Source organism: Vicia villosa, unplaced genomic scaffold (genome assembly GCF_029867415.1).
Source record: "Vicia villosa cultivar HV-30 ecotype Madison, WI unplaced genomic scaffold, Vvil1.0 ctg.003089F_1_1, whole genome shotgun sequence".
Taxonomy (NCBI): Eukaryota; Viridiplantae; Streptophyta; class Magnoliopsida; order Fabales; family Fabaceae; genus Vicia; species Vicia villosa.
The window spans coordinates 78,203-150,291 of record NW_026706110.1 but is presented as its reverse complement, the minus strand read 5'-3'; the positions used below and the strand labels follow the sequence as shown (position 1 = coordinate 150,291).

Here is a 72,089-nt window from a genome sequence, read left to right as displayed (position 1 = left end):
TTTGGACAAGCATGCGTGCAGTTGATGAGACGCCGCCCTAGGTAACTATGCAAATCATTTCAAATATCACGTTTTACCCTAACGTCAGCCAACATTAAATGCATTTGATTTTTTGCATCTTGTAACTGTTCATTCTCAGAAGTTAATTGCATTTATTTTCAAATCCATGTCTATTTATACCACCTTCATCACATCATTCTCTCTTTTACGCACTCATTCTCTCCATTGTTTATGCATTTCTGCAATCTTTTTGCCCTATTCTCTTACCCTAAATAAAAAAACAAGAATCTTAGTAAAGTGTCAATGGCTGCTTCTTCATCACAAATTGCTGGTTCTGCATCTCAACAACAACATCAAGAACAAGAACAAGAACTCATTCCTATGGTTACTTGCTCGATTCCTCGAGACCAGTTGGAAGTTATTTGTGAACTGATGGTTGATGTTAATAATCTTGAAGAACATCAAGTTCGTATAAAAAATAACATGGTTTTTCAAAGATTGCAATCCTTGTTTCTTGAGTTCTGTAGACCAGTTTATCCATACCTTGTGAAGGAGTTCTGGGTTCATGCTTTCGTCATCCCTAAAGCAATTGTTTCATTTGTTCATGGAAGGTTCTTCTCCATCACAGAAAACACATTGAGAATGTTGTTTAACTTGATGAACGATGAAGGAGAAACTGAAGCCACTTTCAGAACTGATTGGAATAAAGTTTATTCTGAAATCTTTACTGATGGAAAGAAGTCAACAAAAGTTAAGGATCTGAAGAACATATACAAGATATGGACGAAGATTCTTTTAGGTTGTTTCTACAACAATCAGTTCTTCTGACTTCATCAACAGCAATCAACAATACATCATGTATTGTATTGGTACTCAAAAGAAGGTCGATGTTACCTACATCATTTTCAATCATCTATGGAATGCTGTAAAGGACTCTCGAGATGAGAGCAAATCAAAGAAAAAAGGAACTGTTATTCCTTTTGGAAGGATTATTACCAATCTTCGGGTTCAAACCAAGATTGTTGAAAATCTGGAAAATGCTGGAATAATCAAAGATCTCTATACAATCAATGGCAGTGTCTTGAACGCTACTCCTTTGAAGAAAATGGGTCTTATTCAAGTTATTGGTACTGCTCCCAAACCAGATCCAAATGTCAGAAACAGAAGAGGTCCAGTTCTTGCTGATTTTGAGATGTTCTTTCTAAATGAACAACCAGATGTTAAGATTCACTATCTTAACGTTCTCAAGGAAGGAGGTGCTATAGATGCTCCTACTGGGATTAGTCGCCAGAGGCTTCCAACTTCCAAGGCTGGAGTATCAGAATTTATTCCAGAAGTTGTCGCCAACAAAGAAAGAAGGACAAAGCGTAAGTTTGATCTTCCTTCTGTCAGTAAGGAAAAGAGTAATCAAGAAATAGTTACTGAAGAAGAGATTGTTGCAGAAGTAAATCAAGAAGTTTTAGTTGAAAAGGAGGATAAAGAAGAAGAAGATGCTGTGAAAAGAAAGAAGCATAAGAAGTCTGAAAAAGAAAATAAGAATGATGATGAGAAGAATGCTGAGAAGGATGTAGAGAAGAAGAAGAAAAAGAAAGATAAGAAGAAGAAAAAGAAGGCTGTTGAAGAAGCAAGGGAGAAGACTGAAGAAATTAATCAGGCAGAAGAAGAGAAGAAGGAAGCTGAGAAGAAGAGAGAAATTGCTCTAGGCAAGCTGAAGTCTGTGTATGAGAAGAAGAAGCGAAAAAGACTTGAAGCTGATTCTAAAAAGTCTCAGAAGAAATCTAAAGGTGTGTCAATTTCTGAACCTGTTTCTGTTACTCTTGATAGTTCAAAATCTGTACCAACAGAAGTTCTGCAACCATCCCAACCAGAAACTCAACCAGAAAATGTCTCCATCAAATCACCTTCACCTACCAAAGTTCTCACCCCTCCTTCCTCACCCAAAACCGATCCTTCTTCTGACCATCCCATTGATGAACTTATCCTTGATATTGCTCCCCTTCAAACCCTCTTTCCTCCTCACAAAAATATCTCCACTTCTCAACCTCCTCCTCATGCTAATTATGAACCTATTGCCTCCCCTGCACAAAATAATCCTCCTGCATCAGAATCTCCAAATTCTGATTCCTTAAAAGAATTATTCTGTGCATGTAATTTCACTCCCAAACCTCGTCCTGACCCTGCATTTGTTAATCTAGAATCTGAGGATGAAGCAGAATCTTTGCTTTCTCTTGATAGAGAACCTGAACCCTACTTCATTCTGAACCCAGATTCTTCTTCCACCAGTTTCAAAACCCCAACCCTGAACTTTCTGTTGGTGTATGTTTTGAATTCCTGAAGCTAAAGGTACAGAAAGGTTTGGAAGCCTTGAAAGTTGCACATAATGCCAGGACGGATTATGAGGCAACTAGGAGCCTCTTTAGGGCTTTTAGAAGAGAGTTCTTCTCTGATCTTCTGAAGCTCCGGAAAGCTGTTGAAGTAGAAGCTCCTGGCCCTTTGGGATTCTTGAGAGACTATGAAGATTTCTACTTCTATCCCATCAGAAACTGGATATCTCTTGAGGAAAAGAAATTTGTTTATGAGCTCGAGGAAGTGCATCCACTTGCTATGGTTGTGTGGAAGCCAAGTTACAGTGTTCTGACTGGAGACTTTCAGTTAATATTCAACTGGTTAAGGGAGAATCCCTCTGCTAAGGCACCAGATATGGTATATCCAGACATTGAATACCCTTCATAACCTTCTGCTCCTATACCTCCAAAGAATTTGGTTGAAATTCTTAAGGCTCTTGAGAATTCCGAAGCTGCACTCCCTGCTCCTGTTTATGCTGAAGCTGATGCTGAGAATCAGGTTGCTGAGAATCATTCTGCTGAGAAACTTCCTGTTCAGGAAAATCAAGATGATGTTCTCATGATTGATGCTGCTGTTGAGGATCCTACTGTTCTAACCAATAGCTTTGACGCTTCTTCTGCTGGTCCTTCTGTTCTAGTGAATACCATGAAGGCTCTTCAATAGAATCAATCTGATCTTGCTTCTCGTCTGGATAAACATGAGGATACTCACAATGCGTTTCGATCGTTTATGAAGACGCAGACCGAAAGCACTAATGAGATTCAAAACCTTCTGGCAAAGATAGTTTCTAAGCTAGGCTAGTCATAATGTGTCTTGGTCTTAGTTGTTTTCTTGTTTCTTGCATCTGTTTCTTGCATCTGCTTCTATCCTTTTGTATCTTCTGATATTTTGTTGAATCAATGAAATATTATCTTATTCACTTTATGTTGTTTTATCATCTGAATCTTTTTAAATGCTTTTTGATGTTATGACAAAAAGGGGGAGAAACATGATAATTGATTTGGTTTATTATATCAGTTGCTGGGATTAAGTCTCAACATTCCTAACATTATTTGCAAGTTCTATGTCTATGAGATTTTTTGCAGGATTGAAGATATTCTGAAAAAGCTCAACATGAGAAGCAAATACATGAGGAAAAGCAATTCTTTAAAGAAGCATGTTCTTGGAAAGTTGAAGCAAGCTTAGTGCTATGAAGCTTCAAGATCAGAAGCAAGAAGAATGTTCTGATATTCTCGTGGCAGAATATGCTCTGATACATTTTCTTTTCTCATATGCTCTGATAAATATTCTTTTTAAGAATCTATCAAAGTTTGCTCTGATACATGTTCTTTGTCTAAAGAATTCTCTGATCTATTCATGCTCTGATAACTGTTATCTAGTTTGTTCTGAAACATTTCAGGATGTAAAGATGGTCTGATGATGCTCTAATACATTCAAGAATGTTATGATACAATCAAGCATGCTATGAATCAAGAAGAAATTCAAAGCTCTGAAGCTGTCCTATGGAAGCAAGAAGCAGAAGCTCTGAATGTTCTGAAGTTTTAGGCAAAGTGAACGTCTCTACCGAATGGAAAATACTCAGGGAAGTCTTTCATTTATAAATTCTTCCAGTATTTATTTCAGGGGGAGATTGTTAATCTCAGGGGGAGACATTTTCACACATTCTGATTATATGCTTATGCTATAACTGTGTAATTGTCTTTGGTCATCTGATATTCTGATTGCAAATTCATATCAATTATATATGTTTTTGTCATCATCAAAAAGGGGGAGATTGTTAGAACAAGATTTGTTTTGATCAATATTCTTGTTTTGATGATAACAATGTATATGAATTTTGTATAAGATAATGTGGTACTCTAATCCTTTACATTTTCCAATTCAGGAATTATATAAGGAGTACGCACAATTCAGCGCCAGAAGCACTGACTCAGAAGGTTCAAGATTGCAGCATCAGAACATGCTCTCGCAAGACATCAGAAGATGGTCTAGCAGAATCAGAACATGGTCTATGAAGCATCAGAAGAACATGAGATCAGAAGCAGAAACTCTGAAGTTCTTATGGTATCACGCTAAAGCACTTCAAGGTCAGAAGACAAGAAGATGCTCGGCACCAAGCTGTTTGACTCTGATTATTCAAACGTTGTATCTACAAACATCAGATTAGAAGCAAGTACAAGATGACAGACTACGCTGACTGACAAAAGGAACGTTAGAAGCTACAAAAGGCAAAGTCAGTAGAAGCAGTAAAAGAAAGGCTCGAGGTAGTTGACAAAAGAGTGAAACATTAAATGCAAAGTTGTACGGAACACGCAACACATTAAATGCTCCCAACGGTCATCTTCTCAAACGCCTATAAATAGAAGTTCTGATGAGAAGCTGAAGACACAACTCTTGCACAAAAATACAAAAACACTGTCAATTTCAAAAGCTCTCAAACTTCATCTTCAACCTCACTTCACTTGTAATATCTTAGTGAGATTTAAGCTTAGAACTTAAGAGAAATATCACAGTTGTGATTATAGCTTTCTAAGAAGCACTTGAATACTCTTGTAAACATTTATTTTACATTGATTTGTAAAAGGTTCCTAGAGTGATCTAGTTGTGATCAGTAGACTCTAGAAGACTTAGAAGTTTCTAAGTGTTGATTTCCTAGAGTGATCAAGGTGTGATCAGTATACTCTAGAAGACTTATAGTGTTTCTAAGTGGACAACCAATATAATCAAGATTGATTAGTGGATTAAATCCTCAGTTGAGGTAAATCACTCTAAGGGGGTGGACTGGAGTAGTTTCGTTAACAACGAACCAGGATAAAAATATTGTGTTCATTATTTTTATCTTAAGAGTTTTTAAAGTCACACTTATTCAAACCCCCCCCCCCCCCCCCTTTCTAAGTGTTTTTTTATCCTTCAAAAACTTGTTAGACTTAGGCATACATGAGAAAGGCTATTGTACCAATGAAAGAAATCAAAGAGAAAAACACACAACCAGTAGATTTTATGGACTCAGCCTTGGAGATCACCTTGTCTTCTGCAAAATTATCATCAAACAATCATATTTTCCTCATAATATAAAATAAAATCTAAGAAAAATAAAAAAAAATTATAAAACTTCAAACTTCTCTCTTTTTTATCTTTTAAACCATGCTTCAAATTAGAAGATTTCCAACTACAAAATTGTAGAGGGCCATGAAGTGAATAAATTTGGTGTTGAGCTTGTCTTGAATTGAAGCCTCGAAGCTTGTGTAAAATGGACTCAAAGTCAGCTGTTAACTAACCTTCCATTTTTGGTAACTCTTGATTTTATTCATTCTCATGATTTTCTTTGACCAATTTTTCTACCAAAAGTCAACATTTGAATATTGACTTGATTTTTGACCAAAATATCCAAAAGTCAACTGTTTGACTTTTTTCCGTCTCGGATGAATTTTCTAATTAATCAATCTACATTCCCACTTCAATCAATAATCAACCAGTGGAATCAAATGAGCATTTCCACTACAACAGAGCGCATTGTAGAGCCCCAATTTTCAAAGGCAAAAATTATGCTTATTAGAAAGACAATATGCGCGTACACTTGATGTCAGTAGACAAAATGTTTTGGGTAGCAATCACTGACAATTTCCAAAAACAAAATCGATGGTTCTGTTATACTCCTAAAAGATTAGTTAGATGATGAAACAAAAAAGGTATCCTATAATCTAAAGGCATGGAATATAATTATCTCCCTCTTAATCGCTAAAGTATATTACTCTATCTCACATCATTACAGTGCTCAATCAATATTGTGGAATGCTCTTCAAGTCCTTTATAAAGAAACTAAGGACATTAATAATTCTAAAATCAATATGTTGACAGAGGAGTGTGAACTATTTCATATGGAACCCGTTAAAATTGTGGAATCTATGTAGAGTCGTTTTTTCCATTTAAACAACAATTTAGAAAAATTAGGAAAGTCCTTTTTCTAACAAAGATTGTGAAAACAAATTTTTTAATATTTATGTGTAGGGAATGACACAACCATCAAAGAATTAAATGACTTAAATGATTTGAATATCATAAAATTGTTTGGAAAGTTGGTCGAACATGAAACTAAACTGAAACGCCTAGCAACAAGCGAAGTACATGCCCAAAAGAAAGATAACGTTAAAATTTATTGAACCACCACGCAAACTTTGTTTCCCCAATTTTACCTAACCCCTTTCATTAACATGGCCCAATATCATGTGTCACAGTTCTATTTTTTACACAGGTTTTGTGGATGCAAAATCTACTAAACCACTTACAACCTCAGTCTCAACAGTATACTAGCCTTGTTTATTCATGCTTCTCAATACTTTTTCGAACCTTTTATGACTTTCAGGATACCTTTTTCTCCTCTGAAAAAATATTCTTTATTGTGGAATTCACCAAGAGAAATAAACTTTCTTTTAAGATCAGGTACAAACCTGACACTAGTCAATAGTTTTATTGACTCATTGTGGAGCTTGAATCGTATATATCTAATACATGCAATCTTTCAGGTTTTGTTATTTCCCAACAACATTGATTTTCCATCTTGATCATATAATTCCTAAAACAAGTCTTTGTTTGAAATCATGGGCCAAGTACACCTTGAATCAATAATCCACTCCTTACTACGGTCGCATATTGAAACAACAAGAACATTTGATGATTCAAAATCATCTTGGACAATAGTTGTATTGTCATTATCCTTACCTCCATGATTATTCAGGTGTTCAGGACACACCTTTCTTGTGTGACCAACCTTCTTACAGTGATAACACCTAATTGCAAAAGCATTACCACTATTTGACTTGTGTTGATCTTTACCATTCTTCTTCAGAAACTTACCATCCTTCTTTGAGAATTTTCCTTTTACAGACAATCCTTCACAGCAGATAATGCCTTATTCTCCTTTCTTCCGTTCAAGTCCTTCGAGTACAAGGCTGATTGAACTTCTTCAATGGTCAGGGATCTCTTTCATATAAGACAGTTTCTTTGAAGTGGGCATGAGATCTTGGTAAAGCACACAACAACAACAACAACAACAACAACGTTTGATCTTCATCACTGATGGTAACATCAATATTCTCCCGATCAAGCATCAGTTTATTAAACATATCCAGCTACTCTCTCAAGACTTTGTCTTCACTTATCTTGAATGAATACAAAGTTTGCTTCCAGTAGAGATGATTTACCAAGGATTTGATCCTCCAAGTTTCAGTCACACAACCTGCGGCAGTTTTCTCCTTCGAGACTTGCCAAATAACCTTATCATCAAGGCTCGAAATAATGGAACTATGGGCTTTCTTGATCATCGTCGCCTTCTCCTTCTCTGTTAGGGCAACATCCATCTTCTTTAATCCTTTCAACGCTTCTAACAAACTCTGTTCAACCAGAAGAGTTTGCATCTTATAGCGCTATAAAGCAAAATCTTTCACTCCGTTAAATTTCTCAATCTCATGCTTCTCAATCTAATTCTGTGTGAAAGAGAGCTTCTTGATTGATCAAGAAACTGTTCCATTAACAAAAGGGGAGAGAGAAGAGTGGAGAAGAAAATAAAATTCGTTAAAACTATTATTCTTTACTTTCTCATTAGGATTTTGATTATAAGTATTACATAATAACAAACAACCTCAACCTCTCTCAACAACCTGAGAGACCATCCTATTTATAGACTACTAGTTATGTATATTATATATGATGATAACACACACATACATACATGACATACATAGGTAACTTAGACACTAAGCTACCTTAAACAACAAGTTTCGACTACAACACACACATCTTCAACTACTGAATGTTAGAACAAACTTCAACTACAACATATACTACTCTGCCGAACTATAAAGCTATTCTTGTCAAGACTAGAATTCGATTCAAGTACCTCAACACCCATGATTATGGTTCATAAATTACAACAGGATGTACTCATATACTACAGACATAGGCATGGTCTCGCATGGTTCAATAGCTCCAATAAATGTAATTGCACCTACTTATCCCCTCGTATGAAAGTAAGTACAAAATTATTTACACTATTATATTTCTAATTATATTAATAAAGTTACTAATATTCAAAAATTTAAAGTCTAAAATATGATGTAATAGGATATCGTTCATGGAATCATTGGTCAATCATATACAGTTATACACCATAAACGACGTTATAATTCCTCACTTAAATTTTTCACAATTCTTCTTAGTTCAATATGCATACACTAACAAACATCACATTTTCAATTTTCAATTTGACTACCACCAAAACATATGGTGTCAACCTAGGTGCTTAATAGAGCACCATAAATCATAAGTGCAAGGGTCATTCAATGTGGCTTGGACTGAATTAAACCAAGCTATAATTTTCCACACATCAAGAGCCGTGACACAACACAACATTGACCATAATTTACAACTTTTAAAACTTCACTAATTAATAGTCTAGTCCTTGGATTGGAAAACTTGTTAGACTTAGGCATAGATGAGAAAGGCTATTGTAACAATGAAAGAAATCAAAGAGAAAAACACACAACCAGTAGATTTTATGGACTCAGCCTTGGAGATCACCTTGTCTTCTGCAAAATTATCATCAAACTATCATATTTTCCTCATAATATAAAACAAATGGAAGAAAAATATAAAAAAAAATAAGAATTATTATACATATGAAAGATCAAGATCAAGGAGCTTACTGCATTCTTTTGGATGACACAAACAGTTCAAGCCAGCATTACAGCTACCATTAGGCTCTTGGCACCCTTTGCAAATCTCTGGTATATGATTCGGAATGTTAACCGTTATCCTTAATAGAGAAGGGATAGAAATATTTGAAGTAGAGAAAGGTGGTTGAGTTTTGATATTTGTGTGATTATGATGAGGTGTAGAAGAACCTAATATGACATTGAATAGGAGTAAGAATTGAAGAAGATGGATTTTCTTGAGTGGCTTCATGTTCGGTTCTTTTTCTTTAATTTCAAAGAAAAATTGTTTGCTCAAGTGTTTGAATATTATAGTGTTTCTTTTCTTGATGATACTAGATAGTAGATAGGAAAGTTTAATGTCAAAACTATTTTAAAAACCAAACCAAACCAACACTTGGTCGGTTGAACGGATTGAATTAGAAACCGGCTCGTTCATTAGTTGGTTTGATCTTAATGTAAAAAATCAAACCAACCTGATTGGTTGAACATGTTGAATCAAAAACCGACTAATTCGTTGATTGGTTTGATCTTAAAATAAAAATCAAACCAATTGGTCGGTTGAACGGGTTGAATAAAAAACCGATTAGTTTATTGATTGGTTTGATCTTAATGTAAAAACAAAACCAACCTGATCGATTGAACGGGTTGAATCAATAGTTGAATTGATTGAATTAAATGACCTATAAATCGGAGTTCTCATTGGTTCGACCTTTGAACCAACTTTAAAAGCTTTGTTCAAGACATAGAGAAACACTACAATCAAATTAGGTCCCATGACTAGATTAATGTGTTTCCTTTTACCACCTTTTTCATGTCACTAGAAAAAGGCCACACTACTTTGAGTCTGAGGTATCCTGGTGAAAGAACTTTTGGGGCCATCTTTCATAAAGTATTTTAACTTATTCCCAATTTGTCATCAAGTTTTGCATGATTTATTGTATATTACAATTGATAATCATTTACTACCCTCCTAAAGTTGCTTTTGTGTTTAGGCTTTATTAGACAAAGCAAATGATGTTAATCATGCGCAGCTAATGAAGATCCTTGTCAACAGTTATGTACTTTAATTTTGAATTGTAAAATATACTATCCATGTGATAATCAATGTGTTGTTTGTGAATTTCTTATCATATTTTGGGTATTGGAGGCTTATGTGATCATCAATGTGTTATTTGTGAATTTCTTATAATATTTTGGATATTGGAGGCTAATAAGATAAACTTAATTGAACACTTATGCCATGAGTCTATCAATGTGTTATTTATATAAGTTTTTGTTATAAAAAAATCATTAGTTATATCTAGTAGATCTTGTAGAAATAAGTTAAAATAAACTTACGGATATGTTCTAGTCCAATCAGAAAGTCCAGTTAATTGAATTCCGATCTAATATAGAATTTTCTAAATTATAATGTATGAATAGTTTGTGTGACTTCAAGCATAAGACATTATCTTTTTAAGTATAATCTACATGAAGGTTTTAGGACTCTGGGACCTATGATTGCCTTAGAGCGACACCTGATTAGAGCAAATCATTGAAGGAGGATCATCATATCTTGTAACAAATAATCTGCTAACAAGTCTTCCACTTCGAACAACAGCCCAACATAGAAGGTTTCACGTCCCTGAAACGCTATAATCTCGTTATAAATGGTCAATCAAAGTGTCGCATCTAGGGACACATTTTTTAACCCAAAAATACCTCTCGCCTTTGATAGTGACTAGCTTGGACGTTAGAGTATTTGCAAGTTGTTAGCCTGAAAAGACTAGTTAAAGGATTCGACTGAGAATGATGATAACCACGTTTGACAAATAACTAAGTATGAAGAGATTCAGCCTTCGATGCAATAGTCACATTGACCAAGATGGTTCGACTAACTTGTTAGGCTTGGTTTGGAAGAGTCTCAAGAACAGATCCACAAGATTAAGATCACTCTCTCTTCAAAACATGTTCAGAATCTCGAAAAGATTTTCATAAATCATTTCTTCAACAAAGTGTCAAAAAAATCTAGAAAAGACTTAGAAAATCTAGTCTAAGAGCCCGTCAAACTAAAGATGTCTCGACAACACTATAGAAAACAATCATGAACTCTCAACAGAAGCAATGAGGGGGATTAAAAGGCAGTTATCATAATGATAGTAGATTTGCAGCAGTTTATATAATTAAGACGCGTGGAAGTAAACTGGAAGTTTAAAGCACACGTAATGGGATGTGTCAAGTTCTCTAGAAATAATCGTTGTTGAGGGTTATCATTGTAATAGTATATAATTCAGGCTCATTCATGTAATCGAGGTTGTAAAAATTACTTCTTCTCTGTAGAACAAGAGTACCCAAGTCACAAAGAGAAATAGTTTGTGAGAAAATGTATGAGTATGTGTCCATCTCTTTAAATTATTTCAGTCTTTTCAATTAAAGCATTTATTTTAATGACATTTACTATGCTTTTTGTCTGTTTTCTTCTTCCAAAGCAACTTTATATTGTTTCAATTAGAGTTAGCGCTCAGTTTGTCAATATTCAAATAAATAAGTTTCAATCATAAACGTTTTTCGTTATGTTTTTCTGCACAAATTTCCTCTAGGACTTTTTCGGGTTTAATCCATTAAGTGAACTAAAATATATGATTTGATTTACTAAGAAAAATAGTAAACACAAGAACCATCCCACTCCCCCTCCCCCCCCCCCCCCTCAATGCAAGACTAGAACACCAAAACACCACTCACGTACCAGAGTTCACCATCATATCTAAGCTCACCATCACACTTGTAAGCATCATCGTTGTTTGAAACATCATTTGGGTCATCTGTGAGAATTGTTCGTCAATGTTTCCAACATATTAATAATCAACATCAGTATGGTGAACAGACAAAAGAGAAATGTATCAATATATAACAGGCCTCATAGATCTCTGGCAAGTGAGATCACTTAAGTCAAAAACGGTTTGGAAATCTGGCTTGCAGCTTCCTCTTCACACCAGAGAGCTTTGGTCATACCACTATCGGCAATCGCAACATTCGTGTTTTCTCCTAATATATTGAAATTACTTAGCCTTCGATAATTTTTATGCCAAAGGAAGAGGTCATATTAATGCCTCCAAAACCATAATAAGACGATGTCACGCCACCCCTTTAACCTCGGTAGCCAATGATAAACCAAATATATTATTGAGGGGTATGTTGATGTTTATCCAACGATAGTCGACGACCATGGAGTTATAGAATAAAAGGCTTCAAAGTATTGAGACGGGTGATATAGGCCACCATTCCACACTAGGGTCCTAGAGGCCCATAAGAGGCCTTCTATATGTCAATGGTGAAGCTGTGACATACTACAATGAAGATTAAGTGGAATCATCTCGTCACCTCAAACCACAGGGCCATAAAAGATGCAAAACTCATTCTTCTCCACCTCATAGGCGCTCATCCTTCATATTTGAGTCCTAGGAACATTGAAGTCACCAAGATCACCACCATGGGTATATCTTTCATTTCAATTCATTCAATGACATCAAATGTGACATATTGAACTCCTTCATAAACGCCTTCACAAGAAGGATAAATGAGTACCACTTCTACAAATAGTTCTAGAAATTGATGGGAATATGGACATGTGATGGGGACAAGGACTCTGATGAGCACGTAGAACTCGTAGATGTCCTCCTAAACTTACAGGTAGCACGTAGAGCTCGTAGATGTCCTCCTAAACATATAAAACAAGGGTCATCGTCTGGTTCCAAGGATTAGTAATTGAATCAACTGACTAATGGGAAGAACTATGTAGAAGGATCGCCGCTCATTTTATGTTATCCATAAAGAAACCAAACTGTGTATAGATCCTATGCTCGATAAGGTGAAAAAAGGATGAACCCCTACGATCATACATCGATAGGTTTAATGGATAGGCTATATTAGCAAATGGTGATAATTATGAGATGAAGAAATCCTTGTTAAGTTTTAGAGTCCAAACTAGAATCCAAGCTTACATAAAGTATTGGGATCACTGTTCCAAATACTTTTAACAGTTTGTTAGCAAGGGCTGGAGAAAAGTTAATTGTTAGCATTGTTAGAACAAGACTTGTTCTGATCAATATTCTATGTTTTGATGATAAAATTATATATGAATTTTGTATAAGACAATGTGGTACTCTAATCCTTTGCATTTTCCATTTCAGAAAATACATAAAGAGTATGCACAATTCAGCGCTCAGAAGCACTGACTCAGAAGGTTCTAGATGGCTACATCAGAACATGCTCTAGCAAGACATCAGAAGATGGTCAAGCAGAATCAGAACATGAACTGGGAAGCGTCAGAAGAACATGAAGTCAGAAGCAGAAGCACTGAAGTTCTGAATGGTATCACGCTCAAGCTCTTCAAAGTCAGAAGACAAGAAGACGCACTGCACCAAGCTGATTGACTCTAATATTCAAACATTGTATCTACAAATCTGAGTTCAGAAGCAAGTACAAGATGACAGGCTATTAAGTCTAATCTCTGACTGACAAAAGGAACGTTAGAAGCTACAAAAGGCAAAGTCAGTAAAAGCAGCAAAAGCATGGCTCGAGGTAGTTGACAAAAGTGTGAAACATTAAATGCAGCGTTGTACTATTCACGCAAAGCATTAAATGCAACCTAACGGTCATCTTCTCAAACGCCTATATATAGAAGTTTTGATCAGAAGCAGCATACATAACATTTGCGCAAAATACCAAAACACTGTCAAAATCAAAGCTCACGAACTTCATCTTCAACCTCACAAACTCTTGTAATATTTAGTGAGTGTTAAGCTTAGAACTTAAGAGAAATATCACAGTTGTGATTATAGCTTTATAAGAAGCAATCTTACTCTTGTAAAATTTATTTTACATTGATTGTAAAAGGTTCCTAGAGTGATCAAGTTGTGATCAGTAGACTCTAGAAGACTTAGAAGTTTTCTAAGTGGTGAATTCCTAGAGTGATCAAGTTGTGATCTGTATACTCTAGAAGACTTAGAAGTTTTCTAAGTGGATAACCATTGTAATCAGTTGGATTAGTGGATTAAATCCTCAGTTGAGGTGAATCACTCTAAGGGAGTGGACTGGAGTAGTTTCGTTAACAACGAACCAGGTGTTCATTGTTTTTATCTTATAAGTTTTTAAAGTCACACTTATTCAACCTCCCCCCCCCCCCCCTTTCTAAATGTTTTTCTATCCTTCAATTGGCATCAGAACGCCGGTTCTAAGTGCAAGCACTTAATCGTGTTAGACAAAAGATTCAGGGAGAAAAACACAAAGTCTATATGGGTGATCCAACAGCTACACCTGTTCCTACTGAATAAAACAACAATGGAAATGGTTTCAATGGCTACTCTAGACCACCAGTGTTTGATGGTGAAAACTTTGAATACTGGAAAGATAGACTCGAAAGTTACTTTCTTGGTCAAGATGGTGACTTATGGGATTTAGTCTTGGATGGTTACAGACATCCTTTAAATGTTCGTGGAGTAAAGATGTCTAGACAAGAAATGAGTGATGACCAAAAGAAACAATTCAAGAATCATCACAAGTCAAGGACTATTCTGCTGAATGCTATTTCTCATGCTGAATATGAGAAAATAACAAACAGAGAAACTTCTCATGACATCTTTGAATCTTTGAAGATGACTCATGAAGGTAATGCCCAAGTCAAGGAGACAAAAACTCTCGCTTTAATCCAGAAGTATGAAGCTTTCAAGATGGAGGAAGATGAAAACATTGAAGCAATATTCTCAAAATTCCAGACTCTGACTGTTGGATTAAGAATGCTTGACAAGAGATATACAAAGGCTGATCATGTCAAGAAGATCATCAGAAGATTGCCCAGAAGATGGGGCCCAATGGTGACTGCATTCAAGATTGCTAATCTGAATGAAGTTTCTCTTGAAGAGTTGATCAGTGCCCTGAGGAGTCATGAAATAGAGTTGGATGCAAATGAACCTCAGAAGAAAGGTAAGTCAATTGCATTAAAATCTAATAATAAAAAATGCCCTAACGCTTTTCAGGCTGAAGAAGAAGATTCTGAAGAGTCAGAATCAGAAGAAGAAGAAGAAGAAGAAGAAGATGAACTTTCCATGATCTCTAGAAGAGTAAATCAACTCTGGAAGAGTAAGCAAAGAAAGCTCAAGAACTTCAGAAGTTCCAAAAGGCCTGAAAGAGGAGAATCTTCTAGACACAGAAGATCTGACAAGAAGAAGGTGACGTTCTATGAGTGAAAGGAACCAGGACATTACAAGAATGAGTGTCCAAAGCTTCAGAAGAAAAAGCCCAAGAAGAAGTTTGAAAAGAAGAAAGGCTTAATGGCTACTTGGGATGAATCAGATTCTTCTGACCAAGAATCAGACTCTAAAGATGAGCAGGAAAACATAGCGCTGATGGCCACTGTTGATGATGAATCAGAATCTACATCAGACTCAGATTCTGAAGAGGTATTTTTTGAACTTTCTAGAGAAGAGTCAGTTTCTAGTCTAATTGAACTTCTGGAAATCAAGGCTCAACTTAGTATCAAATACAAAAAGATGAAGAAGCTCTTTGAGTCTGAAACTAAGAAGCTTGAATTAGAAAATTCTGAACTTAAGGAAAAAGTTCAGAAAAGTCTATTCCAAGCATGAACAATATTCTTAAGGAATATGACTTGAGTTTTAGAAAGTTTCTATCTAGAGGTATTGGCAGAAGTCAGCTAGCCTCTATGATACATGTAGTTAGTGGAAACAAAAGAGTTAGGATAGGATATGAGGGTGAAACCCATACAAACTTGAATTTGTTGATGAGATGAAAATCACATACAAACCTCTGTATGATCAATTCAAGTATGGCCACTCCCATGATATTAGGCTCACATCACATGCTAAGAGTTTCCACATTACACACACCAAGAAGCATGTTACACACACTAGAAAATATCATGTCACTTAGAATAGGGAATACCATGTTGTACCTCCTGTTAATTTTCATGCTAAACCCAAGTTCATCAGAACTTGAGGAGAACTAACCAAAAAGGACCCAAAAGAATATGGGTACCTAAGGAGAAGATAATTCATGTTGCAGATATCCTTGGCAGCAAAGAAGACAAAGGAAAACATGTCATGGTACCTGGACTCTGGGTGCTCGCGGCACATGACGGGAAAAAGGTCTATGTTCCAAGACCTGGTGCTTAAATCTGCTAGAGAAGTAAAGTTTGGAGGGAACCAGAAGGGCAAGATCATTGGCTCTGGAACCATAAGCATTGGTAACTCTCCCTCTATAACTAATGTTTTGCTAGTAGATGGATTAGATCATAACTTATTGTCCATAAGTCAATTAAGTGACAATGGTTATGACATAGTCTTTAATCAAAAGTCTTCTATAGCTATTAGTCAGAAGGATGGCTCAATCCTATTTACAGGCAAGAGAAAGAACAACATTTACAAGATTGATCTTACAGATCTTAAGAATCAAAAGGGTTACTTGCCTTCTTTCTGTTAGTAAGGAGTAGTGGGTCTGGCACAGAAGATTAGGTCATGCTAGTTTGAGAAAGATTTCTCAGATTAACAAACTTAATCTGGTCAGAGGACTCCCTAATCTGAAATATAAATCAGATGCTCTTTGTGAAGCATGTCAGAAAGGGAAGTTTTCAAAACCTGCATTCAAGTCTAAGAATGTTGTCTCTTCCTCTAGGCCGCTAGAACTTCTCCACATTGATCTTTTTGGCCCAGTCAAAACAGCATCAATCAGAGGGAAGAAATATGGATTAGTCATTGTAGACGACTATAGCAGATGGACATAGGTAAAGTTCTTGAAACACAAGGATGAGTCACAAACAGTGTTCTTTGATTTCTGCACTCAGATCCAATCTGAGAAAGAGTGTAAAATCATAAAGGTCAGAAGTGATCATGGTGGTGAATTTGAGAACAGATTCTTTGAGATTTTTTTCAAAGAAAATGGTATTGCCCATGATTTCTCTTGTCCTAGAACTCCACAGCAAAATGGAGTTGTAGAACGAAAGAATAGGACTTTACAAGAAATGGCCAGAACCATGATCAATGAAACCAATATGGCTAAGCATTTCTGAGAAGAAGCCATTAACACTGCATGTTATATTCAGAATAGAATCTCCATAAGACCTATTCTTAATAAGACTCCTTATGAATTGTGGAAGAACAGAAAGCCGAACATTTTATATTTCCATCCATTTGGATGCGTATGTTATATTCTGAACACTAAAGATGATCTGCATAAGTTTGATTCTAAGGCACAGAAGTGTTTCCTTCTTGGATATTCTGAACGCTCTAAAGGCTACAGAGTATACAATACTGAAACATTGGTTGTTGAAGAATCAATCAATATCAGATTTGATGATAAGCTTGGTCTTGAAAAGCCAAAGCAATTTGAGAATTTTGCAAATATAGAAATATCTAATTCAGACTCTAAAGAACCCAGAAGCAAAGTATCAGAAGATCAAGTTGCTGCTTCATTGGAGAATCTCAGAATTTCTGAAGAGCCAACTATCAGAAGATCTTCTAGACTCAACTCTGCTCACTCAGAAGATGTTATCATTGGAAAGAAAGATGATCCCATCAGAACAAGAGCATTCCTTAAGAACAATGCAGAATGTCAATTTGGTCTAGTATCTCTAATTGAGCCAACTTCTGTTGATCAAGCTCTGGAAGATGCTGACTAGATAATTGCCATGCAAGAAGAACTAATTCAGTTTACAAGGAATGATGTTTGGGATCTGGTTCCAAGACCAAAAGGATTTAACATCATTGGAACTAAGTAGATCTTCAGAAACAAGCTAAGCGAAAAAAGAGAAGTTGTAAGAAACAAAGCCAGACTGGTTACTCAAGGCTATAGTCAGCAAGAAGGTATTAACTATACAGAAACCTTTGCACCAGTGGCCAGGTTAGAATCTATTCGCTTATTAATTTCTTTTGCCACTCAGAACAACATCACTTTGTATCAGATGGATGTTAAGAGTGCCTTTTTAAATGGTTATATAGATGAAGAAGTCTATGTCCATCAACCTCCTGGTTTTGAAGACTCTAAGTCTCCAGAACATGTTTTTAAACTAAAGAAGTCATTATACGGACTAAAGCAAGCTCCTAGAGCTTGGTATGAAAGATTAAGTTCTTTCCTTCTGGATAATGGTTTCACTAGAGGAAAAGTGGACACAACTCTCTTTTGTAAAACTTTTAAAAAGGATATTTTAATTTGTCAAATATATGTTGATGATATTATCTTTGGAACATCTAATGCTACATTTGGAAAAGGAGTTTGCTAAGTCTATGTAGGCAGAGTTTGAAATGAGTATGATGGGAGAACTCGAGTATTTCCTTGGGATCCAGATCAATCAAACTTATGAAGGAACTTATGTTCATCAGACCAAGTATGTGAAAGAAGTTCTGAAGAAGTTTAATCTTTCAGAAAGCAAAGAAGCAAAGACTCCTATGCATCCAACATGTGTATTAGGTAAGGATGAGGTAAGTAAGAAGGTAGAACAGAAGCTCTACAGAGGTATGATTGGATCTTTTCTATATCTTACTGCTTCTAGACCTGATATTTTATTCAGTGTTTGTCTGTGTGCAAGATTCCAATCAGATCCTAGAGAATCTCACTTAACTGCTGTTAAGAGAATTCTGAGGTATCTGAAAGGTACTACTAATGTTGGTTTAGTCTATAGAAGATCTGAAGAATACAACTTAGTAGGATATTGTGATGCTGATTACGATGGAGATAGAGTTGAAAGGAAAGGTACTTCTGGAAGCTGTCAGGTTTCTTGGAAGTCATCTGATCTCCTGGTATAGCAAGAAGCAAGCTACAATTTCCCTCTCTACAACAGAAGCATAATATGTTGTTGCTGCTGGATGTAGTACACAGATGCTCTAGATGAAAATTCAGCTAGAAGATTATCAGATATATGAGAGTAACATTTCTATCTTCTGTGATAATACTTCTGCTATTTGTTTATCTAAGAATCCAATCTTACATTCCAAAGCTAAACATATTGAGATTAAACATCACTTCATTAGGGACTATGTTCAGAAGGGTGTTCTATCTTTAAACTTTGTTGATACAGACCATCAATGGGTCGATATCTTTACAAAAGCCCTTGCTGAAGATAGGTTTAAGTTCATTCTAAAGAATATCAGTATGGATTTATGCCCAGATTGAAAGGATGAGAAGTTCTGATATATGGATTAGATTTGAAATGCTCAGTTTATCTTTCTTATCAGAAGTTATGAACTTGTTTATCAATTAGATATTCTGAGTCTGTTATTATTAACGTTTCATATTTCTAAGTTGATTCAGAATTTCTTTAAAGTAAAACAGCTGTCACCAGCTATTCCAGAAGATGATTATGTGTTCACTCTAAAGGGACAAGAATGCGTGCAATTGATGAGACGCCGCCCTAGATAACTGTGCAAATCATTTCAAATATTATATTCTCTCTCCTAACGTCATTCAACATTAATTGTGATTTGATTCAAATTCTGTAATCTTTCTCATTCAGAATCTTAATGCATATTATTTCACATCTGTGCCTATATAAACACATCTCATATACACTTCATCTCTTTCCTCTCTTATTCGCTATTCCTGTTTACGCATTTCTCGGCATCCGTTTCTCTCCATTCATAAACCCTAGTTTCAAACCCAACAATCTCTGTTGTGAATCTATGGCTACTTCATTAAATGTTCAACGCAAGGTCTCATCTTCAACACAAGTTCAACATAAGAAATCTCAAAACTCTCCTTTGAAGTTGTGTTTGGTTCCTTACGACGAACTGGAGGTTCTTTGTGAAACTAGGGTGGATTTTGAAAATCTTATGGCTCATGATTTCAAAATCAAAACTGGAATGCTAGTACAAGGATGGACAAACTTCTTTGAACGGTGTATTGGACCAATTTATCCTAACTTGGTTAAGGAGTTCTGGACACATGCTACTGTTACTTTAACTGCTATCGTCTCCTTTGTGTTAGGTCATGAGGTTGTTGTGACTGAAAAGTTGATAAGGAAATTATATAGTCTTGATGGTATAGGTGGAATCACTGGAGCTCTTCCAGGAAGAACTGATTGGGATAAAGTTGACCTTCAGTTGTTTTCTTCTGGAATCGCCTCTCCATACACTACTGACTTGAAGCCTCCCTATAGAGTGTGGGCTAAGATCATTCTGGGATCTCTCTATCACCGAAGACCATCTAGCTCTGCTACCTGAGTCAATCAAGATCAGAAGTATGTTTTGTCCTACATTGGAAACGGAATGAGAGTAAATCTTCCTCACATTCTGTTTCAGCATCTGAAAACAAATGTTGAAGAATCAAGAGACAAAGAACGTAAGAAGCATCCCAAGCTTAAGAAGAATGCTATTCCTTTTGGAAGAATGATTTCATATATTTTGACTGAGAGTGGTTTGTTAGAGACTCTGAGAGCAGCGGGCTCTTCTCACAGTCTGTCTGCTACTCATGGGAGTATACTAAATGCTCAATCTCTAAGAAGAATGCAGTTGATTGAAAAGGTGACCACTCCCCCAAAGGTGTTTCCAGATATTCTAACCAGAAGAACTCCTGTTGTTAGTTTGTCTCATTTGTTCAAAGAGGAGCTAGAAAAATATGTTAAACGCCTTCTGAAATCATGCGTTAGAACACAAAATACTGTTAATCCTGCTTGGATTCGTGGAAGAATTCTTCCATCTTTGGATGAGTTACGAAGTAAGGATAAGAAGAAGAAAGAGAAGAAGCTGGAGAGAAAGGTCACAGAAGAAGGACCTGATGCTAAGAAAGCCAAGAAACAGAAAAAGTCTTCAGGTAATGCTATCTCTGATTCTGTACCTAATAATGCTAATTCTGAACAAATACCAACAGAATCCCTGAAAATACCCAGAACTTCTGAACAACTTCAGAAGTTCATAGACGATATATTCCATGAAGACTCCACCAGTTTACAGTCTTCTTCTTACCCTTCCCATCAGAAAATACCACCTTCTTCTGATATTTCATCCTCTTCCACAACCACTAAAAATCCTTGCCCTATTATTTCTGAACCTTCTCTTGACCCCCAACCCTTAAATACTATTTTTCCTTAAATACCTTCTGAAAATATATTCTCAACCACATCCATTCCCTCAGCAATCTCACCTCTAATTGATTCCTCAACCACCTCCACCGCAGATTCTTCATCCTCTCTGACCTCTACTTTCACCTCTGTTTTGTTCTCAAGAGAACCTGAACCTTACTTCATTCTGAACCAAGACTCTTCAACCACCCTATTCAAAACCAACCACCCTGAAATTTCTGTTGGTGTTCGTTTTGAATTTGTAAAGCTTAAGGTACAGGCAGGATTAGATGCACTGAAGGTTGCACATAATGCCAAGATGGATTATGTTGCTTCTAGGAGTCTATGGAGAGATTTCAGAAGAGAGATTCATTCTGACCTTCTGAAGCTTCAAGAAGCTTGTTTGGCTGATGCTCCTGGTCCTTCTGGATTTCTAAGGGACTTTGAAGAAAGCTACTTCTTTCCCATCACCAGCTGGAAATCTCTTGAAGAGAAAGAGTATGTTGATGAGCTTGAAGAAGTGTATCCTCTGGCTATGGTTGTGTAGAAGCCTCAATACAATGTTCTGACTGGAGACTTTCAGTCTTTATTCAACTGGCTTAGGGAGAATCCCTCTGTTAAAGCACCAAATATGTATATCCAGAAGTTGAATACCCATCAGAACCTGTTGCTCCAACACCTCCAGAGAATCTGGCTGAGATCCTTCTGTGTACCCTGAAGATGCTTTTGAATCAGAAGCTGATGTTGAGAATCATCCTGTTGAGAAAACTCCTGCTGAGAAAAATCAAGATGATGTTCTCATGGTAGAAGCAAATGCTGAGAATCCTCCTCTTATGGACAATAGCTTTGATGCTTCTTCTGCTGGACCTTCTGCCTCTGTTTTGATAAACACAATGAAGGCTCTTCAACAGAATAAAGCTGATCTGGCTACTCGTCTGGACAAGCACGAGGATACCCATGAAGAATTCAGATCATTCATGAAGAATCAAAAGGAAGACACTACTGAGATTAAAAACCTTTTGGTTGTCTTAGCTTCTAGGTTTAGCCAGTCGTAGTCTGTCTTTGGTCTTAGTCTGTTTTTCTTTGTTTTTGCATCTGCTTCTATCATTTTTTGCTTGTATCTTCTGATTAATCAATGACAATTCTATCTTCTTCACTCTATGTCTTTTTCGTCTGAATCTTTATGCTTTTTGATGTTATGAAAAAAAGGGGGGGAAACATGATAATTGAATTGATTTATTATATCAGTTGCTGGGATTAAGTCTCAACATTTCCTAACATTATTTGCAAGTTCTATGTCTTTGAGATTTTTTGCAGGATTGAAGATATTTTGAAAAGGCTCAACATGAGAAGAAAATACATGAGGAAAAGCAATTCTATAAAGAAGCATGTTCTTAAAGATTTGAAGCAAGCTTAGTGTTGTGAAGCTTCAAAATCAGAAGCAAGAAGAATGCTCAAACACATCCATGCTCTGATATAATTTTTTTTAAGAATGCTCTGATACTGTCAAACATGCTCTGATACATTTCAGAATGTAAGAATGCTCTGATACATTCAAAAATGTTCTGATACAATCAAGCGTGCTATGATTCAATTGATTACAAAGGAGAAATTCAAAGATCTGAAGCTGTCCTATGGAAGCAAGAACCAGAAGCTTTGAATGTTCTGAAGTTCTATGCTAAGTGAAAGTCTCGACTGAAATTGAAAAATACTTAGGGAAGTCTTTTATTTATAAATTTCTTCTAGTATTAATTTCAGGGGGAGATTGTTAATCTCAGGGGGGGACATATTCACACACTCTAATTATATGCTTATGCTATATATGTGTAATTATCTTTTGTCATCTGATATTCTGGATACAAATTCATATCAATTATATATGTTTTTGTCATCATCAAAAAGGGGGAGATTGTTAGAACAAGACTTGTTCTGATCAATATTCTATGTTTTGATGATAACATTATATATGAATTTTGTATAAGACAATATGGTACTCTAATCCCTTGCATTTTCCATTTCAGGAAATACATAAAGAGTATGCACAATTCAGCGCTCAGAAGCACTGACTCAGAAGGTTCTGGATGGCTACATCAGAACATGCTCTAGCAAGACATCAGAAGATGGTCAAGCAGAATCAGAACATGAACTGGGAAGCGTCAGAAGAACATGAAGTCAGAAGCAGAAGCACTGAAGTTCTGAATGGTATCACGCTCAAGCTCTTCAAAGTCAGAAGACAAGAAGATGCTCTGCACCAAGCTGATTGACTCTTATATTCAAACGTTGTATCTACAAATCTGAGTTCAAAAGCAAGTACAAGATGACAGGCTATTAAGTCTAATCTCTGACTGACAAAAGGAACGTTAGAAGCTACAAAAGGCAAAGTCAGTAAAAGCAGCAAAAGCATGGCTCGAGGTAGTTGACAAAAGTGTGAAACATTAAATGCAGCGTAGTACTATTCATGCAAAGCATTAAATGAAACCCAACGATCATCTTTTCAAACGCCTACATATAGAAGTTCTGATCAGAAGCAGCATACACAACACTTGCGCAAAATACCAAAACGCTCTCAAAATCAAAGCTCACGAACTTCATCTTCAACCTCACAAACTCTTGTAATATTTAGTGAGTGTTAAGCTTAGAACTTAAGAGAAATATCACAGCTGTGATTATAGCTTTATAAGAAGAAATCTTACTCTTGTAAACTTTATTTTACATTGATTGTAAAAGGTTCCTAGAGTGATCAAGTTGTGATCAGTAGACTCTAGAAGACTTAGAAGTTTTCTAAGTGGTGAATTCCTAGAGTGATCAAGTTGTGATCTGTATACTCTAGAAGACTTAGAAGTTTTCTAAGTGGATAACCATTGTAATCAGTTGGATTAGTGGATTAAATCCTCAGTTGAGGTAAATCACTCTAAGGGGGTGGTCTGGAGTAGTTTCGTTAACAACGAACCATGATAAAAATAATTGTGTTCATTGTTTTTATCTTATAAGTTTTTAAAGTCACACTTCTTAAACCCCCCCCCCCCCTTTCAAAGTGTTTTTCTATCCTTCAAGCATGGCCATTTATAGAAGAGGTACAAAAAGAGGAGGTACATAAAGACATCAATGAGGAAAACATGGGGACCCTGAAATAAAAACAAAGTGATAAAGGAAGAAAGACAACTGATATATCTAGGAGATCAAATTAGACATACCACCTCTTCCAAAGATAGGGATCACATACGCACTTGATTACATATAGAGAGCGCGTTATACAAGAATGCATCAACTTGGAGTTTCGCGATTAAGAATTGGAAACCACCAAATAGATTTGAGATTATCTCAGCTTAGAAAAATCAAGGTACTGGTATTTCTACAGCAGTAAACATAATATAAAGGAATACGTCGAGCTGAAATACACGGTAAAATGTTTGATCCACTAATGGAAGTTGTCAACGTGTGCCAATTAGAAAAAGGGTAAACTAAAAGAAATGAGGTAGTGAGATAAGAGTCCACAAAAGAAGAGAGGTGATGTGGCCCAGGTAACTAAGAAGGAGAAGTCGTCGTATGATAAGGAGGAGAAATGTTTCCCGCAAGCGTATACTGTCTCTAAATGGGACAAAATTTCCATGGATTTTGTGTCAGTAACGATTTCCATAAAATATTTTTTGGTAGCGATTTGTGTGATTTGATCTGGTTCAATAAGAATCAGATCCTATGATTGGTATCATGTATCCATAGTGGTATAACATGGAGTGAAATGAACTAGTGTGTTTATGAATTGGCACCACATGCATTGAGTCAATGTTATTGCATAACATTCTATGTGGTATTGCATAATTTTGTTGATGCTAACTGATTTGGTGATACTTGTATTTGTTACGTGATTTATATGTGTGTTTTATGATGGAAGTTGTACATGAATTACTGTGATGGTTGGGGTGTGAGAATATTATGTATTTGATGTTGTTGATTCGTAATTTATAAGTGTTATAAATCTATTATTTCTCATATCTTTTATAAATGATTACGATTACTCACCACTTTTGTTTGAATGTTGCCTCTACGTGGGTAACATGTAGATAATCAGTAGTAGCTTCCGTTATAGTAAGTGAAAGCTGGTTGTGAAGACATTTTTTTATTATAGTTTTATCTAGTAGTTTCTACTCTAATCATGTAACATCGGTTTAGGTTTGATGTTTGACTTGCCTAACTATGATATTGCTTATTTTTGCAGGCAATTTGTTGAACTATGTTTATTTTGTTTTGAGTTATAATTTTTTAGACTCAAAGTGAGTTTTATTTTATAATAAGCATTAGACGATTATGATTATGCTGCGAAGTTTTAAAATAAAGGTTGATGTCCTATATACATCCTTGAATGTGTATGTTTGCAAGGTTGAATATTACTTTTGTGTAACCCATGTTACGGAGCATGATATTTATGTTGTTTTTATGAAGTGTCACACCCTTGTGTGGCTTGTTTTAATTAATTTTCTCGTAAATTATATGTGGGGTTAAAAGGATGTTATATTAGTGGTACCTATTAGTCGATAAGTGTGTAAACACTATTGATATGCTATTCTAATGCTGGTGGTGTATATGGACAATTATGGCTAGAGGAAGAATTGATGATGTTATTGCTGAGACTTTGGAAGCAATGGCTCAAGATATGCAAAACCAATTGGGTCAAATTAATCATAATGTTGTAAACAATGATGAATTTCGTGCATTGGAAAGGTTTCAACGAAACAACCCTCAGACCTTCAAAGGCATACATGATCGCGATGGTGTACAGTTTGGTACTCATATGTTTGAAGAGGAAGCAGAAGACTGGTGGAGTAATGCACACTAGAGAATGGATAGTGTGGGTACAAAGATCACTTCGGCTATGTTCAGATCTGCTTTTCTAGATAAGTACTTTCCTGAAGATGTGTTTGGTAAGAAGAAGATTGTATTCCTTAAATTTAAACAAGGGAATTTGATTGTTATTGAGTATGCTGCCAGGTTTGGGAAAATGGTGAAGTTTTTTCCACACTACAATAGTGCAGAAGTTGAAGGGTCTAAGTGTATCAAATTTGAGATTGGCTTGCATCTGGAGATTAAGCTGGGTATTAGATATCAGGAGATTCGCCAATTTCTAGTGCTGGTGAACAATGTCGGATTTATTATAAAGATAATAGAGCTAAATCATCCTATTATAATAATCTTAGTGAGAATAAGGGAAAATACCAAAATCGTGGGAAACTGTGTGTGACTCCAGCTGACAAGGGAAAACAAAAAGTTTCTCACGGGAAGAAGACGAGTGGGGGAGGTTCTCCCACTACAATGAAGTTTTATAGGTGTAGTGAGCAAGGCCACCGTGCTAATTAATGTTTGAATAAAGTACCTTTGATGATATTTTAATATATTGTAAGACTTAGAAACACTATGCAGAACATCTTCAGATTGTGTTGCAGGTGTTGAGGGAGAAGAAGCTTTATGCCAAGTTGTCGAAATGTGAATTCTGGTTAAAGGAAGTGATTTCCCTTGGCCATGTGATTTTGAGTGGTGGAATTTTGGTAGATCCTTCTAAAGTTGTTGATGTGTTGCAATGGGAGACTCCGAAGTCTGCTATTGAGATACGAAGTTTTCTTGATTTAGCAGGTTATTGTCGCAGGTTTATTGAAGGTTTCTCTAAGTTGGCTTTACCTTTGACTCAGTTGAATCGAAAGGGTCAACCGTATGTGTGTGAAGGTTTCTCTTTGGCTCTAAGTTTGAAGTGTTCAGTGATCACAAGAGTTTAAAGTATTTGTTCGATCAGAAGGAGTTGAACATGAGGCAGAAAAGATGGCTCGAACTTATGAAAGATTGTGATTTTAATTTGAGTTACCATTCAGAAAAGTGCTTACATATGTCGATGCTTATGGTTAGAGAGTTGGAATTGATCAAACAATTCAGAGATATAAGTTTCACGTGTGAAGAGTATTCTTAAGAAGAGTATTCTTGAGGAAGGACATCGAAGTGGTCTAAGTATTCATCCCGATGCAACGAAAAATGTATCAGGACTTAGGAGAGTATTCTTGAGGAAGGACATCGAAGTGGTCTAAGTATTCATCCCAGTGCAACGAAAAATGTATCAGGACTTGAAAAAAAAATTGGTGGTCCGATATGAAGAAGGAAATTGTTGAGTTTGTCTATGCTTATTTGACTTGTCATAAGACGAAGATTGAACACCAGAATCCTTTATGTTTGATGCAACCGTTAAATATTCCGGAGTGGAAATGGGAAAGCAATTTCATGGATTTTGTGTTAGTTTTTCCAAAAACTTCTAAGGGTAATGATCCGATTTGGGTAATAATGGATAGATTAACTAAATTGGCTCACTTTTTACCGATGAGGATTAATCATTCCTTGTGGAGGTTAGCGGAGATGTATATCGAAGAGATTGTGAGGTTATATGGTATACCTTTGAGTATTGTTTCGGATAGATATTAGAGGTTTACATCAAGGTTTTGGAAAAGTTTGTAGAAGGCTTTGGGTACTAAGTTGAGAATGAGTATGCTTATCATCTGCAGAAGGAAGGTTAAAAAAAGAGGACTATCCTATCTTTGGAGGATTTGCTGAGGGCTTGTGTGTTAGAACAAGTAGGTGCTTAGGATAGCCACTTTCCATTGATTGAGTTCACTTACAACAACAATTTCCATGATAGTATTGGAATGAAACCGTACGAGTCATTGTATGGTAGAAGGTGTAGGACTCTATTGTGTTGGTATGAGTCAAGAGAGAATGTTGTACTCAAATCTGAAATTGTGCAGAAGACGATCGAAAAGATCAAGATAATTCAAGGGAAGATGAAAGCTTCATAGAGTCGTCGGAAAAGTTATCATGATAAAAGGAGAAAAGCATTTGAGTTTCAATAGGGAGATCATTTGTGCTTGAGAGTTACTCTGGTAACTGGTGTTGGTAGAGCTCGGAAGTCGCATAAGCTCATGCTGCATTTTGTTGGTCCGTACCAGATTACGCAGAGGATAGGTGAAGTGGACTATCTGATTGCATTACCATTGTCGCTTGCTAATCTACATGATGTGTTTCATGTGTCTCAATTGAGGAGATACAATATGGATCCTTCTCATGTGATCCAAGTGGATGATATGCATGTGAGAGATAACCTGACAGTTGAAGCATCAACCATACGGATAGAGGGCTAGGAATTGAAGCATTTACGAAGTAAAGAGATTTCTTTGTTGAAGGTAATGTGGAGAGGATCAGCTAGCTGGAGTGTGACTTGAGAGCGTGAGGATCAGATGAGGGGGTCATATTTGACTCTGTTTTCATATGGTAATTTTTTGGAACGAAAATTCTCTAAGTGGGAGAGACTTGTAACACCCCAAATTTAAAATTATGATGCTTGTGTGTTTATTTATGAACATTAGTGATTTATTGTATTTATTCGTGAAATATTTATGATTTATTGTGGTGATTGGAATATTGGTGGGAATATAAGTTCATAAATTATAATTATTTAGAATAATTAAATAATAGTTTTATGTGATTTAATGATGAAATATCAAGGAAAATAAAATAATTAGAAGTGTATACATTTAAAGGGAATTAAGGTTATTGCTTATGGATAAGTGAGGGCATATGAGGAAAAGCATAATAAGGGTATAGTGATACTAGATAAAAAGAGGAAAATAGGGAAAAGTGAATTGAGAAAATTTCATAATCAAAACTGTTCCATTGCTCTGCTAGGGTTTGATGCCGAAAGCAAAAAGGGGCGTTGGCCGGCCAAAGGCGGCGGCGCAGCCGGTAGCGGTGGAACACACTGTAGTCACACAAACGCGAGTAGAGACTGTGATACCGGGAACACCTTCTCCTGACCCTAAGAACCAACTGGGGGGGATCGGTCCGCAACACCACATGGGACGGCGGAGCCTCCTCCTCCACTGAAACCATGGGTTGAAGTCATACAAGGTAACAGAGATTTGTCGAGGGGTATGGCGGTGGACTTTATTGCCCCAAATGTGATTAATGGAGACATAGAGATTAGTATTGAAGATACGGATGTGGCACAGGAATTGGAGTATTGGGAAAATGCTATGATTCTCTTTGCTCTGGGAGGTAATCTTACGATGAATGCTGTGAAGAAATTCATGGAAAGCTCATGGAATTTTATTGCCTTACCGAGTCTATACTACAATGAAGCCGGCTACTTTATTGTGCGATTTAGGAGCTATGAGGATATGGAGAAAGTTACGGCTCAGGGACCTTATTTCATCTTTGGCAGGCCTGTTTTCCTGAAATCGTGGTCACCGGATTTTGAGATTATGGAGGATGTGCTACGTGTGCTACCCATTTGGATCACTTTCCCTAATCTTCCGCTTCATCTTTGGGGGAAGATTAGTATCTCGAAGATCTCTAGTGCTATTGGAAAGCCCATCACCACAGATGAATGCACGGCAAAAAAGTTGAGGATTTCTTATGCTCGGGTGCTAGTTGAGGTGGATATAACGCAAAAGCCCAGGGATACCATTTGCATCAAGGATCATGTGGGGAAGAAAATTGAGCAGAAAGTTGAATATGAATGGAGGCCTCGCTATTGTCACTCATGTTTGAAAGTTGGCCATGACTGCTCACAACAGAAGGCTCCTATAAAACAGGTTCCCAAAGTGTGGAAAATGAAAGATAAAGCTGAAGACCCTAAGCAAGGAGAGAGTGTGGAGACACATAACTTCATTGCTAGCCCTAGCAATACAGCAGTAGAAGTACCTGATGAACAGAAGGATGCATCGAATGAGGACAATTGGACAGTGGTTACCAAGAAAGGTAAAACACCCATGGCCACACCTAGGAATGATCCTGTGATATTCACAAACCCTTTTACCCACCTTAGGATTGGAGATGGTCCTATAGGAGGGCAAAATCCTGATAAATGATTTGCACTTGGAATGTGAGGGGTATTAATAAAGAGGCTAGGCATCGTGAGGTTAACTCCTACCTCAATAAATTCAATGTTCCAGTGGTAGCCTTGTTGGAGACTCGTGTCAAAAAGCAGAATGCTGATAGAATAAGAAAGAAGTTTGGTAATAAATGGGAATTTGCAGACAACTATGACTACCATGAAAATGGTAGAATTTGGGTGATGTGGAGCTCCCAGGATATTAACCTACATATAGTGCAAATGGATGAGCAACATATACATGCTGAGGTTTGTGATTTGAACCATAATCTTCTCTATTGTCTTACTGTTGTGTATGCCTTTAATCAATTGGAGAAGAGGAAGCTTCTTTGGCATGTTATGGCAACTATAGGAGGTTCTATGGTTCACCCCTGGATTGCTATGGGAGATTACAACAATGTAATCACTAACAAGGACAGGGTTGGAGGTAACAGTGTTACTGAGAGGGAATATAGAGACTTGACCCATATGATGCATACCAGTGGCCTATTGGAAGCTAGTACTAAGGGAGGACATTTTACCTGGTCAAATAATCAAACAGATGTCATATACTCTAGGATTGATCATATGCTAGGTAATGTGGCTTGGTTTCAAAAGTACCCTGAGGCCATTGTGGAGGTTTTGGCTCCTAGTATCTCTGACCATGCTCCCATCAGGGTCAGGACTGAACAGCAAACATCTCCTAAGGGGTATATGTTTAAATTCCTCAATTGCATCACACATGACCCTGCTTACACACAGGTTGTCCAAGAGAGTTGGAGAAATAATGTTCCTGGTACAGCTATGCATAGATTGTGGAGTAAGTTAAGAAGATTGCAGCCAGCTCTCAAACCTCTTATTAAGAAGAATACTGATATTCAGAAACAGATTCATCAGGCAAGGCAAGAGTTGCTGAAGGCTCAAGAACAACTTACTAGTGCTTTGTTTGATTTGCAGATTAGAGAGAGAGTCAAGACCTGGCAGGACAAAATTACTCAGTTGCACCATCAGGAGGAACAAATCCTTATGCAGAAATCTAAAGTAACTTGGCTCCAGCTTGGGGATGCTAACAATGCATATTTCCATGCATTAGTGAAGGAGAAAAATAGACAAAAGGGCCTGCATGTTCTTACAGCTTTGGATGGAAGCAGGTTATCTACAGGTGAACAAATTGAAGAGGAGATCCTTGGGTTTTACACAAACCTGGTAGGCACAAAAGTTCCAGAACTCAAGGGTATAGACATTCCTGCCATCAGAAAGGGTAAGCTGCTGACCAGAGAGAATGCTCAACTGCTAATCAAACCTGTCCTTGAGGAGGAAATCTGGAAAGCTGTTCAGAGTTTGGGAGACACAAAGGCACCAGGTATTGATGGTTTCACAGCTCATTTTTTTAAGAAATCTTGGAAGATTGTTAGAGTGGATGTAATAGAGGCTGTGCAGGAGTTTTTTAGAAATAGCAAGATGCATAAGGCAGTTAATTGCTCTCTTATTACCCTTATACCTAAATCTTCAGAAGCCAAGACTGTGAAAGATATGAGGCCCATATCCTGTTGTACTACAATTTACAAAGTCATCTCAAAAATTCTCACTGCTAGATTGGGGAGGGTTATTGACACTGTGGTTGATGATAGCCAATCAGCATTCATCCCTGGCAAGGTTATTCATGACAACATCATGCTGGCACAGGAATTGGTTAGAGGATACAATAGGAAAAACTTGTCTCCTAGGTGTATGATCCAGATGGACATCCAGAAAGCATATGACACTGTGGACTGGGATGCTTTACACCATATCATACTTGAACTTGGCTTTCCCCATGTTTTTGTTAATTGGATCATGGCATGTGTCAGAGGTGTTTCTTACAGGTTCTCAATCAATGGTAGCCAGTTTAGAATATTGCAAGCACAAAGGGGCCTGAGACAAGGAGACCCCATATCTCCTCTTCTCTTTGTCCTTGTGATGGAGTACCTTCATAGAATTCTTCAAACCTTAGCTTTGAACCCTGCATTCAAATTTCACCCTAACTGTGATAAATTGAAAATAACAAATCTTTGCTTTGCAGATGATCTGCTATTGTTTGTGAAGGGAGATCTCAAATCTGTGCAGCTACTTATGAACAAATTCAGGGAATTTTCTGCTGCCACAGGTTTACTTGCCAGCCCAGCCAAAAGCAAAGTATACTTTGGGGGAGGCAGCTTAGAGGAACAAAAGTGTATTCAGGAGGAAACTGGTTTTGTGGTGGGGCACATGCCTTTTAAATATTTGGGTGTACCACTCGATAGCAAGAAACTGACCATCAATAGATGCTAACCTTTGATTGATAAGATGGTGACTAGACTCAATCATTGGAGTACAAGACTCCTTTCATATGCAGGCAGGCTCCAACTTATTAGGAGTGTTATGTTTGCAATTTCTAATTTCTGGATGCAGATATTTCCTCTCCCCAAGAAGGTTATTCACCACATTGAGAGCCTATGTAGAAGCTTCTTGTGGACAGGCAAGGAGGCAATTTCGAGGAAGGCTCTAGTCTCTTGGGAGCATACATGCGATCACAGAGCTGCTGGAGGTATGAATCTAATTGACCTCCCTTTTTGGAACAAAGCTACCATGTGCAAAATGCTATGGAATATTTGTGAGAAGAAGGATGTATTATGGATTAGGTGGGTTCATCTGTTTTACATCAAGAATTGGGGAGTGGATACATATCAGCCTAACAGTAACTGCTCGTGGATCTTAAAGGCTATATTTAAACACAGGGATATGGTGATGCATTCTACTGTTTGGGCTGGATTCAAAAGTGCTGGTAAGTTTGAAACTCGAAAGATGTATGATTGGCTAAGGGGTGATAAACCTAAGGTGGCTTGGAGAGACCTCATGTTTGCAAACAAGGCTCGTCCACGGGCTCTGTTCACCCTTTGGTTGGCATGTCAAAACCGTCTCCCAACTAAGATGAGATTGCTTAGAATTGGGGTCAATACGGATGGAACCTGTGTGTTTTGTGAAGAACAAGAGGACTGTGAACACCTTTTCTTCCTATGTGCAAAAACTAGAAACGTGTGGAAGCAGGTACTTGGATGGATGCATATTATGAGGGAACCGGCTGGCTGGAAACAGGAACTGCTGTGGATTTGTGACCAGGTGCGAGGCAAGAGTAGTAAGGCTAGAGTACTCAAGATGGCAATCTCTGAAAGTATCTATCACATTTGGCAGCAAAGGAACAAGCTTATATTCCAAGAGGGTCATGTTGATGGGCTTTGTAGATATAGCATTATTGAGATAATTAAGGCTAGAGTTGAACATGATAGGAAACTCTAATTCTATTGTAATGGTTTATAACCTATAGGAGGGTGTGTTAATATTGTCTATTGGAATGCCTGGATCCTTGGATTGGCCCAACTTGTAACGTTTTTTGGAATGAATAAATTCTTTTCTTTGCTCCAAAAAAAAATAGGGAAAAGTGAGACCTTTCTCTTGGTACGTAAAAAGTTGAGAGAATGGAGAAAAAAACTAGAGCATAAAATAATCAAGGAGATATCCATTCGTAGATTTTGAAGGAGCAATTTCTAGAAGAATTATAAGTTAAGGGTGGGTAATGGTTCTCAATTATGATTGATATGAGGGAAAGGTAGATGTAGGTTTTTAATCCTTTTGATTGATAGTGATTGTTATGAATATCGATGCATATGTTGTGTTGTGAAATCTTTGATGTTGTTACTGCTGTAAATTGAATTGTTGATTTGTGTGATTCATGAACCATGATTGGATTTGACATGAATGGATGAATTGGTGATTGGTGATGATGGATTTGGTGTAACAGTTATGATGTGTTGTTAATCCATGATCCCATGACATGATAGATGGAACTAGGGTGTTATAACAATAAAATATTGAATTATTGTGATATAAATTCGTGGGATAAGTTTTTGGTATGCAAATTGGTGTTTAAATTATTAAAAACTGAGTTTTCATGCTAAAACAACAGTATGTGCCGACCTGAATGAGCTATGTGTCGACACGTAGCCTTTAGAAAAGTGATTTTTGGAAAATTTTAACGCGTGTGTTGTCACATAGAGGTTGTATGTGTCGACACATAGAAACATAAGCTACAGGCTTTAAAACGAGAGTACGTGTGTCGACCTGTAACATGTATGTGTCGACACATGCACCCAGAATTTGCCCAGAAACGTTATTTTTCCAGCACGGTTTTGATCATAACTTTTTAATCGTATGTTCAAATGACGAATCGTTTGATGCATTAGAAAGATAATACACAAATCTATATCATGATATAGAATGGTGAATTATATTAGTATTTTTTATTTGTATAAAATGTTTGTGAAGTTAATTGTTTATATGTTTTGTTATTGAGTTATTGCATTGTTGTGATAATGTTGTGTTATGATGACTTGTTATGATAATGAAGCTTGATGGTGTTGTTATGGTGCTGATGTTGATGATGTTTTCGCTGCATGTTGTAAATCAAGCATCCATGTTGTCGGAACTTCGGTTCTAATCATGATGTGGCCTCGTTCCTATGCTGGTGGTTCAAGTGCGAATAACTAACTTCTATGATGGGGAATTAGTGAAGCATTACCTGCAGTGGAAGTAACAATTTTTGTGATTTGATCCGGTTCAATAAGAATTAGATCCCATGGTTGGGATCATGTATCCATGGTGGTGTAATAGGAGACAACATGAACCAATATGTTTATGAATTGGTACCACATGCATTAAGTCAGTGTTGTTCCATAACATTCTATGTGGCATTGCATTATTTTGTTGATGCTAATTGATTTGCTGATACTTGCATTTGTTACGTGATTTATATGTGTGCTTTATGATGGAAGTTGTGCATGAATTACTGTGATGATTGGAGTGTGAGTATATGATGTATTTGATGTTGTTGACTTGTAATTTATAATTGTTGTAAATCTATTATTTCATATATCTTTTATAATTGATTACGATTACTCACCTCTTATGTTTGAATGTTACCTTTACATGGGTAACGTGCATATACTCGTGAGTAGCTAACGTTGAAGTAATTGAAAGCTAGTTGCGAAGACATTTCCTTTTATTGTTGTTTTATTTAGTGGTTTCTGCTCTGATCACGTAACATCGGGTTAGGTTGAGGTTTGACTTGCCTAACTATGATGATGTTTATTTTTGGAGACAATTTGTTGAACTATGTTTATTTCGTTTCGAGTTATAAGTTCGTGGACTCAAAGTGAGTTGTATAAACATCCTTGAATGTGTATGTTTTAAAGGTTGAATATTACTTTTGTGTAACTCATGTTATGGAGCAGGATATTTATGTTGTTTTTATGAAATCTGACACCCTTATGTGGCTTGTTTTAATTAATTTTCTCGTAAATTATATGTGGGGTTAGAAGGGTGCTACACTTGAAACAATAAAAATAAGACCTTTTTTTAGGCATCCACAAAATGAATAGAATGCTTGAATAAATGTCTTCCCGATAAAAGAAGGATCCAAAACACAAAAAAAATTGTCTAAGATGGCAGGGCGGCCTAACTCTTTGATTTTCCATCAATGAGATGAATGGTCTCCCAAAGAAACCTACATTTTATTCAAGGCTAGAGCCTAGATCAAGGGAAGACAAAGGACATCCCATGGTCGGGAGCATTCTCAATGTAGAAATACACATCAATAAGCAAAACATCACAAAAAGAACGAATAAGGATACGATTATTGTTAACCAACAAAAAAACCAAATATAAATATCACGAGTCAAAATAAAGATAAAGAAATAAGGAGCACATGCTAGAAAAATCAACATTTACAAAACCATGTTGTTGACTACTATTATACAAGATTCCACACCTGCCAGCTCCAAACTTAAGTCGAGACTCAATGCTCGAACTTAGATAAAGTCATTTTTAAACACTTTATATTCATAACATAACAAACTAAGTTAGAGATTTTCATATGTCAACTCAGAAATCTTTCAAACATTCTAAAGATGGGGTTTTTGATGTAGCCTTTTCAATCCAGCATTTTCTGTATTTAGTTAAATAACCTTTCTTTTGACTCTCATTAGTTCACAACTTCTGCATTGAGAAAATAACCTTCTTCACAAAATTTATCAACAAGATTTCCACCACTTTGCACTGCTTAGAACATATAGTTTCCACAACCTCATACTTGCTCCTTTCTTCATCAATAAATTAAACTTGATCCCCCAAATATATTTCTGATGTATTATGGTTCTCTACACCCATGTCCGGGTCTTAACAAGACCATTTCAATTATGCTTCCTGGCGTCTCAACTTCTTCTAAACCTCGCTTAATATAGTTGGTGCCTACATAACTTTTTCTGTATAATTATGCACTTCTAGATTATATTGTACTAGATCCCTAGATAACTACTCATCCCTTATTGATTGAGTTGCATCCTAAGTCCGAGAGTAACAAGTCAACGCTATTAGTAGATACATGAGTGAAATACATTTTGCAAGTGTAGATTGAAAATCCAAGGTTCATAATTGAACCTCCCAATTGACGTCAACTTCAGGAACCTGGGCCGAAGAGTTTGAGGGTATGAGGACCCGAAGGTGAAAACCTAAGACTTTCTCATCATAAAAAATCCTCATGTTAATTCGTTCTTTCATAGAAAAATAATACATCGACCTTCAAATTCTTAAAAGACATAGAAAACTTTCCACCATCATTGCCATCAATGATGCTGCCCTATTGGAATTAGGGCTAGAAGAAATAGGCCTAACTATCTACAGACCTCAACTCAAAGAACTGATTGTCTATTCCATAATTTTCTTCAATATGTTCTAACCTACCATATCAATTGTGAAACAACAAATAAACACAATAATGAAACACATAAATCATAGTACAAAATAAAGTAATTATCATAAGACACCAGACATGGAAATGGATTCATCCTTTGCAGAAGATAAAAGTGAAATAGAGTTTAAATGACAAAGTGGTGCATGTTTATTCAAAGACATTGTGTAATTTCTATTTCTCCTAATAGACTACGGGTTTCCACCTTTCACATTTTTCAAGTACGAGATGGAGATCCCTTACCCTCACATTAAAATGATCATCACACAATCATTGATTGATGCATTTTCTACACCACGTATCAATAATGCATATCACCTCTTGTGAAGCCTTAGTGAATGGACAAATCAATACAAACCACCAACGAAATTTAGATGGTGGATGCGGTTGAAGTTTGAATATAAAAAAAAATGAAACACACATAACCAGGCCTTAAGTGTTTCCATAAACTTTCCAATGGATGTGAAACATGGTACAAAAAACTTAGGCACGACCTTAAGATATAACACAAATATTGAAAAACCATAATGTGAGCCCAAGATGGAGTAAAATTCTATGAAGTAACAAATATCAGACTCGGAAAATAAATGACGCTCAAAATTAGTTAAGGGAAGATGAAGCTCATACTTACTGAAAGACACGTCATACATATGAAACTAGAAGTTAGGATACCATCTGTAACACCCTTCTAAACCCCGCAGCAATTTAAAAATAATTCAGAGTAACATGAAACAAGGGTGCCACAATTCATTCGAGAACAAATTATTGTATGTTGTCATACCCCAAAATTTGCCCATCATATTTCAAGATATTTTGGCTCATTTGATCTTCAGCTACTCAAGGCCAGACAAGAAATAGGCATGACTATCTGTCTCATAAGTAACGAGCCTACAACTAGGGTTTTGATCCCCTCAAGGTAAAATCAAGTCCTAATGCCTCAAGTTGTCTTCACACTTCCTCATATGCTTCAAAGTATCACCATGTCAAGTTTCAAGCCTCATGGCTCAGGATTTCTCTGACAATTGCTCAAAAAGTCAACAGTCGACCAGTTTGACCTAAAAGTCAACTATGGTCAAATTACAGTCAAAACTCCTGATTTTTGGTCAACATCAACATTTTGAAGTCAAATTCGTCATTTGATCAATAATTGATCATGATTCATCGAGGAAAGCTTCAAAATCACTAAATGTCCAAGTTTCTAAATTAGGGTTTTTGGACTAAAAGTCAACCCAACTTTGACCAGCCATAACTTTCACATGGAACATCAGAAATTTCCCAACCAAATCCTATTTTGAAGGAAGTTTAATTCTATACAAGTTTTCCTCGCTAAAGCCAAGGCCAAAAATGCTTCATTTGGGATATATGAGCCAAAACATTACAGGTCCTTCTAGAAGCTCGCAAAAAGCAGCTTTTCGTCAGGAGCCATATTTTCAAGATAAAATCCTCAAATGCAAAAAAAGCTTTGAAAGTGGATTGTAGAGGACATTTTGAGCTTTCTAAAAAGTCCTATAACACCTTCATAGGGTAAAAATTGAGTGAGTTATGACCCGCAGAAGTTGGGAAAATTTGAGGAAATGCATGAAAACCTAAGTGAGGAATTTTGTATTTTTAAGTATTGGGCCTAGGGTTTTGGATGTTCCACGTGATAATAAGCTTATTAAAGGCCCGAAGATTATTTGATAAATATTTTATGATTTTATTAAATTTATTTTTGGATTTATTCATTTAAATTCAACTTAAATCAAATAAAATCAAAATAAAATAAAATCAAATAATACAAAAGGTGTCATTCATTGAATCTAGACCTAATTCACTTAACAAGGGCCAAGAGCACGTTAAAAAATGTTGTGAAAATAGATTGAGATTTGATTTAGAAATTCTTCATGCAATTTTTATAATCAAATCTTTTTAATCAAATCCAATCCTTTTTCTCCAAAAAACTTCAACCCTAATCCATCCATATATATAATTCATAAGGCTCATCCTCTCGGAGACGATTTACACAGCCTCAAGAACTCTAAAAAATCACTCAAAGTTCCTAAAAGAAATCGCAAGCCAAAGAGAAGGTTGCAACCCCTCTCAAGTCTGAACAACCCTTCAAATCGTCTCTCAAGGTAGTATAGAACACGAGTATGCCATTATTAAGGTCCCATGACATGTAAAACTCTTGCATCTTATTCATACTATTCATGCCATTCTTGAATTTCAATTTGCTATGTTTTAACGTATTAACTTTAAATCTAATGATTTGTATGTGTTCCTGGTATTGTTTAGAACAGGATAAAACCGTTGGAACGAAGCTTTAATGTTATGAATCAAAGTCACCATGTTTAGGGAAAAAACACGTGATAGGTTCGTTATCCATGTCACGTGCCCTATTAGCCAAAAACGACTACACCAACGAACTCAGGGGACATTTTTACATAGATTTGGGCACTCATGTTGTGTAGTTAATGTCGTTTTGTAAAGATTTAAAATTGCAGGAGATTCGAAGGAAAAATCCACAGGAAATTCCGTGGAAGAATCCGCAGCAAAATCCGCAAGGCTGGAGGAAGGAGATGATGATGTGGACGCTGGCCCCTTGACTGTCTGCGTGTCTACGCACTATTCGCCAGTCAACCAGAGTTGATTCTCTCTCCATCTTTAATTGGCAGCGCGTGAACACCCTGGGCCCACGGTTGAATAGCGTTGAAATTCAAAAGGAAACGCTAACAAACATATATTGATTTGTTTGTGATCCTATAACAAATGAGTATCGTAGCATAGCTGGCAGGACGCGTTGCTGGTAACCTAGGGGACTGAGTTTGATTCCCAGCGTCCCCCATCTTTTTTTCACTCTTTTTCTTTTCTATTTCCTTTAACTAGCTTTCATGATTTTCCATTTAATTAACCATTAACCATTTAATTAATCACCAATAATTAATTAGGATTAGATAATGAATAATTAGTAATTATAATTAGGGGTAGTTTTTTTTAATCGATTAATTTGACTTAAGCATTTAATTAATTGGATAATTATTTAATTAAGTTTTGTTAACTAGAATTAGGTTTAGTTAATTAATTTGTACATAAATTAGGTTAATTAATTTAAACAATTAGGTTAAGCTAATTAGGGTTATAATTAACTTCAAACTCAAATTCTTTTTTTTACCGATCCTGATTAATTGTTTTTGCGCTTATTTTTGTAACTGTTTACTAGTTTTAACTTAATTTCCCGCGCGTTTCTTTTTCTCGATTATTATGTAACTGCTCACAAGTTGTAATAGTTTAATTTAGGGCTTTAATTTCCACACTCCCGACTTTATTGTAACCCGCTCCCTGAAGCCATGTAATAGCTAGGACCATTTACTTTTCTACTCTTTATTTTCTGCAATATTTATCTGCGTGTGTTAGTAAATTAGGGGGTGAAAAGAAATTAACCTCGATTTAGATCACTAACTAAAAAGATAAAATATTCCGAAACAACACACGTGATTGCTGCACACACTCACCCTTAGGATACGCCCCTCTTGGTTGCCTTCGATTACATGGTCGTGTCCCTCGAATATAGAGGTACCCATTAGCAAACGTCCCGAAGATTAAAAATCATCAAAAAGATCATGGTACCTCGATGACCCTCGATGTTGCCTATGAAAACATGATCTTGTCCCTCGAATGGTTGCCTAAACGAAAGATGATTGTCCCTTCGATAATGCTAAAGGTACCTCTATCCTGTTGCCTTCAAACGACCTTCGATGACCCTTCGATGTCCCGAACATGTCCAATAGATGGGATTACCTACCTACAAATGGTATGGTTAGCCCTATCCCTCCAAAAAGCATAAAAGTATAGGAGAGACTAAGTGTAGGGTAAATAGCCTTAGTTTGCTTGCTAAAAATATTTCTCTCACCACTTACCCTTTTTTTCAAATCAAATTTCAAACGCTTCGCATACATCCTTGAGGACTGATACAAGGATCATTGCGAAGTCTCGATGCTTCTTTTCAAACACACACACACACACTTTGACTTTCAAACAAAACTAACGAGCTAAGCAAACTAAGAGCCCGTATAACTACGGATGAAAAGGGTGCTAACACCTTCCTTTTTCATAACCTACCCCCCGAACTCAAGTCTTTCTTAAAAAGGTTTTTCCTGTACTTTTATGCCTTTCCATAATTGGACAAAATAAAAGTCGGTGGCGTCTCTTGCTCACCGTAATATTTTGTTTGCGAAATAATAAAGTCAGTTCTCCCACCGAGTTAAATACGTCATTGTCATGCATCCACTAAGGAACAGTTTATCATATTCATAAACATCTCATGTTAACACAGCGGAAAATTCATCATACGGGCAAGCATAACATCATTGATACTATATCCCACAAATTAAACCGAAAACAATAAAATAGAGTTATCAATCGTGAACTCTAAACTAGTGTTCCTCAGTGTTACAATATCAAAGCATGACACCGACTCGAACTAATGGACTAGCCTATCAACTATCCTCACCAAAATCAAGCCGCTACTCCTCAATCTGAAAATGTCAACAGTAAGGGTGAGCCTCATTCACAATTAACAAATTTTATTAAATCATAAAAATAACACATCATAGTCACATTATTCACCCAATTTCATTATATTCAGATTGTCAGGAAGGTACTCATCAACACACAACAACAAACATAAATACATTACCAAAATACAACACCATAATTCATCCAAACAAGTCATAACAATCATGCATATGTAATGAACTGACAATATGCATGTGGTACCAATATCATCAATGGGATTAACCCATCCAACCGATCCAACATCATCAAGATACGGTCTTGCAAGCACAAATTCCACACAATGGGATATATGCCCTTCAGTGATCCAACACATCATCTGGATACAGTCCTCGCCAAAGATTTATGAATGAATGCACACATATAACATACTTATTACATCTTCGATCTGATGAACAACATTGTCTCATACTCTTACCATCATCATCATCATCAAAAAGCATGTATATGTATCAGCATCATTCAATACAAATCAATCATCATCATCATCATTAAGAACATACATGTATCCGCATCATTCTAAAACAAATTAATCATTATCATCATCATCGTCAATAAGGAACATACATGTATCCGCATCAATCCTCATCATCATCATCATCCATAAAGAACATACATGTATTCACATCATCCAAAACAAATCAATCATCATTATCTTCATCAATTAAGATCATACACGTATTCACATCATTCAAAACAAATCAATCATCATTATACAATTCTCAACAATCATCACATAATCATGTTTTCAAACACATCTTATATTGTCACATTTCGTCATATATGTCAACAATACATCATCCATCAAACTAACAAAATATTCACATCATACTCATATCCTCGCATAGAATGTCTCATAAGCTTCATCATACAATCAAACAAATCATCACACGACTCGTGTTTTAAACATATCATGTATCGTCATATCTCATCATATATGTCCACAACACATCATTCATCAAAACAAGCAGATCATGGTTTAAAAATAAATTCGAGCTAGTGCTCATTTCATAATTATAACACAAAGAATATTTCATAAGCTTCATCCAGCTGGAAACGGCACTTAAAACAGGCCAACGGTTCGAAAGTTATGCATCTTTAAACTTTTCAAAAATCACTAGCAGCACGCGGCGCCACACATTGTTCGCGACGCGCTGCCAGGAAATGACGCCTTCGCGGCGCCAACAAGGTTCGCGGGGCGAACTGGAAAATTTACGATGCCTTCGCGGCGCCAACAGGGTTCGCGGAGCGAACTGGCAAAATTCAGAATTTTATAGCATATGACAGCAGTACGGGATTCAACCCCAAATCCCCCAAACTCAACCAAATCAAGTCAAAAACACCAACCATCACGAACAGCAATAGAATACATGTTATAACACAAATGTAACACATATTATGGATCCTCTAACATCATAACATCATCAAATCATGCAATTTTATCAAATCATACAATTTTCATCAAATCATCCCAAAACCCCAACCTAACATATAACTCAATTGACACGAACAATGTATCTAATTCAGTCCTACCATCTATAACCCAATAATAGATGCTAATCGGAAGAGTCCCCCCTTACCTTAGTCAAATTTCTTGAAAGCCCTCTTCCTCTTTCCATGCTCTTTCACGTTCTCTGCTCTTCTCCTCTTTTGCTTCTCTTCTCCTTTTCTATTTTTCCCAATTTCCTTCTTTTTTCTTATTTCCTTGTTTTTATGAAAAAAGATAAAATATAACCTTAGTAAAAGGCCTACACTTAGCACCCCCTCTTTACTAACACCACACTTAGCCCAATAGCTCTATTTCTCAATTTAATCCAATTAAATCCAATAAAATGCCAAATAATCCAAATAATTAATTTAAATTCTAATTAAATTAATAAATGGAAAATATGGGGCGTTACACCATCCACATTTACGGTTTCTCGTGTATGGGAAGACAATGACCTAATTATTGGGTTTCCTAAAGAAATTTTTGGAATAAAATACTCGTTGATCATCCAAATCATAATGTATAGACGACGAGTCAAGGTAAACGGGGTTCACTTGAATTCTAAGATGGATAGTTCAATAGGAACAACAGGTCCACCTTGGGGATACTCGATAACTTCACCCATGGATATCTTCCCCGAAAAAAGTGTATCAAACATCTACATTGTCCCTTAGAACTCCACATTTCGTCACCTCCCTAAAATTAACTTTTTCCTTAAGTAGATCCTCCATAGAAACAGGGAACTCTAAGGAAAACTAAGGGGTGGAAAACATGCATGTATGGCCCGCTAAATCCTGTAAAAATTAGGGTGGGTGGGCATAATAGAGTAAGGCGGAGCAGGCTCGTGTACTCTACACCTTTTAAGCCTAAAGTGGAAAAAATCTATATGTGTCATGTTAATGCTCGTGCCCGTCAAACCCGCAAAAAATTGGGGTGGGTGGGATGAGAGGGCATAGTTGAGGATGCAGACCTAAATCATTGGTCCACTCTGCAAAAAATTGTGTGAAAAATGGACATGACTGCCGGACTATGCCCATTTTGCCACCGCTAGAAAAAACTAATGGGGAAAGAAAGCAATTGGGTGCATCACCACTGTTGTGAAAGGACAAGGGGGGACAAAATTACAAGATATACCTACACACGTACAAAACACATATCCTCAGAGCCTCGTAACTCAAAAAAAAAGTAGACCTATCAAAAATTTTACACTCACAAAGAATGCAACAACAACAAGAGAATGTGAGGTCTCTAGGATGGAGAAGTTTGAGTCAGCACACACTGAGGAGCAAAAGAAGGCGAAAAAATACTAATGAGTAATAATAGTTCCTATTTATAAAGAAATCGAGTAACAAAAATCAATCATAGAAATCCACATGGACGTGACAGAAATCATTACGCTAACATTTTCCAATGTCACAATTATTACACATAGATATATGGATAAGAAATATTAAATACACCCTAAACCAAAAATTCATAGGGACAGTTCTACGGAGACGCGTGGCAATCTAGAGAGATATCAAAAGTCATGAGTGAAACAACTAAAATAACCTTAACAGATTAAAATTTTTGGTAGTGTGTCTATACGATAGTCCAGCCACCTAGGTTACCAACCCAACATTCCTCCATCAATCAAAGTTACCAACCTACACGGTCTCTAGCAAGGCGTCACATGATCAAGTGTCACTCTAGGACAATTCCATCACAAGTTGTGCAATCCTAGAACCTTCCTGCAAATTACAACTAAAAAAATGACGTCTTTGGCCTGAAGTCACTGAGACAACGTTAGTATTTGGTGACTATTTGATGGAACCTTCCTAGATTGATGGAATTATCCTACACGATCCTCCGGCCACCTAATCACTTGAAATTCTAAACCTCACTGTAAAAGGTCAATCAAGGCGACACATAAAGGTAGATATTTTTTAACCTTAAAATATCTCTTACCTATGTCAATCACTAACTTGAATGTCAGAATATTTGCGAATACTCCCTACGCATGACCAGAACACCAAGACATCATCCACCTATCAGGGTTTACCATCAAATTCTATGCTCACTATCTTGTTTAGGAACATCTTAGATCTTTGCAAGACTAGGACATATCATAAGATGTTTCATGTTTTTATAAAAATGTTTATATATTAGTAGATAAGTTCAAAAAAAAATCAATTCACACACATACTTAGGATATTAACAAATACCAGGAACTAGAACATCCCATTAATTGTAAAATAGAAGATCATTTCAAGTTCAAATAGCATGAAAACTAGCAGCAACAAACTAAAGATACTTGATTCACACACACATGCATAAACACTTGAATCATAAAAACTTCAATTGCTTGAAAGTCTTCAACTTCATGCTGGTGCTTTGACAGTGATAGCTGGAAAATCCATCACCACAATCTTCTCAAGAGCAGGTGAAAATATCTTTGAGAACTCAACATGATTTGGGTGAACTTGAAATGCATTCAAAGCCTCTTTCTCATTGAATGTCATCAAAAAGGCATGAGTATAACCTTGTCTCAACATCTCATGGCCTTCAATGTCTTTCCCCCTATTGTATAACAAACACAAACATAACAACATGCTAAATAAGAACAATTACATATAATAGAAAGAAAGAACCAAAAAAAAAAAACTCATGGTCTTACCATTCAAAGGACTTGACATGCTCAATCCCAGAAATCATCTTCTCTAACTCTTGGATGAGTTCTTCAACTTCCACACCATCCTTGAACTTAACAATTACATAATGATTGTAAGTCCCCATGACTGCAATAGAATTTTTTTTATGACCAAAACCAACCTGTGGTAGCTAAATATATATTGAAAAAAAAAAAACTACAATGTGAACATTTTACAATTTTTCTGTCAACTCTCACAGTCACTATCTGACAACAATGTCAGATCCTTATGACTAATTTTACCTCTCTTTTTTGGTGGGAATTAATTACTGAATAAGTTGTAGGAGACAGCATTCACAGCTTAATGTTAGGAAAGATACCATTACTTTTTTTATATAGACCCACCATTTTGTAAATTGCTTCTCCATGTTTTACACTATAATTTGTCTGTTGCTATTGTCGTTGCACGTGAATGTAATCAATGAATGAAGACCTTTGTTTGAATACAAAAAACTAACTAATATTCTGAAGAGACTAATATTGACATAGATAATAATTTAACATTTATTCAATACTATTATGTTGTTAAAGTTTATTTACAGTCTCACATTGTTTAAATTTATGTCTTTTGGACATATAAATATACGTGGGTAGCCTATTTTTTGAAGTAGCCTAATTTTTATATATAAAGCCTAAATGCATTGTAAGAAAATTAAAATGCATTAAAAAAATTATCACCATCTAAATTTATATTTATGGATAGTTTTGCTTTTGACTTTTTTTTAATTTAATTTTCTTTCAATTTCGCTTAATTATTAAACTCTTTCATTTAATTCAAAACAATTATTCGGTCAAGTTTTAGCTTCATTTGAAAAATAAGATGTTCACTCAAGGGATGTTTGTAGAATATAATATTCTGATTTCAAATAAACTTGAACAAACTATTGTGATTTTGAAAGCTATCCAATAAGGGTGTTCAAAATTAAATCGATCCAACAAAAAACCGTAAAATCGAACTGAATCAAATAGAAACCGCAAAACACCGCATTTGATTCGAATGTATCATTTTCTAGCAGAACCGCGCGGTTTGGTTTAGTTTGTGGTTTGTATTTTGCAAACAAAATCAAACCAAACCGTATTATGTTATAAAATTTTATTAACCAATATATATTTCTTTAATTTTTAGAGAAATCAACTAGTATTATGAGTATATTTTATCTTATTCTTTGTATGATATTTATTTTAATGGGTTAATACCTATTTTGCTCTCTGCCATATGGGGTGTAGTTGAAAAATCTCCCTATCAAAAAAAAATTTTCAAGAAGTGCCTCATAAAATTTCAGAAGTTTGATTTTGAACCTTTTTCACGCCACGTCATTAAAAAGTCTGATGTGGCAGTATTTTCTATAAGTTTTTAATAAGTTTATTAAAAAATTATAGAAAATACTGCCACATCAGACTTTTTAATGAGGTGACGTGAAAAAGGTTCAAAATCGAACTGTTGAAATTTTATGAGGCACTTCTTGAAATTTTTTTTTTTGTAGGAAGTTTTTCAACTACACCCCTTATGGCAGGGGGCAAAATAGGTATTAACTCTATTTTAATTTATATATCATTAAAAAATAAAATATAATTCATTTATAAATAATATTTTGACAAAATATATTTTATCGTATTCTTTGAATAATATTTATTTACGAATGTAATTTCATATGTCATTCTTTAGACCTGAGATAAAATTGTAAGAGTATCAAATTATAATTTTATTTTGACAATTATAAATTTTTTTATAATAATGTATGAACGATTAAACACAAAATATGGCTCAATATTTTTCTTGTAAAAAACCGAATGAACCGAACCAATCTAAACCGCATTAGTTTAATTTAATTTGGTTTGATTTTATTTTTGAAAGTAAGCCGAACCAAACCAAACCGTATATTTTTTTCTCTCGTGCGTCGGATGATTTTTAGCGTCAAAACCGCACTGCGAATACTAAATTCAGAATAATATTATTTTGAAGTAAAAGAATTTAATGAGAATAGAAAAAGATTTTTGTAGAGTTTTTAAAAAGTAGTTATAATTATGAAGAGCGTGAAGATTGGTATACATGTAAGGTGATAGTTATTTGAATTTTTCATATATTATAATTCAAATTTGTGTATAATAAACGCGATCAAATTTTAAACTCCAAACGATACAGATAACATTCTAAAGTTTCTTTTAAGATGTGTGATCACTAAATAAGGTGTAGTAATGAACACCTTGAACCCTTTATCTATGGCATAAGAAACCAAAGTTTGATAATTTTATGTAATAAAAAATATTGTTAACTCTTTTAGTTTTTGTCGGTTTAAAAGAACAGTATTAAAAGACTGGGAATGTAGTCAGCTTTATTTTGAAAAATAATAGCAATTGATAATTGAAATGTCATTCTCTTATGATTTTTTCTTAAGTATATTATAGGTATGAAATATTTATGATAATGATATTTTTTTCTCCTAATTATATTTTTTCTCCAAGTAATATATTTTAATCCACAAAAATAGTCTTATTTAAGATATATAAGTCTATTTCTAATCAAGTAACCATATTTTTATAAGGAAAAGGTTAAGATAATATTAGAAATCGCTTTCTTAGTCTGTAATAATTTATAGTCGACAAAAAATATTAGTTTTTTGAAAGCTAATTAACAGCACGAGTTTGTCATTGTAAATTTAATATTATCAAAGATTAAATTTGAGAGTAAATATTATATATAATTCAATAATCGCAAATCTTATAATTAATTATAAAAGTAAAATCAAATACCATTGACATCATACAAACACATCATACAAATATTATAAAATCAACTTTATATTTGAAATCCCTTTTAATTCCCTTACAATCATTCCAAATATGGGGTGGAACCATAAATGTAACATGCAAGGGAATGAGGCTGCCAAGCGGCTGACCTGAATAAATTTGTAAAGTTAACACTTAATGATTAAGTAACTGATAATAAAATTTATATATTAAAGACAGTTAGAACTATTTTATGTTTATTATTGAGAAATGTGAAAAATCGAATTTGATTGTGAATGATAAAGATTAAGTGATGGATTCTATAACGTGTATCTAATCTTTAACTACTTTGTGGAGGTGTAATTTAAATCAGACTCTCTTGTGATCAGATTTTCCACCTTTCGGGTCTTTGGGTAGCCCGAAACACTTATTAATTATGGAAATTTTTTACCTCACCTTTTGTGGTTCTTAGATTTTATGTGCGTGTCTAAAAATATCCCTTGTTTTCTGAGGTATATATCTGGACGCACCTTTTTTTTATTCAATGTTGATTTGTTTCGTAAATGCATCTACGGAATGATTCATGTTATGCATCTTTGGAACCATTTTTGATAAATTCGCGCCAGAGTCTCTTCTCCTCCCTCATTCTTCATTTTTCATCTTCCAACTCTCCAAACTCTCTCCAACCTCAAAAATTATTTTTCCACCAAAGTTGCTTTTTTTTCACTCGAGTTCGACAGTGAGCATCAACTTCAACGATCAACACACTCCAAATCATTCAAAGCTCAATATAATTGGTAAGTTTTCAAATTTTCGAGTGTTTCCCGTAAAAGAGTTAGAATAGAAATCCTTATATAGTTTTAGAAACATAGTTTAGAGACAATGTATGTATTATTTGTTGTCTTAGATAGACGATCAGTGCTTCAAAAATTTGAATTTCATGGGTTGGAGACGTCATTGTCGCGACTGGTGAGTTGCAAAAGGTTCCGGAGGTGCATCTACGGAACAAGTTAACGTTAGGGTTTTCCGTAGATGTAGCTCCGGAACACCCCAGATGTTGTGAATGTTGGGTACTTCCGTAGTTGTATCTACGAAAGTTTTCCATATGTATTATATCCGGAAGTATAATTTTTTTTCGTATATTTTTATAATTTATTTGTATCTAATTCAAATTTAATAGTTACACCTTGCAGACAATATGGCTGACGGAGAGGACTGACTAATACATGGACGGGTTTCATAGTATGCATCCACCTGACGTGCACGGAGTCAGACAGTCGTTGAGGGTTTCGTAGGTGCATTTGTTCCAGTTATTCCAACAGAGCCTACAGCTGAGGGTACGCCTAGTGCACAGGCCCCGTCCACTTCCACTTCTTCATCCCGGAGGCGTCGGGATGCTGGTGAGGACCCGTCCTCCTGCAGACCTCGTCGGGATAGGTCTATTCCACTTCCTGCATAAGATGTTTCTCCGGTGTCACCTCCAGAGGATGATGACCCACTACAGGAGGATGCTGATGACGATGACGATGAGGATGCGCTGAAGGTTTCTCGGGGGTCCATCTGATGTGTCCATGTTGACAGGATATGCCGACCATACTGTCAGACATGTCTGGGATGGAGAGGTAACATTACTCAGATTAATTCTTTTTTTTAATTGAAAATTCATTATTTTTAACATTGTTTGTTATTAACATTGTTTTCATTGGAAATTTTCAGTTCTGTGACGCCCAAAAGTTCTATAACCATGGGCTGAAGATATTATCTTTAGAGCAATCACATGAGGCGTGGTTCCAGGATGTCCTTACCGCCATTGGTCTAAAGGATCTTTGTGAGATCGGTTACAGCCTGATCTACAATAGGATGTTGATGGCTTTTGCAGAGAAATAACACCCTGAGACATCCTCCTTTCATCTATTGTATAGTGAGATCACTATTACACTGATTAGCTGGTTATGAAATGATTTGTCAAGAAAACCTATTGGTTACTAAAGTTATTTTATTTCTTTTAATTATTATAAGTGCTACTTATCTATATTTGATTTTTATTTTACACTTTCATAATTTTGTCATCTAAGTTGATGTTTTGTTCAACATTTTAATAGTGTTGTTTGATTTTTTTTTTATTGTAGTGTTTATTTGATTAGATTTAACAAATCAATTTTGATCTATTAAAGTTTTGATCAATCACTTGAGCATGAACGTTATCAACCTTATAAATATAAAATATTGATAATTCGATTATTTTAATTTTATCATATATATAAGTATTTTACAGTTTTATTTTATTAACTTAAATGTTTAAAAAGTTTGTTTGCGAATTTTTCTTGAAAATTTCTTTAGCCACCTTCCTATGGGGGTCACCCCTAGCGAAAATCCCAAAATACCTCTGTTTCGGAAATGAACTTCCGAAGCGCTTTTTTTTAAAAAAAATTTCCACAATTCGGAAGTGCATCTCCGAAAACACCTCATGGGGGGTGTCTTCGGAGATGAACTTCCGAAAACACCTCATGGGGGTGAATTCGGAAATGAACTTCCGAATTATGCAGAAACTGTGTTTTTTTTTTATGTTTTTTCTTAAACTGTCTCGCATTTTAATTAAACGCAAACGCCAAATAAAAATAAGCAACAGATAAACTGAAAATACTAAGATGATAAATCCAATCCAAAAACACTGTGCGAAAGATACAATCCGAAATCAAAACAAAACAAAACAAAACACGTCAAACAAAACAAAAACACGTTATTCTGCCCGACGAGCGTTACAAAATACACATCAAACAAAACAAAAACACGTTATTCTGCCCGACGAGCGAACTCCTCCGAATGAAGATAATTATACCAATCCTCATCCCACTCAGTCTCAGAACCATCAGCGTTGATCATGACTCTCACGCCTGAAGACTGAGCCTGCACGTCCGAGCCATGGACCCCCAGGGGACGAGAAGCAGAACCAGTCAAAACCTTTTTCTTCTCCTTCACCTCCTTCACTCCGCGAGAGCACGAGGTTGAAGAACCCTTTCTTCCCTTAGCGCCACCCATTCCTGCGTAAAAATGAAGAAAGAAAGGTCCATGAGACCTCATTTTATAAAAGAAGAAAGGGGACAAAAACGCTTGGGAAACAGACAAGTCATTAAAGAACAAAGACGTTGGAAACCAGCGACACGCCGTCAAAGAAGTCAGAACGCATGCACACAAACTTCAAAGAAACAGGCACAATAAACAAAGGCGTTAAAAATAAAGTCCTTGCAAATTAAAACGGACACTCCCTACCCTCTCTAGCCGACGCAGTCTGGGTCTCCCTACCCTGTCTGATGCGTGCTGGTTGGTTGTCTGACATGTTTCTGTAAACAATTGAAATCGATTAATATGCGAGACAAAATAAAAAACTAAAAAATTTGAACTTCTGATACAATTCGGAAGTTCATTTCCGAAAACTGGGATGGAGGTGTTTTCGGAAATGAACTTCCGAAACATCCCTGCGTTGGAGTTTTCTGCAACTTCCATGGCAGACCCCAAAATCAAACATAAAACCAATTCAAAAAGCTTCTAAACAACCTAAATACTACTAACAACCAGTCCATATATCATTTATGCAATTGAAACCCTAAATAACATGCATTTGAATAATGAATCTAACAAATTTAAAACTTACAAATTGAGTGATTTGTGGGCTTTTGAATGTTGTATAGCAATGTGATTGGAGCCTTGATGCAGCCTTGGAAGTGTGTTTGCACAAATTTTCGCCTTTGCTTGTTTTTTATTTGAGTTAGGGTAAATGAATGGGGGAGGGGGAGTGTTTTGATAAATCTGCATAACGCGCAGCATTTCGGAAATGAACTTCCGAAATACTGTTTTCGGAAATGAACTTCCGAAATAAGACAATTTTTTCAAGAAAAAAGGCGTTTTCGGAGATGCATCTCCGAAAACACCTTTTTCTTGCATTTTCGGAAATGCATTTCCGAAGTCAGGGGTAGTATGGAGTTTTCACCAGAGGTGGACTAGAAGGTAGGGAGGTTGGCAAAGAAATTTTCTTTTTCTTTAGTAAATTTGTATGGTTCTCAATATATTATGTGTTCTCTTTTTATTACAAAAATATATTACTAATAATGTCTTTGGGATAATAAAAACCATAATTCAATAGGTAATCTGTCTTAATCACAAATTATCCAACATACTAGTAAACCTTTAAGACAATTGAATTATTTGTGTTTAGTATTAATAAAACTCCTTTTTATATCACACTGACGATTTCAATGATTTGGTCATACTTTTATTCAATAATATACTTTAATGATTTGATCTTACTATAATCACCCTTTTTTAAATCTAGATTATTATTAAGAACTTTTGATGACTTGATTTTCAAACTATTGCCTTTTCAAATTCTCTTTTTAGAGCTGAAGTTAGATCTAATAACTATTATTATAGCTAATAACTACTTTAGTTTAAATTCAAAAAATTCTTGATAAATATTATTAAATATAATTATTACTCCTCCGTCTTATCATAGGTGTCATTTTTGAAATTTTCATATTTTTTTAAAAAAATAATTAATTATGTTGATTTCAATAATAAAATGAATGTCATTTATTAAAATAACTTATAATGTAAATTGTTGCTTCATGATTCAATCTATATATATTTATTTATATTTATATATTAATGCAAATAAATTATTGATATTTATATATTAAAACTTTTGAAAATAAAAAATAACTATTTTTAGAGAATACAAATCCAGCCTTTTTTACACATTTTTCTAAATAAATCACATTTTTTATAAATTTAAAATAACTTAAATTTATTAGTTTTTCATCAATCTTCTTGGTGCATTCAATAATAAGTTAAAGATTATGTTCATAAGAGATCTTATTCCATTTAAATTAGATTATTATCTATTTTAAAAATGTTCATCCATTTAAAAGATGTAAATAAATTAAAGAACAGAGGAACCATCAATACAGTGAAATTGAAAATTTATCAAATTTCTAAACTGATATAACAACTGGGTTCATAAATTATAAAACAGAGGAACAACTATGCTTGATAAAAAAAAGTGAGTCGGAGTATTAGCACTCGGATGGCTCGGGCTTCTGCTCCACAAAACTAAGATATTTTGCCTTGCTCTTGAGACTAGAAATACGTTTGCGATGCCCACGACCGCGTTTGTGTTCTTCCCATTCATGTATTCCTCGAAGAACACGATCACCGCAGGCCTGTAACAAAAAGGTCATAAGAAACAGAATATGGTGTTGCACCAAGATTGTAATGGAGCCCAAAAATATAACAGACCTTGCATGTGTACTGAGTCCAGAGGTCCCTTTGGATTGTTTTCATCCCATTGCCATTTGACGTCGACAAGTTACCATTCTGACTAAGGAAAGATGTCACTATCTTCATGGCAGTTTCAACCACTTGGCTATTCCATACATCATTTGATCGACCTAAAACATAATATCAAGATTAATAGGTAATTCAAAAAGTTAATTGATGAAAAAATAACACAGAAACAAACAAGACTAAGACAGCTTACTCGATATTGAATCCGTGGAATCAACATAGTGTATGTCCCAACCAAACAATGTTTGAAGTCGACTAAGCATCCTCTTCTGTCATGAACAAAGTTTCTATATTAATCTTACAGTCAACTCAATATAGAAGGGCTTAACAAGGTGATTATTTGATCATTAGTAAATTGTTCCATTTTTACCTGACGGCGAACAAGTCTCCTGGTATTAACCTTTACTTTCTCAATTGCTTCTTCCAAAAGATTTATGGATTTAGTATCAGAGGAAGATCTAAACCACTCCATTAAATTTCCATCAAGAACTGGCTCGCCATTTTGTAAGCTCGCTCCATCAGTTAACTCCTCCTCTTTCTGATTTCTCTTTTTGAAAACACAAGTTTGAAGAAGATGCTCAAATTCACGGACACCAATGGCTTGCCGCAAACCCCTGGTATAATCTGCATTCATAGAGTAAATGTCATAGACTTCATTGAGTAATCCTGCATCCATCATGTGATCTACCCTCTGCTCCACATATCTGTCCAATACCGGGAGAGATGCATCTACACTTATAAAACAACAATCATATCTTAAGTTATCAGCTTGACCCCACTTCTGCCCTGCCACAAGCAAGACCAGTGTTATTCAAAAGACCTAAAAAATGTAACTGACATTATCGTGATTGGTACAAATTTCCACGGACCCCAAGAAAATCATTCTAACTCTATACATCCCGAGACAAACCCCGCATGAGGGAAAAGAGATTATGTTGAATTACGAAACTAGTCCATGAATGTTAAAGAAGATAACAAACCTCTGCTGCCTGTCCTTGAAAGACTTTGCTGGGAAGAACACCGGTACGAAAGTACAAACTAATGTAGTGGTTTATCTATAACAAAAATGAATAGCACGTGTAAAAATGTCATCCCCAATTAAGAAATTTAAATAAATTTAAAAGCTCGCCTTGGAAATTAATTGGAAGTGCATAATGCCCTAATAGAACTTTAAAACTTTTCTCATAATCATAAGAATCAAAGTTCATATATACACATAAAATGGAATTGTTGGTATATAACTCAACTATATAAATAAGATTTCCATATGTCTCAAAGGAGAATAAATAATGAAACTACAACTCCAACCTTTCTATGGTTATTTGGATGGATTCTATTTGCTGCAACTGGATCAATATCTTTAAGCAAATCATAACTGTTGCTAGAACCTCCGTTTTCAGCAACAATACTATTATCATACCCTGTGATACCTATAAATTACAAATATAATAGAAGCTAAGTATTCACTAACTGAACTAGAAAAAAAATCATTTAGCACTGAATAGCAAATTACCAGGTGAGTCACCCAAATTGCTTTCGTTCAAATCATCTGTCGAGTCATCTAAGAGAAACAAACTCACAAGAGCCTGAAGAGCATAACAGGAAGAAATTTCAGTATTATAACATCACATAAGCACGAATGAAATGTGAAAGACTCAAAATTCCTAAATTAATACCTGTATATAATAATTAGTACCACCAACTATAACTGGTAAGTGATTTCGAGACAATATGGCATCAATGATCTGAAAAAACAGAGAAAAAAATATTAACAATACAAATAAGAAGAATTTTCATTCTGTTCGTTCTTCGATCGGCTTTGGAACTTACGGGAATAGCGGAATCGCGAAAAGCTTTGGCAGTGAATTCAGTGTTTGGGTTAACGGTACCCAATAGATGGTGCGGCACTCCTACAATTAACCGGAATTTTAGAAACAGAAAGAGAATTGAAGGAGGAGGAAGAGGAATCAGGTGCGAGAAGGATACGGTGGTACCATTTTGTTCGGAGAAGGGGAGCTTGTTGGTGAGAATGTCGAGGCCGGTGTAGACTTGCATGGAATCGGCGTTGATTACTTCGAGGGGGAAGTGGGAGGCCAAATCGACGGCTAGCTTTGACTTTCCGGAACCAGTTGGGCCGGTTATAACCACCACTTTTGGCCGTTCTCCGTGGCTAGGGTTTGGTGTTGCAGTGTTCTCCGTCGCCATTGCGTCACTCTCTTTCGCTTTGTGTGTGTTTTTTTTTTATTATCAACTAGTACTTTACCCCGTGCGCTGCACGTGTTTAGGCGGGATTTTGGTTTAAAGTTGGCGCCTAAATATGTATTCTGTTTTAATATATTAAAGAAGACTATGTACCCATTACTAAGATGTTGCCCAAACAGACTAAAATACTCTTCCTCCCAAAAACAATTACACTATCAATCAACTATCAACTATCTACCTATTACTAAGATGTTGCCCAAACAGACTAAAATACCCTTCCTCTCAAAAACAATTACACTACCAAAAGGATAGATAAGTAATTAACAAATTAAAAAACCAAGTTTGCCATTTGTGTGATTCTTATTGGACAACCTAGAAATATTTTGTACTACTTTTTCGTTTCACTTTTGTACTTCCATTCAAGTTTTTTCGTTTCCCTCCCTACCATATACCCACTCCATTCTCTGCAGAACTTACATTCAACTTTGGTAACCACACAACACAGAAGAACTTTAGGCGTTCAAAGCTTAGTCTCTCTTCCTCCTTTCCCTGTTCAACGTTTGTTAACCGGCAGGTATGAATAACACCCACTAATCTGATTTTTTTTGCCATTTTCCTTTCGATTTTTCACGGACAACCCGTTTTGGTTTTTTTTTTCTTTTTGATTTGTTGTTGTTGTTCCACTTAACACCACACGAGTTTTTGTTTCACTACTGATTCGTAAGGCCGTTTAAGAGTGGAAAGAAAAGCATTGGTATAGAAGCAAGAACAAGACGCGAGCACCATGAGGAGCCTCAGGAAGATGACTGTTTGTTGTCTCTTACATGGGCATTTTTTATTTTATTTGTTGTCTCTTACAACTTTACCGATTTTTTTCTGTTTAAGATAATTTTTTCACATCTATACTTGCTTTTCTTTTCTATAGATTTCTTTTCATGTGATGAGCAAACGTAACCACCCATAAAAGTAGTGTTGTTTTCTTCAGACTTTGCATTTGTTAATATATTCTTTCCATCTTATGTAGATAACATGTCAAGAGCTCCCATTTTCATTAAAGATCTTCTTAAGGGAAACCAGGTCTGGAAAATGCACATTCGAGTTGTTGATATGTGGGTTGTTATTGAGAAAAATGGAGCAAAACACCTTGAAGCCGTTATTCAGGATGCAAAGGTTGAGTTTTTCCTATTTTTTTGTCCTTTGGTGAACATTTACTTTGCATTTGGCCATTTCTGTACATTGAAATCGATATGCGCTTATATAGTACGATGTTTTAATCTTCATTTCGCAGGGTGATAGGATCCACGTCGTCACACGGGGAAAAGACTTACAAGATTGGGTTGAGGTTGTGAAGGAGCATGAGACTTACTACCTTTACAATGGAGAGCCAGTTGAGAACGATGGGCCTTTCAAGGTGTGTTCTAATCCACTCAAACTCATTTTCAGTGGAGGGACTACAATGACGAAGGTGGCAATACCTGAAATTCCTACTCACAGCTACAGTTTTATGCCTATTGGGAGCTTTCTCAATGGAGACTTCAAACATGACCACTTATATGATACGATCTCACTTTCACCGCATTAAGTTTCACCATAATTAAGTTTCATACATGGATCTTTCTATACTGTACCCTGCAGATGTTATTGGCGTATTACAAGATGTTTTGAAGACCCAAACTGGAAGTGGTGGTAGGAAATCTTGTGTCAATGTATCCATACGTGATGTCGAAGGCAACGTCATTGAGCTGGTGTTATGGGAAGATTACGGCAAACAGTTCATCAACTACACTACCCCTAACAACTTTGCTGGTCCTACTATAATTGTATTGACACATGCATGGTGCAAGCCAAACACAGGTTTTCCTACTATAATTTCATTTTCTTATTATGATATATATGTTGTTGAAATTTTGCTGGGTCTGTTATTTGTCATGTTAACCATATGTTCACATATATACATTTTGGTGGATTAGAACACCAAATAGCATAATCCAGAAACTATTCAAATCATTGGACAAACTCAAAATTATCAATTTCTCATTATGCTATGTATGTTGGTTCATTATGATGCATCTGTTTTTTTCGTATGTTAGTATTTACTTGATACACTATACATTTCAGTGTCGGGATTACTGTGTCTTTCCAACGCATGGAGCGGGTCTAAACTTCACATCAACATGGAACATCCACAAGTAGAAGAATTCAAAGCTAGGTAACAGCATCTTAACCTTAAACTAATAAAAAAATATAAAGTTTATATTATGAATATATGTTTCACTAATGTGATGTTTAAATCTCAGTTTTGGTGCCAACTTACCTGCCCCATCCCAATCATTGACTGCTGATTCATCTGTTCAATCTGCTAACAATTTCTGGACGAAATTGTCCGAGGTGAAGAGTATTCGTGCGGTATCTGAATTCGGAAGGGTATGCCTATTTTTATATTATTGTATATTCATTCTATTTGGAATATAATCTAATTACAATGCAAACTCTAATTTCCTAAATCAACTGTGCTTTGTATACACTTTCACCCAATAGGACTGTTTTGCAACAACCATAGGGACTACCACTGGATTTAATCCCTCCAGGTTTGGATGGTATTTTGAATCTTCTGGAAATAAAGATGCTGAACGCGTTACCAAGTGAGCTCCAAATCTTACCTTCCATTTAAGATTTAATCTTTCTATAGTTGCCTTGATTAAAAACTGATTTGAACCTTTTATTTTTAGATTCAAACTTGAGGTGGAGGTGGAATATGATAACCATAAGGGGATCTTTGTTTTTTGGGATAAGGATTGTATCCCTTCTACTAAGTTGACTGCTCCGGAAATAAGAGAAATTATGAAGAAGGTGAGTTTACTAAGGAATTTGGTTTGTCTTATTTCATATCATTAATATAATTTTATATCATTAATATAATAATTCATGTATATTAATTCTTGGTTGTTGACCATAGGCTGGAGAGGACAATCCTAAGATATGGTCTACTCACCTCGATGTTCTCTTGAATAGACAAATGGTCTTCCGTATCAAGTATCAATCACAATTCAGACGATTCTCCAACGTGAAAATACTCAACGAGGATGGCCTTTACAAAAAGTTTGATGACTACCTCACACCAGTTGAAGTAAGCAGCATCTTCTTAACGCATGTTTTTGGTCATTCTTAACACTTATTAGTTGTAAACAAATACCGTTTATGTTTTTATATAGGGAGCTAATGATGCTGTAATGGATGTGGAAACAGAGTCTCCAGCTCTTATACCAAATCAAGTATGTTCAAGCAGCATTTCATTTTTTTGAATATTGACTATATTCAATATTATAAGGATGTATCCCAAAACATTGCTCCTTCGTAACAGATTTTATATGTTTCATGTAGCTCACACAAACTTGCGAACCGTCAATTGTTGCTGAACCAGATTCGATTGCTACGCATACTGGGAGTCCTTCGGCAAGTTGCAGCAGTACTCCTGCCAAGAGGGATATTATGTCAACCTCAATTAACGACTTGATTCAGTTTGAAGAACTCACTCCTAAACAATCAGCCACTAAGGGCACCAAAGGAAAGAAGACCAAGCAATTCAAAAAGGATTAATATGGTGGGTTTATTTCAGCAATGAATCTCTTCTTATGGTGCTTAATCTAGCATAACACCCTTTTGTAAGGATATCATCCAACTATTTTGTGCTCATTTTGTTGGCCAATTTCATCAAGAACTTGAAAATGCCATGTCTAATGTACTTTAACTCTTAAACTCATCGTTAAGATACTTTTGTAATGAATCTTAAATGTTTAAGTCCCCTATATTAACTACTGTTTTATTCCATCATATCAGCTCCAATTATATATTGTCTAATGTACTTGAAATCTAATGTATGTTCTTTCAATTCAAATGAATATATAGGGCCATATGGATAGTAGATACATGTAGTAGGTTAGTGAGGAACACATGCAGCAGAATTGCAGCAATTTTAACACTTAGCTTGCTATATCACCTATCTAATATGGGCATCTACCAAGCATGGTGCATATCAAGAGCAAATAACAGAATTCGTGTTATACCTGCCCTACAAAAACTACTTATTTGATTTGCAGCCATGTATCTTTAATCAATATCTAAATATCCATCTCATCAGTTTAGGTACATACTTACCAAATTAAATCAAAGATAAGTTATCAAAAACACATGCTACGTATTTCTCACACAGCTATGATAATTGGTGATCATTTTAGTTCAATATTAGAATTGTTTAAAATGAGTAGTTAGTCAAATTCCTTCTTAGATACATGGAAAATTCTTGCAGATAAATAAAGTCAATCATCTCACCACTTTTTATAGAGTTCAGAGTATGTATGCTTTGTGTGTTTTGTTAACTAATGTTCTGTTAAATATACATGGCTGCAAATCATGGTTGCAAATGTGATTAGTAGTTATTGTAGGGCAGGTATTGATAAAAAATACTTAGATATTGATCAAATAATGTTCTGCTAAATAATTAAAATGTTGTTTGACAAAATACTCAAACTGCATTTTAAATCATGTTTTGTTAATTCTTCCAAGTTTCTCTAACTTTTCCTTTCAATCCTGACTTTTGGGAAACCGAACAGGGTGTAGGTTTGGACAGCTTTGCATCAGCTTGGATGATCAAGTGTATCTCTCACCAAATCTGCCGGTTTTCAACTTTACCTATTGTGTAAACCAGGCTGTCACAATTTTATTTCTTTGGAAACAACATCCAGTGATATTAGGATTGCAGATTTCTGCCACATCTATGTTGCTTCATAGTACAAGGGCCATGATTATGGGAAACACTTTAGCTTAAAGTCACTTCAACCTTAAATGCATGGGGCTTTGCAATACGGTAAGTCAATTTATTATTGTAATACGGTGAACTGACTTTATTAGAAATGTTGCGGATAGCATGAGTCGCCACCGACTTTTATTTTATCCAAATTAAATAGAAAGGCTAAAAGAACAGGAAAAAACCTTTTTTGAAGAAAATAGGGTTCGGGGGGTAATTATGCAAAGGGAAGGTGTAAGGCACCCTTTGCATCCATGGTTTTGCATGGGCTCTTAATTGCTTTGCTCGTTTTGAAACCAAAAGTTTAGAAATGTATAGAAGATGAAGAAACAAGGACTTTAGCTCGTAAATGAGCGTAGCCTTTTTTGAAGAATTTTGAGAAAGAATATAGAAAAACTTTAGAGCAAGGCAAAGCAATTAAGGGCAATTTACCTTATAGTTTGAAAATCTGTTCTTTTAGCCTTTCAGGGTGAAAGGGTCTATCCTTGCCATAAGGGGGCAGGAAGCCTTTCATTTGGAGATTGAAGGATCATCGCGTTGTCGTTCGCCAAAGACTGACCCATGCCATAGAGGGGCAGGTAGTTTAAGGGAAAGACCAGAACAGCCTTATTCGTAGGCAACCAGAGGATACCTCAGCCTTTTCGGTAGGCAACTTCCGAGGGTCGAGGTCATATAGTGTATCGAAGGCAGCATCATTAGGGTCGTATGCCCTTTATTTATCGAGGCAGCATGGCTGAGGTATCCTCGTATTCGAGGGACATGGCTTATTCTGCAAAAAACACAAAGGCAACAGGCAACAGGCAACAAGGCAACAGAGAGGTTACCTCAAAAGCGTGCGTGTGTGCAACAATCATGTGGTTAAATTCAGAATATTATCTTATAATTAGTGATTCTAGGTTCAATTCAAAGTTATCACTCCCTAAAATTACTAACCACAAAAGTTAATAGTTAAAGCAGTAACGGGGGAGGGAAATTGAAACCAGCGGAGGAGAGGGGAATTGAAACCAGGGGATATAACTAAACAATTAAAAAAAATTAGAGTTAGGGTTTAGGGTTACCAATACACGTAGCTTTGACAGTCGATAAACCCTGAAAATTAGAAAAGAAAGAATAAACAGAGGGGTGATTGCATTATCAGTTCGGAGGCAAATGCTATTAACCTTAAAAATAAAGATATAAAGAAAATTAAAATAAACAAAGTAAATAGGCACTTAGCTTCGAATTTGATCTGATATGGTTGGCGGGAAGCCTCGGAGGTAACCCTGAAAAAGGCAAAGGCAAAAAGTATGAAGGCAAGACAAACCCTAATTTTAAAAGGAAACATAATAGACTTTAAAGATAAGGTACTTAGCTCTGGGTTTTTTATCGGGCGCATTGTCGGAAGGAACCATGTTGATAACCCTGAAAAGGCACAAAAGAAATATTCAGTGTAGAGTGTGATCTTCGTAAACCCTGATTAGGGTTCGAATTGAATAACGTAGACGATTTAATTAATTATTGGTCTCGCGACCTAATTAATTAAATCGAGAAAAATAAAATCGGACCAAGAGAATATTTTTTATGAATTTTTTTGAATAAAAATAAGACACATATGAATTTTTGAAAATATATAAATAATATCTTTAATTAAATAAATATATATATATTAAAAAAATAATTTAAAAAAAATAAATGTTATTATTATATACATATGTATATATATAAAAGGAAATTTTTAGAATATAATTTTTATATAAAAAAACAACAAAAAAAAAACAACATATAAATACAAACAAATAAAACATCATGTAAATAAAAAGAAGATTTTTTGGAAAACTTAGCTTGTAATCAGGTGTTGCTCACGTTGAGGGCCTATGATGCATCTGCAGACTTGGAGGCGTTAGATATGTCCTTGCAGCTCCTCAACGGCATAGATGCCTGGTCTCACCATGCGCTTTTCTCCAGTGGCGTGTATGGGATTTGAACGTTGCCTCTTACCAAAATAATATGAAGGGAAGTGGGGATCAAACCCACGCCTTCACAGTTCACACAAGAGCTTCTTACCATCCCAGCCAAGCGTCGCTTGTGTTAAATGTACGCGTTCAATACAAAATACATGAAACAAAATCAATAATGGCCAGCGCGCGGGAATTTTGAAATCTGACCAGTAACATGATGACAACTCATCATCTTCTTCGTCAAGAACCTGTAAATAGTCTTTTACACCGCTTTTAACAGACTGGCTGTAAAAAGAGCGTACCTATTACACCTGTATATTGCAAAGACACTCATACGCGCATAACAATCAAATCTAAGGCCATAATCGTGACCCTCTCGTTCATGCGAACTCACCTGTAACAATTATTGGGTCCAAAACCTTCTAGATAAAAAACCCCTAAAATCAAAAGACGAACCCTAATATGGTAATCGTCCCTAAACACGCACAGAAATTCTATTAAATGTCCAGAATCGTTCACAGAAGCATCACAAACATTAATATGCAAGCAAAATCCATGAATTATGCGTGAATTGATGCATTCGACCTTGAATCCGTAACGACATACCTTAGCTTAATTGAGGGATTTCTGGGGGTGCTGAGGCAGAGAAAGGATCCAGAAAGCTTTAATGAACCTCCAAGAATGTGAACCAATGCTTAGAAGTTCTTCAACTATCTACCTATTACTAAGATGTTGCCCAAACAGACTAAAATACCCTTCCTCTCAAAAACAATTACACTACCAAAAGGATAGATAAGTAATTAACAAATTAAAAAACCAAGTTTGCCATTTGTGTGATTCTTATTGGACAACCTAGAAATATTTTGTACTACTTTTTCGTTTCACTTTTGTACTTCCATTCAAGTTTTTTCGTTTCCCTCCCTACCATATACCCACTCCATTCTCTGCAGAACTTACATTCAACTTTGGTAACCACACAACACAGAATAACTTTAGGCGTTCAAAGCTTAGTCTCTCTTCCTCCTTTCCCTGTTCAACGTTTGTTAACCGGCAGGTATGAATAACACCCACTAATCTGATTTTTTTTGCCATTTTCCTTTCGATTTTTCACGGACAACCCGTTTTGGTTTTTTTTTCTTTTTGATTTGTTGTTGTTGTTCCACTTAACACCACACGAGTTTTTGTTTCACTACTGATTCGTAAGGCCGTTTAAGAGTGGAAAGAAAAGCATTGGTATAGAAGCAAGAACAAGACGTGAGCACCATGAGGAGCCTCAGGAAGATGACTGTTTGTTGTCTCTTACATGGGCATTTTTTATTTTATTTGTTGTCTCTTACAACTTTACCGATTTTTTTCTGTTTAAGATAATTTTTTCACATCTATACTTGCTTTTCTTTTCTATAGATTTCTTTTCATGTGATGAGCAAACGTAACCACCCATAAAAGTAGTGTTGTTTTATTCAGACTTTGCATTTGTTAATATATTCTTTCCATCTTATGTAGATAACATGTCAAGAGCTCCCATTTTCATTAAAGATCTTCTTAAGGGAAACCAGGTCTGGAAAATGCACATTCGAGTTGTTGATATGTGGGTTGTTATTGAGAAAAATGGAGCAAAACACCTTGAAGCCGTTATTCAGGATGCAAAGGTTGAGTTTTTCCTATTTTTTTGTCCTTTGGTGAACATTTACTTTGCATTTGGCCATTTCTGTACATTGAAATCGATATGCGCTTATATAGTACGATGTTTTAATCTTCATTTCGCAGGGTGATAGGATCCACGTCGTCACACGGGGAAAAGACTTACAAGATTGGGTTGAGGTTGTGAAGGAGCATGAGACTTACTACCTTTACAATGGAGAGCCAGTTGAGAACGATGGGCCTTTCAAGGTGTGTTCTAATCCACTCAAACTCATTTTCAGTGGAGGGACTACAATGACGAAGGTGGCAATACCTGAAATTCCTACTCACAGCTACAGTTTTATGCCTATTGGGAGCTTTCTCAATGGAGACTTCAAACATGACCACTTATATGGTACGATCTCACTTTCACCGCATTAAGTTTCACCATAATTAAGTTTCATACATGGATCTTTCTATACTGTACCCTGCAGATGTTATTGGCGTATTACAAGATGTTTTGAAGACCCAAACTGGAAGTGGTGGTAGGAAATCTTGTGTCAATGTATCCATACGTGATGTCGAAGGCAACGTCATTGAGCTGGTGTTATGGGAAGATTACGGCAAACAGTTCATCAACTACACTACCCCTAACAACTTTGCTGGTCCTACTATAATTGTATTGACACATGCATGGTGCAAGCCAAACACAGGTTTTCCTACTATAATTTCATTTTCTTATTATGATATATATGTTGTTGAAATTTTGCTGGGTCTGTTATTTGTCATGTTAACCATATGTTCACATATATACATTTTGGTGGATTAGAACACCAAATAGCATAATCCAGAAACTATTCAAATCATTGGACAAACTCAAAATTATCAATTTCTCATTATGCTATGTATGTTGGTTCATTATGATGCATCTGTTTTTTTCGTATGTTAGTATTTACTTGATACACTATACATTTCAGTGTCGGGATTACCGTGTCTTTCCAACGCATGGAGCGGGTCTAAACTTCACATCAACATGGAACATCCACAAGTAGAAGAATTCAAAGCTAGGTAACAGCATCTTAACCTTAAACTAATAAAAAAATATAAAGTTTATATTATGAATATATGTTTCACTAATGTGATGTTTAAATCTCAGTTTTGGTGCCAACTTACCTGCCCCATCCCAATCATTGACTGCTGATTCATCTGTTCAATCTGCTAACAATTTCTGGACGAAATTGTCCGAGGTGAAGAGTATTCGTGCGGTATCTGAATTCGGAAGGGTATGCCTATTTTTATATTATTGTATATTCATTCTATTTGGAATATAATCTAATTACAATGCAAACTCTAATTTCCTAAATCAACTGTGCTTTGTATACACTTTCACCCAATAGGACTGTTTTGCAACAACCATAGGGACTAACACTGGATTTAATCCCTCCAGGTTTGGATGGTATTTTGAATCTTCTGGAAATAAAGATGCTGAACGCGTTACCAAGTGAGCTCCAAATCTTACCTTCCATTTAAGATTTAATCTTTCTATAGTTGCCTTGATTAAAAACTGATTTGAACCTTTTATTTTTAGATTCAAACTTGAGGTGGAGGTGGAATATGATAACCATAAGGGGATCTTTGTTTTTTGGGATAAGGATTGTATCCCTTCTACTAAGTTGACTGCTCCGGAAATAAGAGAAATTATGAAGAAGGTGAGTTTACTAAGGAATTTGGTTTGTCTTATTTCATATCATTAATATAATTTTATATCATTAATATAATAATTCATGTATATTAATTCTTGGTTGTTGACCATAGGCTGGAGAGGACAATCCTAAGATATGGTCTACTCACCTCGATGTTCTCTTGAATAGACAAATGGTCTTCCGTATCAAGTATCAATCACAATTCAGACGATTCTCCAACGTGAAAATACTCAACGAGGATGGCCTTTACAAAAAGTTTGATGACTACCTCACACCAGTTGAAGTAAGCAGCATCTTCTTAACGCATGTTTTTGGTCATTCTTAACACTTATTAGTTGTAAACAAATACCGTTTATGTTTTTATATAGGGAGCTAATGATGCTGTAATGGATGTGGAAACAGAGTCTCCAGCTCTTATACCAAATCAAGTATGTTCAAGCAGCATTTCATTTTTTTGAATATTGACTATATTCAATATTATAAGGATGTATCCCAAAACATTGCTCCTTCGTAACAGATTTTATATGTTTCATGTAGCTCACACAAACTTGCGAACCGTCAATTGTTGCTGAACCAGATTCGATTGCTACGCATACTGGGAGTCCTTCGGCAAGTTGCAGCAGTACTCCTGCCAAGAGGGATATTATGTCAACCTCAATTAACGACTTGATTCAGTTTGAAGAACTCACTCCTAAACAATCAGCCACTAAGGGCACCAAAGGAAAGAAGACCAAGCAATTCAAAAAGGATTAATATGGTGGGTTTATTTCAGCAATGAATCTCTTCTTATGGTGCTTAATCTAGCATAACACCCTTTTGTAAGGATATCATCCAACTATTTTGTGCTCATTTTGTTGGCCAATTTCATCAAGAACTTGAAAATGCCATGTCTAATGTACTTTAACTCTTAAACTCATCGTTAAGATACTTTTGTAATGAATCTTAAATGTTTAAGTCCCCTATATTAACTACTGTTTTATTCCATCATATCAGCTCCAATTATATATTGTCTAATGTACTTGAAATCTAATGTATGTTCTTTCAATTCAAATGAATATATAGGGCCATATGGATAGTAGATACATGTAGTAGGTTAGTGAGGAACACATGCAGCAGAATTGCAGCAATTTTAACACTTAGCTTGCTATATCACCTATCTAATATGGGCATCTACCAAGCATGGTGCATATCAAGAGCAAATAACAGAATTCGTGTTATACCTGCCCTACAAAAACTACTTATTTGATTTGCAGCCATGTATCTTTAATCAATATCTAAATATCCATCTCATCAGTTTAGGTACATACTTACCAAATTAAATCAAAGATAAGTTATCAAAAACACATGCTACGTATTTCTCACACAGCTATGATAATTGGTGATCATTTTAGTTCAATATTAGAATTGTTTAAAATGAGTAGTTAGTCAAATTCCTTCTTAGATACATGGAAAATTCTTGCAGATAAATAAAGTCAATCATCTCACCACTTTTTATAGAGTTCAGAGTATGTATGCTTTGTGTGTTTTGTTAACTAATGTTCTGTTAAATATACATGGCTGCAAATCATGGTTGCAAATGTGATTAGTAGTTATTGTAGGGCAGGTATTGATAAAAAATACTTAGATATTGATCAAATAATGTTCTGCTAAATAATTAAAATGTTGTTTGACAAAATACTCAAACTGCATTTTAAATCATGTTTTGTTAATTCTTCCAAGTTTCTCTAACTTTTCCTTTCAATCCTGACTTTTGGGAAACCGAACAGGGTGTAGGTTTGGACAGCTTTGCATCAGCTTGGATGATCAAGTGTATCTCTCACCAAATCTGCCGGTTTTCAACTTTACCTATTGTGTAAACCAGGCTGTCACAATTTTATTTCTTTGGAAACAACATCCAGTGATATTAGGATTGCAGATTTCTGCCACATCTATGTTGCTTCATAGTACAAGGGCCATGATTATGGGAAACACTTTAGCTTAAAGTCACTTCAACCTTAAATGCATGGGGCTTTGCAATACGGTAAGTCAATTTATTATTGTAATACGGTGAACTGACTTTATTAGAAATGTTGCGGATAGCATGAGTCGCCACCGACTTTTATTTTATCCAAATTAAATAGAAAGGCTAAAAGAATAGGAAAAAACCTTTTTTGAAGAAAATAGGGTTCGGGGGGTAATTATGCAAAGGGAAGGTGTAAGGCACCCTTTGCATCCATGGTTTTCCATGGGCTCTTAATTGCTTTGCTCGTTTTGAAACCAAAAGTTTAGAAATGTATAGAAGATGAAGAAACAAGGACTTTAGCTCGTAAATGAGCGTAGCCTTTTTTGAAGAATTTGAGAAAGAATATAGAAAAACTTTAGAGCAAGGCAAAGCAATTAAGGGCAATTTACCTTATAGTTTGAAAATCTGTTCTTTTAGCCTTTCAGGGTGAAAGGGTCTATCCTTGCCATAAGGGGGCAGGAAGCCTTTCATTTGGAGATTGAAGGATCATCGCGTTGTCGTTCGCCAAAGACTGACCCATGCCATAGAGGGGCAGGTAGTCTAAGGGAAAGACCAGAACAGCCTTATTCGTAGGCAACCAGAGGATACCTCAGCCTTTTCGGTAGGCAACTTCCGAGGGTCGAGGTCATATAGTGTATCGAAGGCAGCATCATTAGGGTCGTATGCCCTTTATTTATCGAGGCAGCATGGCTGAGGTATCCTCGTATTCGAGGGACATGGCTTATTCTGCAAAAAACACAAAGGCAACAGGCAACAGGCAACAGGCAACAAGGCAACAGAGAGGTTACCTCAAAAGCGTGCGTGTGTGCAGCAATCATGTGGTTAAATTCAGAATATTATCTTATAATTAGTGATTCTAGGTTCAATTCAAAGTTATCACTCCCTAAAATTACTAACCACAGCAGTTAATAGTTAAAGCAGTAACGGGGGAGGGAAATTGAAACCAGCGGAGAAGAGGGGAATTAAAACCAGGGGATATAACTAAACAATTAAAAAAAATTAGAGTTAGGGTTTAGGGTTACCAATACACGTAGCTTTGACAGTCGATAAACCCTGAAAATTAGAAAAGAAAGAATAAACAGAGGGGTGATTGCATTATCAGTTCGGAGGCAAATGCTATTAACCTTAAAAATAAAGATATAAAGAAAATTAAAATAAACAAAGTAAATAGGCACTTAGCTTCGAATTTGATCTGATATGGTTGGCGGGAAGCCTCGGAGGTAACCCTGAAAAAGGCAAAGGCAAAAAGTATGAAGGCAAGACAAACCCTAATTTTAAAAGGAAACATAATAGACTTTAAAGATAAGGTACTTAGCTCTGGGTTTTTTATCGGGCGCATTGTCGGAAGGAACCATGTTGATAACCCTGAAAAGGCACAAAAGAAATATTCAGTGTAGAGTGTGATCTTCGTAAACCCTGATTAGGGTTCGAATTGAATAACGTAGACGATTTAATTAATTATTGGTCTCGCGACCTAATTAATTAAATCAAGAAAAATAAAATCGGACCAAGAGAATATTTTTTATGAATTTTTTTGAATAAAAATAAGACACATATGAATTTTTGAAAATATATAAATAATATAAGAGCTTCTTACCATACCCACGCCTTCACAGTTCACACAAGAGCTTCTTACCATCCCAGCCAAGCGTCGCTTGTGTTAAATGTACGCGTTCAATACAAAATACATGAAACAAAATCAATAATGGCCAGCGCGCGGGAATTTTGAAATCTGACCAGTAACATGATGACAACTCATCATCTTCTTCGTCAAGAACCTGTAAATAGTCTTTTACACCGCTTTTAACAGACTGGCTGTAAAAAGAGCGTACCTATTACACCTGTATATTGCAAAGACACTCATACGCGCATAACAATCAAATCTAAGGCCATAATCGTGACCCTCTCGTTCATGCGAACTCACCTGTACCAATTATTGGGTCCAAAACCTTCTAGATAAAAAACCCCTAAAATCAAAAGACGAACCCTAATATGGTAATCGTCCCTAAACACGCACAGAAATTCGATTAAATGTCCAGAATCGTTCACAGAAGCATCACAAACATTAATATGCAAGCAAAATCCATGAATTATGCGTGAATTGATGCATTCGACCTTGAATCCGTAACGACATACCTTAGCTTAATTGAGGGATTTCTGGGGGTGCTGAGGCAGAGAAAGGATCCAGAAAGCTTTAATGAACCTCCAAGAATGTGAACCAATGCTTAGAAGTTCTTGAACTATCCTCCAACTCAGAATTCACGTTCTCAATTTTCTTCAAAATTCTCGAATGGCACTAGGGGTCTTGAGGCCGAATTGTTTTCTCTCTAGGGTTTTTGTTCCATTAAGTACTTATAGGAGAATAACTAGGGCAACAGAAATTGAATCAAATTTTCTTCAATCTTAGATTTGCATATTGAGAAAATTTGATTTGTTAAAGTTTCTAACTTTGGTCAAGAATCCAATTTTTCCAACCAATTAGCCTTAGCACGAATTATTAGTGATTATGGGATATTATTGAAGATTGGATTGATTGAAAAATATAATTAAATCAAATCTTTTCAATTTTCTTTGATTTATTTGATTTAAATCATATTTTAATAAATAAAAAATCAATAAAAAATCAAATAATCATCAAAATTTCGTGGCATTGGTCTTGGATCTTCTAGATGACTTGGGAAGCAAGATTGAGTCAAGAGATTTTGGGCCCATTTGCAAAAAAATCCAAATTCTTTCACATTTTTCCTTCCAAAATAGTCCAACTTTGACAAGGCCTATCTCTCTCATTTTTTGAGGTATGGAAGTGTTCTAAGACTTTTTAGAAACCTCAAGGAGTCCTCTAACCAGTGTCTTTGGTCTCATATCAAAATCATTTTCCATGCTCCTTGTGTGTCTTTTTGAAAAAAAAATGACTTTTTGTTGACTTTTGAAAATGATCTATAATGTTTTAGTCCATATCTCTCAAATGAAGCATTTTTAGACTTGGCATGTGAGAGACAAAATTGTAGAGAATCAAATTTCCTTCAAAATGAGATTTGGATGGAAAATTTCTGATGTTCCATGTGAGAGTTATGGCTGGTCAAAGTTCAGTTGACTTTTCCTATACAAAACCCTAATTTAGAAACTTTTTGAATTGTTGATTTTTTTTGTCTTTATTTGATGAACCATGATCAATTCTTGATCAAATGGTGAATGATACTTCAATATGAGGATCTTGACAAAAAATTAGGAGTTTTGACTTTGCTTTGACCACAGTTGACTTTTTAGGTCAATTAGTCGACTGTTGACTTTCTGAACACTTGAGGGGCCAGAACTTTGAGATAGGCCTTGATACTTGTCATGGAGGTAATGTGGGATATATTGAGCCATATGGGATATCTTGGAGCCATTGATTCAGTGATTTTCCTTTGAAAGAACCAAACCCTAGTCCAGGGCCTTTGTGTAGGAGAATTTGTCTAGGAGCTTTACGTATTGATTTGAATTTGTGTAAGAGAAATTGTGTGGGCAAATTTTAGGGTATGACAGCTGCCCCTGTTCAATTATCTTAAACCTGAAGAGGTAGAGTGGTTTGTGTGCCAGTCGGTATCTGAAGGTGAAAGATGATTGAATACTAGAATACCCCGGAAATTTGCCTTAGCTGAGGTAGGGACTTTTTTCGGGGATGGGCTTGAAGATGCCATCCAGGCCCCGAGAAAAAGTTTATTGGAGATGGGCTTAAAGATGCCATCCAGGTGTTTGGAGAAGATGTATGACTGAGATGGGCTTGAGGATGCCATCCGACTTGATATACTTAAGAGTCAGAATGTGTCGTACGTTAGACTATTTCTGAGGAATAGACTTAGGTTGAGTCGTACGTTTAGAGTGAGTCTAGTTTGCATCAGCAGATGATGTCTGGAAAAAACCGTGCGTTAGGCTGAAGATAAATCGTGCGTTAAACTAATCTCAATTGCATCCTCAGATGTCTGGAAAACCGTGCGTTAGGTTGAAGTTTTTTGTATTGAGGAATATTTGTTGGAGATGGGCTTAGAGATGCCATCCAGATGTCGAGACTGAAGTGTTTGAGAAGTAGTTGTTTGAATGTTGATCGTATAGTAGATGAATTAGATTTTTGGAGAGTTGGTCGTGTCAGCACCGTTCGTAGTAACTGAATTAGACTTTGGAAGATGATCATGTCTACACCGTTCGTGATGATAGAATTAGATCTTTTTGT

At 35.8% G+C, this 72,089-nt stretch overlaps 4 protein-coding genes across 4 annotated transcripts; 2 read left to right on the top strand and 2 right to left on the bottom strand.

Moving 5' to 3' along the window:
- The first annotated feature begins 29,054 nt into the window (after nucleotides 1–29,054).
- Nucleotides 29,055–29,993, top strand: LOC131640389 (uncharacterized). The gene has a single exon (XM_058910787.1). The coding sequence runs from the start codon at nucleotides 29,055–29,057 to the stop codon at nucleotides 29,991–29,993; it is 939 nt and encodes a 312-aa protein (XP_058766770.1).
- Nucleotides 29,994–45,048: 15,055 nt separating this feature from the next.
- LOC131640383 (stress-response A/B barrel domain-containing protein At5g22580-like) lies at nucleotides 45,049–45,806 on the bottom strand. The gene is made up of 2 exons (XM_058910783.1): nucleotides 45,512–45,806; nucleotides 45,049–45,414 (listed from the first exon to the last, which is right to left on the bottom strand). The coding sequence occupies exons 1-2, from the start codon at nucleotides 45,628–45,630 to the stop codon at nucleotides 45,216–45,218; spliced, it is 318 nt and encodes a 105-aa protein (XP_058766766.1). The 5' UTR covers nucleotides 45,631–45,806; the 3' UTR covers nucleotides 45,049–45,215.
- Nucleotides 45,807–53,184: 7,378 nt separating this feature from the next.
- Nucleotides 53,185–55,867, bottom strand: LOC131640392 (tRNA dimethylallyltransferase 2). The gene is made up of 10 exons (XM_058910790.1): nucleotides 55,606–55,867; nucleotides 55,442–55,521; nucleotides 55,288–55,356; nucleotides 55,125–55,197; nucleotides 54,920–55,041; nucleotides 54,592–54,666; nucleotides 53,982–54,392; nucleotides 53,805–53,880; nucleotides 53,564–53,715; nucleotides 53,185–53,487 (listed from the first exon to the last, which is right to left on the bottom strand). The coding sequence occupies exons 1-10, from the start codon at nucleotides 55,814–55,816 to the stop codon at nucleotides 53,341–53,343; spliced, it is 1,416 nt and encodes a 471-aa protein (XP_058766773.1). The 5' UTR covers nucleotides 55,817–55,867; the 3' UTR covers nucleotides 53,185–53,340.
- A 1,553-nt stretch (nucleotides 55,868–57,420) lies between these two features.
- LOC131640388 (uncharacterized) lies at nucleotides 57,421–59,410 on the top strand. Its single transcript, XM_058910786.1, has 8 exons — nucleotides 57,421–57,667; nucleotides 57,932–58,022; nucleotides 58,111–58,237; nucleotides 58,352–58,455; nucleotides 58,543–58,663; nucleotides 58,770–58,940; nucleotides 59,026–59,085; nucleotides 59,195–59,410. The coding sequence occupies exons 1-8, from the start codon at nucleotides 57,421–57,423 to the stop codon at nucleotides 59,408–59,410; spliced, it is 1,137 nt and encodes a 378-aa protein (XP_058766769.1).
- Nucleotides 59,411–72,089: the final 12,679 nt, after the last annotated feature.

Excerpts from the sequence above, each read along its gene's own strand:
- LOC131640388 (XM_058910786.1), top strand. The coding sequence starts at position 57,421 with ATGGATCTTTCTATACTGTACCCTGCAGATGTTATTGGCGTATTACAA. Across the intron at positions 58,664-58,769 it reads TAAGAGAAATTATGAAGAAG|GCTGGAGAGGACAATCCTAA; the intron begins GTGAGTTTACTA and ends TGTTGACCATAG. Across the intron at positions 58,941-59,025 it reads ACTACCTCACACCAGTTGAA|GGAGCTAATGATGCTGTAAT; the intron begins GTAAGCAGCATC and ends GTTTTTATATAG.
- LOC131640392 (XM_058910790.1), bottom strand. The coding sequence starts at position 55,816 with ATGGCGACGGAGAACACTGCAACACCAAACCCTAGCCACGGAGAACGG. Across the intron at positions 55,522-55,605 it reads CCCCTTCTCCGAACAAAATG|GAGTGCCGCACCATCTATTG; the intron begins GTACCACCGTAT and ends GGTTAATTGTAG. Across the intron at positions 54,667-54,919 it reads ATCCAAATAACCATAGAAAG|ATAAACCACTACATTAGTTT; the intron begins GTTGGAGTTGTA and ends TTTTTGTTATAG.
- LOC131640389 (XM_058910787.1), top strand. The coding sequence starts at position 29,055 with ATGGCGGTGGACTTTATTGCCCCAAATGTGATTAATGGAGACATAGAG.
- LOC131640383 (XM_058910783.1), bottom strand. The coding sequence starts at position 45,630 with ATGGGGACTTACAATCATTATGTAATTGTTAAGTTCAAGGATGGTGTG. Across the intron at positions 45,415-45,511 it reads CATGTCAAGTCCTTTGAATG|GGGGAAAGACATTGAAGGCC; the intron begins GTAAGACCATGA and ends GTTATACAATAG.